This window comes from Schistosoma mansoni, chromosome W, assembly GCF_000237925.1.
Source record: "Schistosoma mansoni strain Puerto Rico chromosome W, complete genome".
Lineage (NCBI taxonomy): Eukaryota > Metazoa > Platyhelminthes > Trematoda > Strigeidida > Schistosomatidae > Schistosoma > Schistosoma mansoni.
In genome coordinates, this window is record NC_031502.1 from 58,048,027 (window position 1) to 58,120,115 (window position 72,089).

A 72,089-nucleotide genomic window follows, 5' to 3' on the forward strand; every position below is an offset into this window, starting at 1 on the left:
ACCAGTTAACCAGTTATCCAGAAGATACAGGTGTTTATTAACAGTTATCTACGCAAGATACTTCGGATCCGTTGGTAGACACTATCAGTGACAAGTTACTGTGGGAGACAACAAACCAGATTGCAGCGGAGGAAGAAATCAGGAAGAAGAGCTGGAAGTGGATAGGACATACTTTGAGGAAATCACCCAACTGCGTAACAAGACAAGCCCTCACATGGAATCCTCAAGGACAAAGGAGAAGAGGAATACCAAAATACACATTACGTCGAGAAATAGAGACAGACATGAAAAGAATGAACAAAAACTGGATAGAACTAGAAAAGAAGGTTCAGTACAGAGTGTGTTGGAGAATGCTGGTCAGCGGCCTATCCTCCATTGAAGGTAACAGGCGTAAGTAATTAACTAAGTAAGTTAACGCGATAAAACATACCCTTTGAATGTTTTATTGGAATCATTAAATTTTTTAAATTAACATCAACCTGATCCTTTTTTTTCAATACAGGAGGCATATACTGATGAAAATTCAATATTACATATAAGAGACTCTATAGAAAGTCAATTATATACAGTACAATTTCCAAATATGAGAAATATAAATAATAATGATCAACAATTTATTTGTTTTAATTTTGGAAGAATGGCAACTTCTTGTCGTGAAAATGGTTATAGTATTAATGTGAGTTTTACTTCATCTAATAGACTAATTAATTGGTATTATCAGAAAGGGATTTTGTGGAGATTTAGTATTTTCATAGTTGAAAGCGTGAGTCAATTGGAGCTAGACTACCATGGAAAACCTGGAAGCACTGAATGGTCGTTAACATCATGGATGCCAGCTCAGTGATCTTTCGGTTAAGTGCTCTGGCGCGAGACTGGTAGGTCCTAGGTTCGAATCTCGCAAGGCGAGTTCGTGGATGCACACTGTTGAGGAGTCCCATAATAGGACGAAACAGCTCCCCAATGCTTCTAGGTTTTCCATGGTGGTCTAGCTTCCATTGACTCAGGCTTTCAACTAATTAATTGGTGTAAATTGGTCAACATTATTAACAGTTCTGATGTTGCAAGTTATTATTATTATTATCAGTATTATTATTATTATTATTATTATTAGTAGTAGTAGTATAATTAGCTTTATTCAATATTATATTTTTGGTACAATATAGAATTCCTAACACAAAGTATTTCAGTGACATTCTGTTTCTTATTTCTTGATCGATATTGATAATAAATATTGAGTGATTGTCAGTTAGATATTAACATTTCAGCAGTCGACATCTGAGTAATATTCATTCTTTACGAGGCTTATGGATAGCTATCATTATGTCTTCGATTATAAATTTTTTGAAGTTTGTACAGAGAAAGGTCGTAAATTTTCATGGTAGCAACTGAATAGTTTATGCAATTATTCGACATAATGATCTGTTCAGACAAACAAGGAAATAGAAAACCTTTTGAAAAATACAGATGGCAGGAAAAAGTGACCCAGATATTGAAGCAAGCTGACCAGGTATGTTTCTCCTATTTGAGGCTAAAAAGGTTAGGAATAAATAAACGAGATGATTGTCCGAGATCGTTCACATGAAGATATAGCCGAATATGCATGTAGGGTGATACATTATCACATAAATCACATACATTCAAAACTATTCAAAATTATGGATAAATGTTTGTTTTATTTCGGAAGTGAATTCAGCCACAATACAACAATACTACAATACCGAAAATATATGTATTGTTTAGAGGAAATCAACATGTTGTAGAGAAAGGGAATGAATATTCAGGAAGTTATGTAATATGTTTGGAAGAAGAAGAAGAAGGAACAGAGACTGGAAATGTGTGGTGGAGTGGAAATCATGTTGGATTGCACGATTACGTTGTCTATTCGAATGCCAAAATATCTATTTATGAGAAGAATGCTTTTCACAGGTAGAGAGACAAAGAGTAATTCACAATCAATCAACATACATTTACAATGCGACTGGTACACATGTAAAGTACAAGTTCGCCTCATATTAACAACAACAAATCAGTGATGCTTCTACATTGATAAGGCTACTACTACTATTACTACGACTACTACTACTACTACTACTACTACTATATCTACTACTACTCAATTCTATCAGACTTCAGCTCGATGTGATTATTTTGAGTGAGAATGAATGATAAATATTTGTGTTATTTTGGAAGTGAATTCAGCCACAATACAACAATACTACAATAAACAAAACTGCAATACCGAAAACGTATGCATGTATTGTTTGAAGGAAATCAACATGTTGTAGAGAATGGGAATGAGAATAGTCAGGAAGTTATGTTATACGTTTGAAAGAAGAAGAAGGAACAGAGACTGGAGATGTGTGGTGGAGTGGAAATGATGTTGGATTTGTGCGAATTTTTTGTGACTCGAAACGTTATTTTTCGCCTGTTTATAGCGGTGTTATTTTTGTGTTTTTCAAAATTATGTTTGAAATTGTTAGTACTGATGGTGATGTTGTATGTTTTGTTTGTCGTACGGAATTCTGGAATCTAATTCACCTGTGGATTTTCCCGTGCTATTTATAATATTTCGTAGTGGGTGATGACTAGAAGTTTTTTTCTGATGATGGGAGACATGTTGTCTTCTTAAGGATGATTGTTTTTTAACAGCCGTTTTGTATTTGTGAGTGAATTGGTCAATGTCAACTTATAAAAACATGAAATGTTATTTTGGAATAATGAGTGTATGACAACTGTTTAATTACTGTGTAAATTATCACTGAACTACATATCTTCAGTGAATATGACAATTTGATCAGTAGGAAGATGTGAGTCCATCTTCGAGTTTAGGAATTCATTGTCAATAGAATGTGTTGTAAAACGGTTCTTCCTTTAGCTTGTGATGATAACTGTGATGATTCAATATTTAACTTGTCCATATTCTATGGTGTCACCAGACTTTAATACATAGTGATGAGGATTTATATTTCAACATTTTGTCAAGATATTAAAATCTGTTTACTTGTTATATCTTCCAAACACCTGGTCTTCTATTCTATTGGTGCCGTGATCGAGAGTAGTTCACAAGATTTTACTCGGGAGGACGATCACTTACGCCTGTTACCCCTTGTCGAGGAACATAGGCCGCACACAACCATTCTCCATCCAACTCTGTCCCAAACAATCATTTCCAGTTCTTTACAGTTAACATTCATCCTTTTCATATCTGCTTCTATTTCCCGACGCAATGTGTCCTTTGACTTTCCCCTTTTCCGCTTCCCTTCACCATTCCAAGTTAGGGATTGCCTCGTGATGCAGTTTGGTGATTTCCTTAATGTATGTCCTATCCACTTCAAACGTCTTTTTCTAAATTCCTCTTCAACTGGAACCTACTGGTTTGTCCTCTACCATAAAACGCTGTTGCTGATAGTATCCGGCCAATGGATGTTGACTATTTTGCGTAGACAACTGTTTATAAATACCTGCACCTTATTGACGATGGATGTAGTAGTTCTCCACGTTTCATCTCAGTACAGTATAACTGACTGTCTTGACGTTCGTGTTGAATATTCTCACTTTGAAATTAGTTGATAGTTGTTTTGAGTTCCATATGTTCTTCAGTTGTAGGAATGCTGTCCTTCCATTGCCAATCCTCCGATCCTCCTTGTTTATCAATGATGCTTCCCAGGTACGTGAATGTTTCCACCTCTTCCTGAGTTTCACCATCAAGTGTGATTGGGTTGGTGTTCTCCGTGATGTATTTGAGAATCTTGCTTTTTCCTTTGTGTATGTTGAAGCCTATTGATGCCGAGACTGCTGCTACATTTCTCTCTTCGTCTATATTCGTTCGTGTGTATGAGAGAGGAGGGCTAGGTCAACTGCGAAGTCCAAATCATCTAATTGATTCTGAGATATCCATTGTATTCCGATTTTACTCGTCGTAAAGTATAAATTCTCAATATAGATACAATTGATCCTCAATTTATCTAATGCTTACTTTTTTACTTTCATTTAGAATCAAACCACTCATCTGTTCCTATTCCATAGTATATATGATCATATCAGTAGACATGATGTCATCTATCAAATGTGGTTACATCGTATTGGATTAACTCCAATGATTTCATTGAATAATTTAGAAATGAAACAAATTCCATATAAGAAGATTTTATTACAATTAATCAAGAGTTCATCATATACTGATTTTAAAGTGACTGAAGATATTAAAATCTTTTCATTACATGTTCATAAAGTGAGTAGTATCATTATGTGATCTTACTTTCTTATGTGTACCATTTATTTGTTTGTTTTTAGTTCGTATAAACTGTCTACTTAATTCACTGCATTTCAGTAATATCAATTACTACTTCTAAGCAAAGATGGATAGTGGCTAGCAGTGGAATCCAGTTTGACGCGCGTTTCGTTCTATTTGGGACTCGTCATCTGGATGTACCAGCTTGATGTTCACTCTGGGACTCGAACCTAGTACCTTTCGCTTCAAACGCCATCGTGTTATCCACTTGACCACTGAGTCCTGATAGCCACTAGAGACTGACCAGTTGCAGTCCTAAACATCAATGAAAAGATTCAAACAAACAATATATCATATATATATCATATTCGTTTAATTTGTGATGAATGATAATTGTGTACATGCCAAGTCATCAGTTTTAACGATTTCATAGATCTTTTCATTTTAGTATAACACTATCGCGTTATCCATTCAGCTACTGAATCCTAATAGCCACTTGCTTAAACCAATTAGAGACTGACCAGTTGTAGTCCTAAACAACAATGGGAAGATTCAAACATACAATACAAAATGAATTTAATTACTACTTATGTTTATTTAATTAAGAATTTTTTGATAATTCTTATGTAAGACTGTTTAACTGATAGTGGCATTGATGAAATGTATATTGAATTGATTAATTAACTTCGGAAAATCATTGAAAAGTGTCAGTTGATGAGTTTAAATAATTTTTTTTGAATATCAAAGTAAACCTGAGCTATGCGTACAGAAGAAATATCTTCAACCCCTTCTCTTCCCTTGGCCAACTACAAGGCCAATTAATCAATAGTAATCTTAGCTATTGGATGACCTAATTTGACTATTGTACATACGACCTTTCGTAGTCAAATGTAATTGTCTCTCTTATCTTTATCAAAAGGGTTTTAGTGTGGAGATTTAGTATTTTCGTAATTTAAAGCGTCAGTTCATTGAAGCTAGACCGCCAGGGAAAACCTGGAAGCGCTGGACGGCCGATCCGACCTATTGTGGGACTCCTCAGCAGTGCGCATCCACGACCTCGCCTCGCGAGATTCAAACCCAAATCTTTGTATTATTGTTATTGTTATTATTATTAGTTGAACATCATTATTAATCTCCTCTAGACATGATTCATTCACATCGCATTGATCCCTCCTTATTACGTCTTACTAATTTTTCACACAATATAGTCTTCCACTTGATCGAATTGTAATGGCACTACCATATCTCTCTCACTCTATCTGACCCATATTTATTCTAATCACAGATCTTAAATCTTCACAGATTCGAGTTAACATTCTATATGAGTCATATCATCATCGACGATTTTATTTTGTTTGGTTTGACAATCCTAAATGTACATGCTTTACACGATGTACTTTGCCTTTAACCTGACCATTTTTCCGGATTATTAATTTGGATATATGAATTGTAGAACCTGAAGAGAGAATTTATCGAAAAGAATATTCTTCGTTCAAATATTATTAGTCTTTGAATATGATGGAAGATCTTTAAACATTTATTATCAGTTAATGAATAAAGTAACTTCCATATTGTTTTTCAGTCTTCTTTGAATGATTCATCAAATAAAGTTGATATGTTACTGAAAACATTGATTGATTTTATTTATAATCTTGAAAATGAAATCGTTTACCTTCCGAAATATGACGGTGGAGTTTCAATGCATTCAGAAGTATAAGTAATATGACAATATATACAGCTGATTTCAAAATCTAATACATGTATCATCCCTATTGATCAGTTTAGTGGATAATGTGTCTGAGTGGTTTAGTACGAACCATGTATGAATATCTACACTGGAATACAGGGTATTCGGATTAATGTATTATAAATAAGACAAGACGGAACTCCTAGACTCTACTGATAGATGTTAGGTATTATTTTACTTAGAACGCTTATTTCTGACTTTAATTTTTATTTAAACCTTTTAATTTAGGTTGAAGTACCTGCAGTTGAAACAACGTACTGGTGCAAAACTATTGAACTACCTTATTTCTCAGAACCACATCATATAGTCAGGGTAAATTTATTTTAAAAACCATTGTTAAGATCATTTGAATATCATATCATATCTCTCTTCCCATACTATATCCTTATATACAACCTTTCTTTTATATATTGACACCACTAAATTAACTACTTCTATGAATTCGGTGTTCATCATGTTGTGCTAACGAGGTATGGCAACTTGGACCGATGCATATTTATGTGCCTGGTCCTACGTTGTAGTTGACTGACTGACTTTAAATGCCCTATATTTTACAACCACAAAATACATTTGGATTGATAAAAAGCTATTCGGACGCTTATCCTGTTTATAGTTAATCTGGCTCATATATTCACCTTACATTACACATGTACATTTTATGTAGTGGTCATTTTTATTGTTTGGTTGAAACAGATAGATCAAAGATCAATTTGTAAGCATTGTAACTGAAATTCGAAACATTAACCCTCAATATTACAGGCACACCTTGTTGACGAGTGCCAAGTAGCACGAAACCCGGGTCCAGGGTTTCCTGTTGACCACCTCCAACCACCATCTTATCTGAAATCTTAACTAATTAGCCGCCAGTTGAGAGTATATTAAATGGAGTACAAAAGAAAGATTATCGTATTCCGAAAGCGATAAGTACCATTCAGAGAACACTACTATTTTAATGTGATTTTAAGATTTATATTGGTGCCCACATTCAAAATTATCTGTGAAATATAATGAAAGGCAAACAGTTCTCTTAGTGAATAGGTTCCGGGAAGAAATTTTTTTAATAACAAGAGGTTACTCATTGTTCCAAAGACGGCTACTAGGTTCACAAAACATCAGAGCCTAGTTAAGGGATGAGAGTAAACAATAAGACTTATCTTCAAGTTGGTTGAGTTCAAAAACCTAATGGATATCTATCAAAGTCGACAAAAGCGGAGCAAAATATTAAGAAATCCATATCAATTGGACATACATTAGAGAAATTAGTTTAACTAGGCTAACACAATAAGTAATGACGTCATAACGAGTCATTTAGATGAACATTAACCAATCATTTTTTTAAAATCATGTACCGATCAATGTTAGACCACCAGAGAAACCTGGAGCATTTGGGTTCCCATTTCGTTCTAGTATGGGGCTCCTGAACTGTGCGCATTTATGGTCCCACACGCTGGATTCCAACCCATGACCTTCAGTCTCGTGCGAACGCTTAAGCTCTAAACCATATAGTCGGGGACAAACGGTGTTAATGTCTTACTCTTACCAATCCACGATATTGCGCGATCATCTTCCGTTGTCTTCTGCCGGTAACTGCCTCAAGCAAGATGTAGTTTTACTCCACTGGTCATGGCTTCTCACTAGATTTCCGAGACTCGCCTCTTAAAACTAGCAACTAGTTAACTCATGTTGATGTTCACTTTGACGTTGTGTAAATTGTTGAATTTCGTTGAAATCATGAGCCCATCAATGTTAAACTGCCATTAAGGAGTGACATACTAGGACGAAACGGTCATTCAATGCTCTAAAGTTTTCAGTACTAGTTTAACACTGATCAGCTCATGATTTCAATGAAATTCAACTATCCCCACAACCCCGAAATGAACGTTGCATTTTTTACTCCCATAAATATCAATGAACTTTACTTTTTAATGATAAAACCTCATTTTTTCTTTCATCAATCAAGTATGAAAATGATATACAAGAAAGAAGTCAAGGATTTATTCATCATATGGAAGTTTTTCGTTGTCCTGGACATAATAAACGTTACTATGATGCACCATGTAATTCAGAAACAAAACCAGAAGATTTAATTGACTGTAGAGAAGTAATAGCAGCATGGGCTATGGGTTCAACAGTAAGTTAACTTTAATGGAATATGAATGCAGTCTAATGATACGTAAATAAGTAATATTTTCATAGTTGAAATCATGAGTCAATTGAAGCTAGACCACCAGGGAAAACCTACAAGCACTAAACGGCCGTTTCATCCTATTATGGGACTCCTCGACAGTGTGTATCCACGATCCCGCACTCGCGAGATTCGAACCCAGTACTTTAGTAACTAACTCAATGAATATATATTTTAATTTATTAAATCAATTCACATTAACCACAAATTAAAGGAAACATTTTCTTGATGAATAATACAGGTCAAAATCCATTTTCAATTCAGCATTAAAGTTTCAATACTACGATCGTTTATCGGCTACTAGATGTTCTCTGTCCAAAATTCAAGCCTGGATCCAAAAAGATTACATTACAATCGGTTAGTGATGTAACAATTATGAACAGAACTACTATTCAACTCTATCCTTTCACATTACATTTGTCACCTGTTAATACACACAAATACACAAGTATGTCTCATATAAATCACCTTGACCGGAATGATATGACATTGACTTTGTTAGACCTATTTTTTTGGTTGATTGTACTAAATACTTTCTTGCTTTTTTCCTATGTACTGAAGAGGTGGCTAATATTCATTGGTGACACTCTACCCAATGCTGAATTTATTTGCGTTTAACAAGTTAAACCCCAGTAATGATAACCACGTTCTTTTAAAAGTAATAAATTGATGTTGAAGATACGACCGGTATTGTAATTTTGCAACTAGTAACCAGTAACACCTTCTATATTCGAAGAGTCCCCCAATCGGTTAAAATCTGAAGTCAGATGCGAAGAGATTGGAAAGATATATTTGATGCGTTATCAATATATCGAGAAGCGTTTACTCTAATCTGGCTATTGAACGTAGGAGCTGTTTCCTACGCTGGGTCGTAACGTCATCTGGTGCGGATGAATGACCGAAAGCCTTCAGTTAAACAAGTCCACTTAAAACAATGTGGTCAGCATCCAATGTCGAAGACTTAAAGAGCTATTGATTTTGGGGAATTATTTACAGCTACAATGTCCAATTATGTTTTAACATACACTGAACTTGTATTTATCAGGTTTATAAAAATTATCATTCTAATATGAGCAGGTAAGGTACACTAACTGTTGTATCAATACAAAGCCACATAAACAACAATTATTTCCTAACTGAAAGCTTATTAGAACATCACATGTACTTACACTTAGCATAGCTGGTCGTTAAGCAAATTATCTTATTAATAAACTGAGTTTCTATAGGTTTTTTTACATCTTTCTATCTATCGTTAGTCTATCCAAATAGTAAGTCCATTAGTGTATCGTCAATTCATTCATTAAAACTTAAAAACTAATTATTGTTCATATTCTTATTTTGTCAAAATAAGTCTTTTTTTAAAAAGTGTAAATTAACCAACTGGTGGCCTGCTTAAGTATCTGGGCTACCTGTTCCTGTCATCTATATATTTCAACAACTTATCTAATTTTATAGAGTTGAGATCATGAGTCAATTGAAGCTAGACCGCCATGGAAAACCTGGAAGCACTGGACGGAAGTTTCTTCCTATTGTGGGACGCCTCAACAGTGCTCATCCACGATCCCGCCTCGCTAGTGACTGGTTCCATAAGGTATTTCCTGGAGTTCTAGTGAGAAGCAGTAACCAGTGGAGTTCAACCAGGTCTGTTGAGAGATATCATTTCACTGATGACATTGGTGAAATGGTCGCTCAATTTCGTGAATTAGTTGAAGTTAGACATTAACGCCGTTGGATACTGGCTCAGTGGTCTAGTATTTAAGCGCTTGGGCGCGAGACTGGTAGGTCCTGGGTTCGAATCTCGCGAGGCGAAATCGTGGATGTGCACTGCTGAGGAGTCCCACAATAGGACGAAACGGCCGTCCAGTGCTTCCAGGTTTTCCATAGTGGTCTAGCTTCAACTTATTCATGATCTCAACTCTATAAAATTACTAAAATCACAAAATCCCTTCTGATAATTATCTAATTATGTTTGTTTTAATACATCATTATGGCTATTAATCATACAACCTATTCAGGTGCGTTTCTGAAAAGTATACAACCTTTCGCTGTAAAGGTTACAGGAGGCCTAATCAGAGATATTGTGGTTGCTGGCTGTTACGTCTAGCCGATTATGAACGCTATATTTCGCTTCCCTAAGCCAGTTCCGTACCCCCGAGCTAGAACTATACACCGACTTGAAGACCAGAGAAAAGGCACAAAGTGTGAGGGAAGCACTTTACTGCAGGGTTCCTTTATGTACAGAAAATACAGGGATTTTATAGTAAATTAAGAGACCTTGTGATTTACCGAAAGTTCTAGAATACTGCTAAACATAGTAGCAGTGTGTTAATCAGCCAATCAGGATCTCGTTATTTTAGTAATATAACTTCACACAACTTCTAATTAATCGCTGATTGGTTGGGGCTCTTTATGAGCCTCTGGAGGCTCTGTTAGAGTTCTCCGGAAGCCGACTCAACACTGGCATTATGCTGCGAGAAGAATGTACATTATCCAGATGTTGATTGACTGGGCTGCTAACTTCTAACTGGCGATCACTCAAATATTTATCGTCAGGATCGACGAAGAAGTAAGAAACGGAAACTTGTTGAAATACTTTGTGCTAGGAATTCTATATTGTACCAAAAATATAATATTGAATAAAGCTAATAATTATTATTACTATTACAAAACATTACTAGGGATTAACTTTTCCAGAAGAAGCTGGATATCCTATTGGAGGATTAAGTGGTAAAGAATATGCAGTGATTGAAATACATTATTATAATCCAGATAATATATCAGGTAAGTTCAATTATCACAAGGGGGTTTTGTGGAGATTTTAGTAATTTTATAGTTAAGATCATGAGTCAGTTGAAGCTAGACCACCATGGGAAACCCGCAAGCACTGGACGGCCGTTTCGTCCTATTATGGGACTCCTCAGCAATGCATATCCACGATCCCGCTCTCGCGAGATTCGAACCCAGGACCTACCAATCTCAAGCCAGAGCCCTTAACCGATAGACCACTGAACCGGCATCCAATGGTGTTAATGTCTAACCTCAACCAATCCACGAAATTGCGCGACCAACTTCCATTGTACCGAGGTAGATACCTGTCTCTACCTGACATGGATTAGCTCCACTGGCCACGACTTCTCACTAGAACTCCAGGAATTACCTCATGGAGCCAGTCACTAGTGAGCATATGATCAATTAATTGATAGTCTGAATTTTAATTTACCTAAAATTGATTGAGTAATATAGGTAAGTTAGGTAATAGATTTTGACTATTTACTTCATGTTTAATATTTTAGCTGTAAATAATTCCCCCAAAATCAATAGCTTTTTAAGCGTTCGACATTGGATGCTGACAACATTAGTTTAAGTGAACTTGTTTAGCTGAAGGCGTTCGATCATGCATCCGCACCAGATCACGTTACAACACAGCGTGGGAAATATCTCTTACGATCACTAGCCAGATTAGCTCAATCGCTCCTTAATATATTGATAACGCATCAAATATATCTTTCCAACTTCTTCGCTTCTGACTTCTGATTTTAGCTGAGTGTGACACGATTCAATTATAGAAGGTTTTACTGGTTTATAGTTGTCAAACTACAATACTGGTGGTATCTTCAATATCAATGATGTCGTTCAGAAGGACGATGACAGCTCCACGACCAAACCATCCAGCTCAGGGAACAAAACTCCATCAAAATCAATTTAAGTCAGAATGTTAACGGTGAAATAAAGTAATGAACAATATTGGAGGTGGACAAAATAATGACTAGCGGACCTCAGTCTGTCCAGAAGCAAGATAAATATGAATTATTTTAGAGAAACATGGTAAAAAATATTTCAGTAAATATGTTGTATGGTGGCTAGACTTGATTTGAGTTGGTTGGATTATATTCTGTTTAATGTGATATCAGTATAATGTTTTGAAGATCATCAAGTTTTTGGTTGAGATCATGAATCGATTCATGTTTGATCACCATTGAAAACCTGGAAGCACTGGACGGCCGTTTCGACCTATTATGAGACTCCTAGGTAGTGCACACTCACGATTCCGCTCGTGGAATTCGAACCCAATACCTTCGGTCTCGAAAGCGAACACTTAACCTTTAGACCACTGAACCAGAACTCAACAGTGTTATTGTCTAACTACGTTATTTATGTCCCTGGACTAAAACATGTGTGAAGCACACAATCGAATTAATCCTGTAAAATGCAGCTTATTTTGTATAAATTAAATTAAAATCTTCTATCTCTCATTTTTCTATTAATCTGTAAGTCAGTCGAAATCATTCTGAAACATTCAAATAACATTAACAATAGTTAAGTTTCCCTTTACTTTCTATAATTCTAACCATCACTCCAAAATTTTGACTTGACCCTTGAAGTCAACAGTTTTTGTCTAAAGTTGAGGTGGAATATTAAATTGCATTTGTGTATTTTGAAATCACTGCACAACTAGTTGTAGATTGTCATTGTTAGACCGTTTCCCAACCATCATGCGAGGTGTATATTAACGAGTTAGCATACTTATCAGGTTGTTCAACTGATGTATATTCCCTAGCAAGAGCAACTGAAATCGTAAATACACATGATTGTAGCAAAACCAGGTAACTTATCGTCTAGTTGAGGAACCACTGTAAGTCTCCCGAAAAATTTTAGACAGATAGTAGCTAAATAAAAATCCCTATTCACTGTTCCAGTCAATCTATCCCATAGTGCATCGTTATTCAGTGAGTGCAAAAATGGTTAGAATTAGAAATTATGCTACTTTTTAAGTTCTAATTCTATTTGATTTTTCATCTTTTTTTAAATGTTAATTTAAGAACCGGTTAAAATTGTCACTGTACTTCTTAGTTTTGCCATATTCATCAACAGTAAATGTTCTAAGTACTAAGTATTGGAAGGTTCTATTAGCTCTGAATAATGTATAAGCTATTACCTACTTACTTACATGCTTACTTCACCCAAATACGTCACAAGGCAAGCCCTCAAAAGGAATTCTGAAGGCCAAAGGAGAAGAGGAAGACCAAAGACTACATTACGCCGAGAAATGGAGATAGACATAAGAAAAATGGAAGGAAATTGGATAAAACTAGAAAGGAAAGCCCAGTACAGAGTGAGTTGGAGAATGCTGGTCGGCGACCTATGCTCCATTGCGAGTAACAGGCGAAAGTAAGTAAGTAAAGTACATGCTTACTTGCTTACCTACTTACTCATCCACTTACCTACATACTTGCTTACTTACTTGCATCTGTTACCCCTCGTTAAGGTTCATTAACCTCTTATACATCATCATATTTCGGATTTTCAGCAGAAATCCAAGTCTCTATGTAAAATCTGATTGATAATTAACTATCATATTAGCATATAGATAACAGTTTTATATTGTCTCTTTACTTTTTAGGTATCATAGATAATAGTGGATTTCGTTTCTATATTACTAATCAATTAAGAAAATATGATGTTGGTATAATGGAACTTGGTTTAGTCTATACACCGAATAATTTTATTCCATTTAAACAGTCAAATTTTTTTCTTTCTGGATATTGTGATTCTCAGTGTACTGATATAGTAAGATGTATATAGTTTTTTTTTCTTATTTATAATTTTATTTACTGAGTGTTATAACTTGTGGCCGAGTGGATGCCCAGTTAATGTATGACGTGATAAGACCGCCAATCAGAGAGTAACGAATTGTCGATTGGAACAATGACACACGAAAACCGTATGAGCAGTCTAGAGTGCTTATCGGTCCTACTTCTGCCTAGCCCAGCCAGTTAAGTTCAGAACACCAATAACAGCCTCTGTGGTATGAATCCTTGTATTTCAAACATACTGAGTTTATATACCAAACAGACTGACCAAATCGTACCAATAAAATAGAAAATAACCTGTGTACAAGATTTAGCCAAATGTGGTTGTGAGTGTGGGAGGCAGTAACCAATAGACTGGGTATAACTCAAGAATGGTAAACCGTATAATAATAGTCTCTAGGTCAAAATAAAGCTGAGTTATATAGTACTTCTAGTATATGAATTCGATTTTTATTTCTATTCAATAGTACCTAGCTATAGCTGATCATTATAGGGTACTATTCTATTTATGGTCCCATGCAAAGATCTACTACATATATAGGAAACTAATCTGAAATGATCAAAATACAACTTTTCATAAACACATATATATTATAATGTTATGTTACCTTTATAATCAGAAGGGGTTTTGTGGAGATTTCAGTATTTTCATAGTTGAGATCATGAGTCGATTGAAGCTAGACAATCATGGGAAACCTGGAAGCTGAGGGGTTCCACAATAGGACGAAATGGCCGTCCAGTGATTCCAGGTTTTCCCTGATGGTCTAGCTTCATTTGACTCATGATTTCAAATATGAAAATACTGAAATCTCCACAAAACCCCTTCTGATTATATAATTTCAATTTATTTACTTCCTTACTTACGCCTGTTACTCTCAATGGAGCATAGGCCTCCTATCAGAGATTTCAGTTTATTTATTGATTAATTGAAGATGTTATAATTTTTAAAAAAAACACGGATTCGAACTAATGATTATATTATATTATATTATAGACTTTACCAAAACCGAATGGTATATTTGTATTTGCATCACAATTACATACACATTTAACAGGAATCAAAGTTGTTACATATCATATAAGAAATGGTACACGATTACCAGATCTTAATAGAGATAATTATTATTCACCACATTTTCAAGAAATACGTCAACTTGATCAACAAATACAAATAAAACCAGTAAGTAGTATATAACGAATATATGATGAAAAAGTTTTTGTTTTTGATGATTCGTTTCACTTATAGATGATCTTCGTCATGTACGGATATCATTTGGTACATCGATATCAACTGCAAAGTATTCAACGATTCATTCGTCTCAATATAGGATTTCTCGATAGTATGCACTAATGACTCTATCAGTGATCGAAACAGTCTATAAATACTAGTGAGAAGAAACAACTGTTCAACATTACCTGCTATTCTATGTTCATATAACCGATGTCAAGATGTGACGTAATTGAATGTAAACAGTTTACTTGATTAACAAATACCCTGGTACGGCTGAGAGTGGGGAGAGTCAGCTCTCCATCTCGAAATGCTCTCACATAGCCACGCGTATATAGCCTCTGACAGGGAAGTCCTACACGCTGCCTTCTCACAGCCGGAGTGTTGTTTACGAAATTGAGAGGACGAAAAGCGAATGCACGGCGCTTTAACCTGGTTGGTGGACACGGAAAGTCCACCTAGGGGAGTCGGACAACCCTGATTCCAAACCAATGGTGTACATGGGCTCCAGGATCCTGAAGGAACAAATGGCGTATGAACCAATCGTTGGTCACCGGCTACCATGGGACTGCATCTCCTCACGATGCTCCACTGTCTTGTGGATCATACCTTTAGGTCAAAGGCTCCGGGTGTGGCCCCCTAAGAAAACCACCTTTTTCAGTTTTGGCACCTGGGTAGTATCACAGCCCTCACACAAATCAAAAGAGATTTGTGAGACGCATATATATCTGGTGCCCCTTTGTACCAATATTTATGTGTTTAAATAATAATAATAAATAATTAGTATGAAATTAATCAGAATTCATAGTGAGTATTCATGAAACAAGCATGATACTAAGAATTATGACTAAATTCAGTGTAATATATATTGGCCAATAAATTTGATTATAGTTTGATTAGTTAAAAGTTAGAACAGATTTCTTTCAACCAAAAACTTCAGCCACTAGGCTTAAATAAATGTCCTCGCATTGAAAACAAATTTCTCGTGATAACACCATCAAAATAAAATAAATTGATCAGTATGCTGAAGTCACCAAAGTAACACCAAACTCCTTTAGGATTTTGGTGAATTATTACTACCTTAGAAGAGTGATGTAGAAGTAACAAAGCAATAGATTTAGTTGTTATTTCTTGACCAATTGCATGCGCTTGTACTTTAGGAGATTTATGATTGTCACTAGTTGAACTTTTCATTAAACTCAGTCAGTGGGAGAGTAGACAGAGATGACGAAGAAGCGACGACGAGTTTCCCTATCTTTCCGAGTCCTTACTGATCCGTTTAGTCGGACAGCGCATAGACGATAGTCTACTGAGATCCAGTCTAAAAGAGCTAGTTCTGCCCTAGGACTTAATGCTATACCTACTCCAGCAAGGCCATGGGAAGCAGCATCAGGGCTTCCAGATACACGAAGCGTGTATCGAGATGGTTCTTTATTTTGATATGGTGATGTCAGATGAATGACGCTACTCGGATCTTGTATGCGCGTTTCGGAGACGCAGCGCACATCGATGGTGCGAGATCCTAAAGTCCTAGCTAAGGAGGCCTGTCTTCCTAGTTGGCACAATGTTCGGACATTAAAAGTTCCTACATGTAGTCTAGAGCGTGGTTTCAGGAGACCAGGAATAACGTTCCGTGGACTCGAATCGTTTGCCTTAGCGGTGCGAGGTGATAAAAGGACGTGAGAAGGGTTTGTCGTGGAGATAAGAGAGTTATTAGCAGGTGTAGAAAGGATTTGAATGCGACCAACTGGATCTCGTGTGCAGTTACGGGTATGAGGGCTAATATCACTTCCCGACTGCCCACACCGTGGAAGGGTATGTCTTGAGGGACCTGGTTAGCCCACTGCATCACTTCAGGTTACAGACTAATCTTGATCAGATAAAAATTGGAAGGATCAACTAAACATATTTCAACCAGTTATCGTGAATCAATAAATAACTTTTATTCTTTTGAGTTACACAGTTGATAATGGTTAACTCCATTCTAAGTTGTTAGTCGAGTAATATTTAAACACGAAGTTATGGTAAAATGATATCTGGTAATTGTTCAGGTTAATATGTAGTACATGATTTGTTTATTTGAAAGTGTGGATAGATTTCCAGTATTATACAACTTAGGTGATGATGTATATTGTAAACTAACAAGTTGATTACAAATGTAGAACGTTGAATTACAATTCCCATTACTTTAAGTGATTACTGGAAATACTGAGCTTCAAATGTTTACTAAGGATTTGTGGATCATCAAGAACTTCTAAGGGTACCCAAATGGAAGTAAATGAACTTCTTAGGGGATCGCCTACCAATTGTTTGATCTAAACGTTTAATTCACAAAATAATAGAGTAGTGTTATGATGTGCAACCTACAGATGATCGATGGAATAAATACTTTTATATATCATTCACTCTATCAGGATCCTGGGACCCATTTGCAGCTCTAGTAAACCTTACATATCCACTAATCAAATATCACCATTGATCATCGACAATCGTAAAACTGTTAGCTGCTTTATATTATGAGATTTTTTCCTTCTGTGGCATGATATCATTATTTTGATTTCTGTTGGTTACCATCAATCCGTCATTTAGGATCAGTTCAACCTATTAATTACAATATTTATCATTTATTCATCAATTAATGGAAATAAAAACTTTGAATCCAGTTTTCTCCATACATGAATGCCAACCGAATATTCAATGAATATGGAACAGTACTGTATTGTTTTAAATTAAGATTCCTTAACGGTTTGTGTTATGACTTTACAAAAATAAACAAAAGGACGTATGCTAATTCGTTATTGATTTTATGTCCGGCTTTTATCACATGAATTATCCACCGATCGAAATACGATTTTTTCAATACTAACACTGTGACAAATCAATGACGTTCAACTAGTATAAGCAGTCTAGCACCCTTATTGGTCCTTTATCCGCCTAGCCCTTCCAATTAAATCCAGAACACTAATTACAGATTCAACTATGCAAATCTATGCAAATCATTTATTTCAAGCATACTCAGTTTATATACCAGACAAACAGACCTCATCACACCATCAAATAGAAAATAATATTTGTACAGGATCAAGCCAAATGTGGCTGTGAACGTGGGATACAATAATCAATAAACTGAACATAATTTGAGGACAGTAAATCGTTTCATAATAGTCTATAGGTCAAAATGAAGCTTATAATAAGATGAATATAGATATACATAATCTAATCACTGAATAGTTAAACAATAAGAATATATATATATATAATAGTCCATTAATAGGTCCCGTAAATTACCTATACTTATGTCTTCACCAGGATATAACAGTTTGTATTCACCATCACGTTAGCAACAAAACCCTGAATATTTAAGTTACCATTTTAGCTGCTGAATGACCATCACATTATAATCAATATTTTAAACTTAAATCAATTTGAAATAAGTGTGAAATTCACATAGAACCTCTTTAACCTTAATAGTATAATACACTTTTTCTTAAATAGGGTGATACTTTAATTACAAGGTGTACTTATGATACAAGTCAAAAGAATCAAATAACTTTTGGTGGAATAAGAATCAATGATGAAATGTGTTTAAATTATATATTTTATTATCCTAAAATTGATTTGGAATTATGTAAATCGGATATATCTATTGAATCATTAAATATATTCTTGAATACATTGGATGATAAGTAAGAATAAAGTTGTTTGTTGTTTTTCTTTTTATGTATTGATATTATGAAATCAGTTGAATAATAACTGATAGTTGAAAGTGTGAGTCAATTGAAGCTAGACCACCATGGAAAACCTGGAAGCACTGAACGGCCATTTTTATCCTATTGTGGGACTACTCAGCAGTGAGCATCCACGACCTCGCCTCGAGAGATTCGAACCCAGGACCTACCAGTTCAGTTCAAACCATGTCTGTTGTGAGATAGAAACTCACTGAAGAAAATTGGTGAACGGTTGCTCAACTTTGTGGATTGGTCGAATTTAGGCATAAATACCATCGAATGCCGACCCAGTGGTCTATCGGTTAAGGGCTCTGGCGCAAGACTGGTAAGTCCTGGGTTCGAATCTCCCGATGCGAGATCGTGGATGCGCACTGCTGAGGAGTCCCACAATAGAACGAAACGGCTGTCCAGTGCTTGCGGGTTTTCCATGGTGGTCTAGCTTCAATTGATTCATGCTTTCAACTATGAAAATACTAAATCTCCACAAAACCTCTTCTGAATAGTAATTGTCCAGTGCTTCTTAGTTTTCAATGATATCCAAAAGAAAGTCTGTGGCAAATGTAACTTATGTATTTAAATACTTGCGTAATAGTATACTATACTGACTAACCAATTAGATATGAAATAGAGATAATTGGATTCATGTGCGAACTTAAAACTCAATGATGAATAACCTGTATCTTGTCAAAAGCCAAGTAAATAATCGATCAGTCAGCTACAACGTAGGACCAGGCACATATATGTATCGGTTCAAGTTGCCATACCTCGTTAGCACAAGAAAATGAACACCGAATTCATAGAAGTATTTAATTTAGTGGTGTTAATATATAAAAGAAATATTGTATATAAGGATATAGTACAGGAAGGGAGACAGATATGAAGCAATTTTAATCTCAAGGTTTCAGGAAAGATTAAGAGTGTATACACCTGTGCCATTGTGATCGATTCTGAGCCATATCACCTAGTCTTCAACCATTGGTTAAGATAGTCGAGCGGACCACCAGGGAAAACCTGGAAGCACTGGACGGCCATTTCGTCCTATTGTGGCTCTCCTCAGCAGAAGAGGGTTTTGTGATAATGATCATATGCTCACTAGTGACTGGCTTCAAGTGGTATTTTCTGGAGTTCTAGTGTGAAGCAGTGAGCAATGGAATTCAACAAGGTCTGTTGTGAGATAGTAACTCACTGAAAACAATGGTGGACGGTTGCTCAATTTCGTGGATTGGTTGAAGTTAGAAATTAACACCGTCGGATGCCGGCTCAGTGGTTCTGGAGGTTAAGCGCTCGTGTGCGAGACTGATAGGTCCTCGGTTCGGATCTCTCAAGGTGGGATCGTGGATGCGCACTGCTGAGGAGTCCCACGAGAGGACGAAGCGGTCTTCCAGTACTTCCAGGTTTTCTATAGTGGTCTAGCTTCAAATGACTCATGATTTCAACTACAAAATATTAATAACTACTGAATCACTTTCATTTATCTTCTAGATAAACTTCTTTTTGAAATTACATATTCTTTTATTGTTAACTGTTAATACTTAATAGTACATCAACATCCCCCGTTCTACTGCAGACTATGATTACTCTCTTTAATTATTCATAGTATTTGTATTTTCTCGTTGTTTCTATTCAGAAGTGAATTGTTAATCTATTTGAAGGATGATTTATTATTGAATGTAATTATAAGGTTAATTGTACTTTGTTAATAAGTAGAAGAAAACTCTTTTTCACTTTTCCTAGTCTCTAATCACAATTGATTGATCACTGGGTGATGATCAATGTCATGTGTGTCAGATCCTTCTTAGTGCAGATTAAATCCTATCGATCAATTATAAATACATCTCAGTCCTACAGGAGGTCAGTCACGGCCTGGATAGCCCAATGGTAACGTCTCTAACTGTGAAGTTGGGTGACACAGAATCGAATCCGTCAGAGAGTCTCCTACTAGTTTTTAATGTCTCAAATGAAATTTATAAAGTATTTCACTAGTAACATTTATTGATTTGTATTTATGAAATATCTTTAAATTATGAAACAGTATATTGGTTTCGACTTACGAGTTCCAAAGAAGTAAGTAACTAATCTGGCAAACATGTGAAATAGTTTGTTTTTAGAAGATAGATGGATAAGATTTCAAATGAAAAAGATTCATCAAGTAATGAACAAGGAAACCATTTACAGTTTAAATTCACTTAGTATAATTTGTTTGAATCTTCCCATTGATGTTTAGGACTGTAATTAATCAATCTCTTATTGGCATTTGTACATACTGTGCGTATTACCTCAATATATCCTTAATTCACTAGCATTATAAGCAAAGATCGATAGTGGCTAGCAGTGGAATCCAGTTTGACGCGCGTTTCGTCCTATTTGGGACTCGTCAGCTGGATATATCTACATCTCAGAGTTGATGTTCCTTCTGGGACTCGAACCCAGTACCGTTCGCTTCAAACGCCATCGCGTGATTTACCATCGTAATTCACAGTTTATACGATGTAAAAAAAGGAACAATGATGGAATTACTACAAATATATATATTTTACAAATTTTTCATCAGTTACTTATATCACTAGTATAGTTTTCCTTTCTTCTCTTTTGTCATTCAGTGAAAATCAACAGAATGACAATAGTTTAATGAATAGAGTAAATAATATTAAATGGAAACAAGAAGAGGTAGAACAACTGAAGAGATTTTACAAAAATGCACCTATTGAAATGCATTGTAACAGTTCAAGTGGAACTCGTATAAAGGTAATATATGGTCAAGTATGAGATAATATTGAATGATAATGATAATAATATGAATGAAATCACGAGTCATTTGAAGCTAGACCACCAAGGAAAACCTGCAAGCACTGGACGGCCATTTCGTCCTATTGTGGGACTCCTCAGCAGTGAGCATCCACGATCCCGCCTCGCGAGACTTGAACCCAGGACCTACCAGTCTTGGGGTAGAGCGCTTAACCACTAGACCACTGAGCCGCAATCAATGGTGTTAATGTCTAACTTCAATCAATCCACAAAGTTGAGCAACCGTTCGAGGCGGGATCGTGGATGCGCACTGATGAGGAGTGAGTCCCACAATAGGACGAAACGGCCGTCCAGTGTTTCCAGGTTTTCCATGGTTGTCTAGCTTCAATCGACTCTTGATTTCAACTATGAAAAATACTGAAATCTCCACAAAAACCCCTTTTGATTATAATAATATAACTTTTGAACTATGTCCAATGAATGGAATATGAGACAAGCTTGTAGATTAACAATGAAGGTAATCTGCGCAAATGGTTAGTCTACTCCAGTTGCAATGGAATGAATTTGCTTACTTGTTGGCTAGCTAGAATGAATAATCTTACCAAAGCGGTAGCATAGATATAAGTAAGGACAGGTTATGGAAGTACAGAACAAAACCCTTGCAGAATCGGCTTATTCATGGAGTGCGATTGATTATTCTGTATTGGTTATCCTTTATCTTGGAGATATGAGGTAAACTACTCAACATTCAGTGATCTTTTGTTTAACGTAGAAACCATTCAGCATGATGGATGATTCGATTAGGACTCAGTGACTAGCCGTAGAAATTTGTTCTCAGGAGGTTGCTGAGTGGTTGAGATATTTAACTTTTCTAACCACTAGGTTGTAAGCTCAAACTCGCTTGCATATTCGTTAGTCCGGGTAACCGATGAATAAATATCTAATAGTAGAGTCGTAGAAACAACCGAAATGATTATCCAATCACACCACGTCTTCTTATCTAGAAAACCACTTTTTATAGATTATAAGTTTGCTTCTATAACGAAGGACAAACATACAAAATAACTTTTTATTTCCTTCTTCAGATATATTTCAATCACAAAGTTTTAGCTTCAACATTTATATTATGATTGATAGATGATGTATTTAACATTTATGTTTAGGTAATTTTAAGTTCATATTCCTTACCATAAAGCGACTATTTAAGCTTTGATATTTAAAGTTTCGTGTACATGACTCAGACAGTCCTACTGTACGGAGCTGAAACGTGGAGAACTACTACATCCATCGTCAATGAAGTACAAGTATTTATAAACAGTTGTCTACGCAAAATACTTAACATCTACTGTCCGGATACTATCAGCAACAGCGTTTTATGGGAGAGGACAACCCGGCTTCCAGATGAAGAGGAAATTAGGAAAAGACGTTGGAAATGGATAGGACATACATTGAGGAAATCACAAAACTGCATCACGAGGCAATCCCTAACTTGGAATCCGGAAGGGAAGCGAAAAAGAGGAATGCCAAAGGACACATTACGCCAGGAAATAGAAGCAGATATGAAAAGGATGAATTTTAACTAGAAGGAACTGGAAAGGTTTGTCCAGGACAGAGTTGGATGGAGAATGCTGGTCGGCGGCCTTTGCTCCTCCACGAGGGGTAACAGGCGTAAGTAAGTACATGACTTACAAATAACTGTAAAATCCCGGACGAGAGATGATTTTTATGAATTCTGACATGTTTATAGGTGGATACAAAAGTCGATTTTTGACGGGAATTCAGTCTGATAAAGGGAGAAGTATTATCCTGAACCTATTGGATAGATCGTCGCAACTATAATCCAAGATGATAACACGAAAGACAGAAAATGATGATAAAAATGAAATTCAAAAGTATTAATTTTAACAGAACAAAAACAAAGCAAAATTAGGTGATTTATGACATTCGAATCCAGGACACGCGTTCCATTATATCTTGGACTCATCAGCTGGATGTACATGAACCCCAATGTCAATGTTCACATCGAGACACGAACCAGATACCTATAGCCTAGAAAGCTCAATTGATTAACCATTAAACTAATGGGTCCAAACAGACACACACTCGTTCAACGGGTATGGCATTTACATCGTTATTAGCAAGGCTTTAATTTTTCACGTTGTTGATAATCAGAACTGAACGTTGGTCATTTCTCGTTGACCTATGTACACCCTAATCGGGTTGCTTCTATATAGCTACTTCGTCATACAATTTTTAAAAAATAGATGATAGCATTGGAATACAGGGCGGGGGGTTTATCCACCTATTCTAGACAAGATAAACAAACACTCCAACAAAGACTGATCAAAATGAAGTCAGAATATATCCCCAACGGAATAACTCAAGTCCTTATTAAAAATGATTAAAAACAAAAGTCTTTTGTATGTTCATTCAATACTGATACACAAAAATGTTGGGGATGTCAAATCCCCAGAACTTACTTGATAAGTGGCTTAATTTTATAATTTTATTTTGGAAATTTGAATTTAGCTGTTTTCGCGCCAAACGCGCTCTTTTTAACTTCACGTCATAATTCCCACTTGTAAACTATCTTAAACGCTATTGGTCCATTGTTTCTTTGTGTGTGCTATTTATGAATGATGTCCAAGGACAATTTGCTGCCGTATATATACGCTTGACTTTTTCCCTTATTTAATTGCTGTGCTTCTGGCTGCTACGGAATATAACTTCTCCGCTTCCAACTTGGACTTCTTACTCTAGTTAGCTGGGTCTGGGTCGCGTCAGAATAGCTAATTTATCGGTCCCTGGTCACAAGTCTTTGTTCTGTTCGCTACTAGTGAATTCGTAACGCTTCAGATTTAACAAAAAATGAATACCATAAATTAACCTATAGAGGGAGTCTACCATACTACATAGTAATAACTTGATCAAACCTTTACAACATCGTTCTAAATGATACATTTTATGTATGACATCTATTTGTCTGTTTGTGGCTTATTTTTGTTTTTATATTTTCAGAATTCTAAAATCTATCGCTTTCCTGAAATAATACCATTAGATGATCAAGATGATTCATATAACGAAGAATGTTCAAGGAATGACGAAAATGATGACTGGTTAACTTGAGAACATTAGTAGTAAAATAAATGAACTTACTTTGAAGATGAAACTGAAACTACTTTCTACATGAAAAAAACCTGTGATTAATTTTAAATAAATATTCGATTTGATTTGTCTTTTATGCAAGCATATCAGTCAGTCACAACGTAGAACTTCGTATGCACGTACATCAGTTCGAGTTGCCATATCACATTAGAACAGAGATGAAGTTGTCGAGTCAAATCCCATAGTGGTAGAAGTAGTAAGAGTATAAGCATAATTTGAAAGATTAGGGTTTGAAGATGTTATTTAAGGACTATAATGCAGTGAAATAAATTTGGAAAGAGAAAAAGGATAGAGACATGAAGAATTCAGAAGATTAGAATTTGGTAGAACACAAGCATATCAAGCCATTTTGGAATGTACAATCTGAGTGAAGGTGCAACACTGTCTTATAGACTTGACTAATAATCAATAGCTTGTAAGATTAAGTCTTAAAAGATTATAGTACATAGATAACTTATGATGTAGGATAGAATCGACTAATGATACTTCCGTACTTCTATGCGACATTAACACTAGAGAAACCGGAAGCCAATACCACAAAGTACCTGAAAAAAGGTACATGAAATAAACTTTCCGAATAGACAAGTGGAGAACAAGTCTACAGTACTTGGTTAGTCTACTATATGTGTATCAACTATGTAACGTACTCCAATATATAAAGTTACTACAGATATCTCAGAAACTATGTTAAGGTGAGAACGTCGAAGAAGTTTAAGTGGCATACGTAGCTTCAGAGAAGTTGTATCACATTTCGTATTCGACAACATTTATAAAATTAAGAATTCAGCAAATTTATATCATCTAGACAGCACATGACCTTCAATTGAGAAGAGATACTGAGTGAATTTAAGAATAAGGGTATGGACAAAATGAGTAAAAAAGGAAGGTATAAGGAAATGAAGCAATGAAAATTGAAGCCATTTATAAAAAAATGACCTCAGAACTCGTCTAAATAGTTGGTGAGGCATACCGAATATTTTCCCTATGCCTACTTATTATCAAGTCCTTGTATGGACTGGGATGCTGCCCTAACTGATATGCAAATGTAAGTGGTTTTCTAAGTAAACCAATGCCCGATAATTTGGCCTAAATGTCGAATCCATGAGGCAGAGGAGAGAAATCAGGAGAGAGTACCATGCCAGATGTTGACCAGAATGGATTCGTGCACCATTCTACTGTTCAGGATGCGAGAACATGTGCACAATGTTTACATGATACAAGTACATTGCAACTCCCTCAGGTGAACTTTCCTTATCTGTCACCTCGGTTTCCGAAATGGATTTCCGCCTTTATTCCTCTCACATTCGTATATAAGTATGAAGAGAAGTATACAGGGACCAAGGTGTTATCACTTGGTACCATTACTCCCTGAGAACTCTAACTAATTAATAATGATTTACCAAAGGTTATGATGCGAATAAACGAAATCAAAATTATAGCACATAGACTGTTTAATGGTAATACATGTAATGTTTCCCGTACAAAAGCAAATTTAATGATTTTTCATTTTGTAAATGCTATTAGTTTTTTGTGTACTACTGATAACTTTATGATTGCTGAATCTAATTTCGTTAGAATAAGGTTTTGTGGAGATCATAAAGTTCACACAAAGTTTATATCGCCAGATGATCTTAGTCAGATCACTAGTGAAAACCTGAGAACATTGGACGGCCATTTCGTCCGTGTGTGAAGCTGCCCATGCTGAGGTCGAAACCAAAACCTCCGGTCGCGAGTACGAATCCTTAAACTCTAGACCACTAAGTTGGTATCTAGCAGTGTTATTGTCTAACTTCAATCTATTTTTGTTATAGAGTGAAAAGTGCCACTAATGTTGTACTATGTAGTGATTTCACTCAGACCTGTATATCCCTCTATAACTTTCATTATTTCACACTTCTATCAAACTTTTGTCCAAAATCCTTAGATCTTATTTATTTAAACAAATAAATATTGGTACAAAGAGGCACAAGATATATATGCACCACACAAATCTCATTTGATTTGTGTGAGGGCTGTGATACTGCCCAATCCGAAACAGGTGGTTTTATTAGGGGAACACAACCCGAGCCTTTGACCTAAAGGTCTGATCCACAATGCAATGGAGCATCGTGAGGAAATGCAGTCCCATGGTAGCCGGTGACCAACGATTGATTCATACGCCATTTGTTCCATCAAGATACTGGAGCCCGTGTGCACCATTGGTTTGGAATCAGGGTTTTCCAACTCCCCTAAGTGGACTTTCCGTGTCCACCAACCCGGTTAAAGCGCCGTACATTCGCTCTTCGTCCAGTCAATTTCGTAAACAACAGTTATGGCACGAGAAGGCAGTGAGTAGGACTTCCCTGACAGAGGCTATATACGCGTGGCCATGTGAGAGCATTTGGAGAGGGAGAGCGGACTCCCTCCACTCTCGGCCGTACCAGGGCATTTGGACATTTTTTTCAAATAATGTACGCTTAAATTGGTTATCATTACCTAGTATTTCGTATCAACATAAATATACGTGCTAAATGGTGTGTGCCTTTTTCTATACTGATTTTCAGAATATCTTATTATTGCAAGCAAAGATAGATGATAGCTAGTAGTACAATCCACAACGTTCATTTCATCCTATTTGGGTCTCACCAATTAGATGTCAAAAAAGAAATTCATCAATAATGCAAACTTCGACATCAATGGGAAGATTTAAATAACCAATAAAAAAACTAGTGGTTTTTTTTCGGAGAATTTATTATTTGCATGGTTGCGTCAACACCTGAACTAAGAATAGGGAGTGAAGTGATCGAACGCATCGACAACTTCACTTATCTTGGAAGTCTGATCAGCCCTAATGGGTTAGTGTCTGATGAAATCTCTGCACCGATTCAAAAAGCTCGTTTGGCTTTTGCCAACTTACGTCACCTATGGCGAAGACGAGATATCCGTCTGTCAATTAAGGGACGAGTATACTGCGCAGCAGTTTGCTCTGTTCTACTTTACGGCTGTGAAACATGGCCATTAAGAGTAGAAGATACTCGTAGGTTACTAGTATTTCACCACAGATGTCTTAGAAATATTGCTCACATCTGCTGGGATCACCGGGTAAGTAATAGTGAGGTTAGGTACAGGGTATTAGGGAACGATGGTAAATCAGTTGATGAGGTGATGAATCTTCATCGACTGAGATGGTTGGGCCACGTGTTATGTATACCTGAACACTGATTACCACGACGCGCTATGCTGACTAGTGTAGGGGATGGTTGGAAGAGAGTCAGGGGCAGCCAAACCAAAATGTGGCATCAGCTCTTGAAGTCACTAACTTCTAGTCTGAGCCATGTTGGTAGATGCAGACTACCTGGTTGGGGTCCGCGTGACTATCGTAACCAATGGTTGGAGACTCTATGTGACATGGCTCAGAATCGATCACAATGGCGTAGGTTTATACACTTTTTATCTCCTCTTAAACCTTGAGATTAAAATTGCTTCATAACTTTCTTCCTTCCCATACCATATCCTTATATACAACCTTTCTTTTATATATTACCACCACTAAATTAACTACTATGAATCCGGTGTTCATCTTGTTGTGCTAACGACGTATGGCAACTTGGACCGATGCATATATGTGCCTGGTCCTACGTTGTAGCTGACTGACTGACGATTTGCATAGTTGGATGCGCACTGCTGAGGAGTGCCGCAATAGAACGAAATGGCCGTCCAGTGCTTCCAGGTTCTCTTGGTGGTCTAGCTTCAATTGACTCATGATCTCAACTATGCAAGAAAAATTAAATTATTAATAAAAATATTTCTTTTGTTCGAAGATGAGTTCTAATATGAGAAGATTATAAAAATCAAATGAACAATAAGAACATGACATGTATATGAAGGGTTACATAATATAATGGATAAAATAGATAATACAGTCATATAGTTGATGTAAAATAGAGAAAGAAAAAAAACAAGGTTAAATCTTTTTTCTTGGTGAAATGAAAATATTACTAAAATGTTAATTGAATATGAGAGATAAAACAGAACAAGATCATAGTAAAAAAAAAATTTAAAAAAGATCTCTTATTGGTTCCATAGATTTTTTTGAATAGGGTGGATTGAGATATATAATATAATATACACATATTTTATTGTCATGGCAACTAGGTATAATAGTTTCAAATAGAATCAGTGATCTTGAGTACTGTTAAAGGTATTCAAGATCACTGACTCTATTGAATGAATGAATGAATAATACCTTATTCATGTAGGATGAATTGAATGATGAGATAAATCCGGTAATAGATCATAATCTGTATGAATAATAGTCATATTAGTTGAATGTGATCGATCATTATTGTTTAATGATAGAACTTCATCATTAGTAGTATTTTGAATATTTGATACAGGTCTAATATTACCAGAAGAGTTAAGTAATAAATGATCTGATGATGTTAAAGGGTTAATAATTGATGGATCATTTGAATTTATTATTGAATGAGATTCATTCATATGATTACTACTATCATTTACACTAGTAGATTGAGTTACGACTACTGTTGTAGGAGTTGAAAGTGTTACAATTTCTGGATTATTATTAAGATCTATTGTTGTATTTATGGGTGGATTTGATATTGTTACAAAATTTGCCTCAATAGTATCCTTTGTTGTTTGTGCTGGAGGATAAGGACATTCTAAGTGGACTAAATGAAACACCTATAAATGAAAAAAATAAGAATAAAGTGTTAATATAACCTGAAAATATAATTAAATAGATTTTCGATGATTACTTTATCAAGGTTTTGCATTCGTTTATTGATAAGTCTGCTACTAGAACATTTATTACAAACCTTCTAGCCGCTTCCTATAACCTGAAGCTACTTCTAAAGTAATACATCTTGTTATTGACATGTCTTCCTAGCCGGTCCTGATATCTCCAACTACTTCTAAACGCCAACTGGAACACTAGAAAGAATGCGGGAAGTTTGAATAAAAGCTTTACTCCAAGTTTAATCTATATAGAGAAAAATATGCGTATTTATAGTAATACACATGACCTTGGACTTCAGGAACAATAATACATACAGTAGAAGTATAGGTAAATATCCAATCAAAACCGTAGCAAGTGATTTTATATTTTTAAAATGTTCCTGCGAAGATAAAAGTTATTGGAGTTTCTGGACTCCTGAGGACTTGATGAGGGACATTTTTAGGACTCCTCCAACATAAACATCAACCCGAACAATACATAAAAAGCGCGAAATGTGAACAACAGCTTTATTCCAAGGTTAGTTTGTGTACAGAAAATCGAATGGGTTTCTAGTTTCATGTGACCTTGGTCTCCTAGGACTTTCTGGAAAACTATAAATATAGTAACGATAGAGTGATTATCTAACCAATAACGCAACGCATGATCCTTCATTTTTCTACCTGTTTTGGGGACTAAAATATTCATAATATATAGTGAGCCAAAATTTACTGATGTCATTCACAGGACAATTATATTATACGCATGATATTAGAAAATATTATCTTTGTCTATGTTGGTATTACTACAACTTATTAGTGTAATGTAGGTTAATTCACAATTAAAATAGTTCTGAGAAAGCATACCTTAATAATAATAATAATAATAATAATAATAATAATAATAATAATGGAACATCATTTAAGATTTTCCCACGGATAACATCAGAAGATGGTGTTGGCATAATATCGTTAACTGGTTGAAGCTGCAAAATATGAATCAATAAACTCAGTGGCTGATTAGTGTCACGCTCGGTAAAACACCAGAAAGTTAAAGTTCTAGACCTAGGATAAGGTGTTGAATGTTGAGGAATGTCCCAGCTTAAAACGAAGCAGTTTCCATTAATAATTCATTGGCTTTTGGTGATTGGCATCAATTTGTGATGAAAACCAAATATGTCATATGCACTGAGTAGTATTTAATTTTATAGTGCCCTAGTTTCAAGCTTTTATTTGAACCGTAAATTGTTGCTATGGCATTTTCTGCTGAGAAACTAGAACGGATTATATATGTATCCAATACTCAATTTTTCACATCATTAATGTTGTTGTTCCGTGTTGTTACTGTTACTCAATTGGTCCCCTGAATGATCTAGTCTTGTATGTATATAAATGAATATTTGACTAATGATCCTTGGCCTTATTTCCTTTCTCTTTGTTTCGGCTACTTAGTCAACGGGCCAAACGTCAAGCATAGATTACTAGTTTTCTTGTGCTTGTTGTGTATTAGCTGCTTAAGGTAGTCTATGGGTATCGATCGGTGTTCGGACATAACACATTAACAGAAAATTAGTTGATTAATTCATTGTGAAATTAAGGTATTTTACGCCCGAAAACCTCAATCGAACATTGAAGAATGGAAAATTAGATAATGTAACAATCAAACAATTAAAAGAGAAAAACGTACATCATTAGCTGTATTGTATGAGCCAACAACACGAATGAATGTTACTAACTGCAATGGGAATTTAATTATCTGCCAAGAACGACATGGTTCTGTAGAAGCATCACGTACAAGTTTCCAATCGACACGGTCATTTGATACATACACAGAATAAGAATATGTACGTGAATCTAAATCCCATAGCAAAAATCTGTACAGAAGAAAGATAAGATAAAAGGAAACAGATTTGTACTTAAATACGATAATTAAAGTACATTTTATTTTTGCCCTCTAGTCTGACTCTAGTTATGCTTCTTTAACTGAAAATTCAAGCTGAACCTACCGATGAACCTGGGGTGGTTGAGGGATGGAATCTCCTATCCCAAAGTGCAACCCTGGTGCAGACTGAAAGAATGATGACCTGAGCGAAACCAAGAATTTAAGTCAGTTCATGAAGTAATTGATCGTTATCCCTAGGTGTGTGGGTTTATGCAGAATTATTGGAGACCAGTCAGTTAATCACATACAACGTAGGGTCTGTCACATGCGTACAGAACGAACTACTGTGCAGTATACTCGTCCTTTAATTGATAGACGGATATCTCATCTTCGCCATAGGTCATGTAAATTGACAAAAGCTTAACGGGCCTTTTGGATCCATGCAGAGATTTCGTCAGACACTAACGCATTAGGGCTGATTAGACTTCCAAGATAAGTGAAATTGTTATTCAGCGTAATATTTGTTTTGTTTCCCGTCATGATATCTTATTCGGCATAATGTTAATTTGTGTGTGCTATTCCTTGAAGATACAATATTCTTGTATTAAATTAACATGAACTATGCTCAATATGACACACAGCATGTGATTTTTTATAACTCTGGGTATTTTTCATTTATGTGATTTCATTCTAATCAATAATCAAAATAGGTGTACAATCAATATATAATGAGTGTATTTTCGACTAGGATCATTGTAGTGTTTTGAGATCAATAAATATGTACTTTGTACCAGTCTTGGTGTTCTTACTTGACGTCGTAGGGTTCGCGGTAATTCCCTAGACACGAACTAGATAGTCTTCACCCACCCATATGGCTCACAGTAAAACAGTCAATGACTCCATAGATTGATACCACATCTTCTGAATTACCATGAATACCATCAGCTTTGCCCTCAAATGCCCTGGTACGGCCGAGAGTGGGGAGAGTCCGCTCTCCCTCTCCAAATGCTCTCACATGGCCACGCGAATACATAGCCTCTGTCAGGGAAGTCTTACTGCCCTATCGTGGCATTACTGTTGTTTACCAAATTGAGAGGACGAAAAGGTAATGTCCGGCACTTTAACCGGGTTGGTGGACACGGAAAGTTTACTTAGAGGAGTTGGACAACCCTGATTCCAAACCAATGGTACACATGGGATCCAGTATCCTGAGAGAACAAATGGCGTATGAATCAATCGTTGGTCACCGGCTACCATGGGACTGCATTTCCTCACGATGCTCCATTGCCTTGTGGATCAGACCTTTAGGTCAAAGGCTCCGTGTGTGGCCTCCTAAGAAAACCACCTGCTTCATTTTGGGCTCCTGGGTAGTATCTCAGCCCTCACACAAATCAAATGAGATTTGTGTGGTGCATATATATCTTGTGCCCCTTTGTACCAATATTTATGTGCTTAAATAAATAAATAACCATCAGGGTTTCGTATCTTTGCTGAAGTATGGCATTAGAAAAAACACGACCCATCATCATTTACTAGTTAGTTCATACATGATGATCAACCATTGTTAACAACAGAAGATAGTTAACCAATAGAGTTCATAATTTTCACTTGTTTTAACTACTTAATTATGCAGTAATGCAAACAAGTAGGAGTCAATTCCTTTTCAAAAAGATGCTATGTGTGATAAACCAATGAGTTTTTTTTCGGCATCTTGTGACATCATGTAAGTTGCTTCTTCAAACAATGAATAACTTTCAAGTCGGTATAAGTTTAAATAATAAAACGTGTAAAATCTTATAACATAGTGACATGAATAATTCAAGATAAGAAATACTGAACAAGAAAAGACCTCAAACAAAAATGACAACAGAAAGTTTACAAGTTTAAATATACCTCATTGAACGTAATAAGAATGGTTGAGCTAATTGAACTACTATAGCACCATTGCCTAATTGATGACATGTATAACCAGAGTTCCAATCGTACATTCGAATATTACCATCAATTAGTGCATTTCTGTTTCGGCTAACACCTTCTAAAACAGTAGCGCCATGATCGACATTTGCAACATTAAATGTCGGAACCTAGAGGTGAGAAGGACAATTCAAACATAACTTAACATATTATTGATTATGGTACTAGATATACCACAGTATAGGGTTGTGGAGATTATTGAATTTAAGAGTACGAACCGATATAAGCTAGACAACAAATAAAAACCTAAAAGCACTGGATGGCCGTTTCGTCCTAATATGGAACTCCTCGTCAGTCAGTCAGTCAGTTAGTCAGTCAGTCAGCTACAACATGCATCGGTTCAAGTTGCCATACGTCGTTAGCACAACAAGATGAACACCGGATTCATAGTAGTTAATTTAGTGGTGGTAGTATATCAAGAAAGGTTGTATATAAGGATATAGTACAGGAAGGAAGAGAGATATGAAGCAATTTTAATCTCAAGGTTTAAGGGAAGATAAAGAGTGTATACACCTACGCCATTGTGATCGATTCTGAGCCATGTCACACAGAGTCTCCAACCATTGGTTACGATAGTCACGCGGACCCCAACCAGGTAGTCTGCATCTGCCAACATGGCTCAGACTAGAAGTTAGTGACTTCAAACACTGATGCCATGTCTTGGTTTGGCCGCCCCTAACTCTTTTCCAACCAACCCCAACACTAGTCAGTGCGTGTCCACGGCTCCGCAATCGGATTCATCATCAGTGGTAAAATCCTCCCGATGCCAAGCGAAAACGCTTTGGTCAAAATTTACATTGAAATTTTTAACAGAATATATGTTATTTGCAGTGGGATCCAACATGCGCTTCTCGTCTTGAGATTCATTGACTGGATGTACCTCCGTTCCAGTGTTCATATATTTGGATGCGAATGTAGTGCCTTTTAGCTCAAACGGAAATGAGTTATCCACTGAGTTACTGAGTCCAGAGAGATAGCTACTAAATGGTCAAATGTTTGAGACATTTATTTCATTATCAGTAAGGATTAAACTCCACTGGTTATGGCTTCCCACCCAAGAATTCAATTTTAAAGTTAGTCACTAGTGAGCAAATGACATTAACACTGTTCGATACCACCGGCTCAGTGTTCTAGAGGTTAAGCGTTCGTTCACGAGAGCGAAGGTCCTGGATTCGAGCCCCGCGTGCGGGATCACGGATGCACACTTCTGAGTAGTCCCATACTAAGACGAAACGGCTGTCCAGTACTTCCAGGTTTTCAATCGTGGTCAAGCTTAGGTCAACTCGTGGATTCAACCGTTAAAATACTACAATCTCTACAAATCCCTATACTGAGAATAATTATTTATGAATATGTAAATCAAATTCAATTGTTAAGTAATGATAATAAAATAGTAAAGCTAAATTTGCTAAAAGAACCGTAAGAAAATAAAAGACAAACAAACTACTTACCATAAATCCATCTACTTGTTGAAATACTTTCTCACTATAAAAACATCTGAATGTGATTAAATGAAATGTTCGATTAAATGTATTTCTTGTTCCTGTAATACGAATAAAATGGATAACACGTGATGGGAAATATAATGTTTGCCATGAACGACACATATAATTTTGATAATCAACAATACGATGCCAAGTAGACTGATCTAATGATACATCAATAGTATATGAATAAGAACTAAATGTATGTAGAAAATAAAGCAAAATGAAAATAGAGAAAAGTTTAAAGTTAATTAATTTATTTAAACACATAAATATTGATACAAAAGGGCACCAGATATATGTGCGCCACACAAATCAAATGAGATTTGTGTGAGGGCTGTGATACTGCTCAAGTGCCCAAAAGCAGGTAGTCTTCTTAGGGAGGCACACACGGAACCTTTGACCTTGTTGGGGATGTCAAATCCCCAGAACTTACTTGGTAAATGGCTTAGTTTTGTAATTTTATTTTGAAAATTTGAATTTAGCTGTTTCCGCGCCAAAAGCGCTCTTTTTACCTTCACGTCATATTTCCCACTTGTAAACTATCTTAAACGCTATTGGTCCATTGTTTCTTTGTGTGTGCTATTTACTAATGATGCTCAAGGACAAATTGTTGCTGTATAAATGCGCTTGACTTTTTCCCTTATTCGATTTGCTTGTACTCGGCTGCTTATGGAATACATACATATTCCCCTACTTGCCTTGGACTTCTTCATCTAGTTAGCGGGGCCTGGGACAACCGATTAGAATAGCTTATCGTGTCATTGTGTCATTGGTTTTCGTTCGTTACCGCGGAATCGATTTAGTTTCAAGCATAACAATTGGCGACGGTGGTTTGGAAACATGGATCCTTCTAGACTCGAATCATTACTTGAACAGCAGCTGAAGCTCATACAAATGCTGACAGACATGAAAGTTTCGCCCCCTACACAGCCTAGCACAGCTAATGCAACCACAGCACCATCAGTAGACGGCATCGCAAATAGTATTGCTGAGTTTCATTATGATCCTGATGCAAACGTTACTTTTGACATGTGGTTCCGGCGTTATGAAGACCTATTTAAATTTGATTTTGCTAATCAAGATGATGCTTGGAAGGTACGACTGCTACTTCGGAAGTTGGGTGCAAGTGAGCTGGACAGGTACTGCAATTTGATCCTGCCATTGAATCCACGTGATCGCTCTTTCGCAGACACAGTCCAGACACTAAGCCAACATTTTGGGGACAATTCATCATTGTTTAACACCCGTTACCGATGTTTGAAGCTGGTTATGAACGAAGACGATGACTTCCTTACGCATGTGGGCATCGTTAACCGTGAATGCGAACGGTTCCGGTTAAAGTCTTTATCTGAAGACCAGTTCAAAGCCCTTATCCTCATTTGCAGCCTTCAGTCCCAGAAGTTCAGTGACATAAGAACGCGACTACTATGTCGATTGGACCAAGATCCAAAACTCACACTAAATGACATGGCTAATGAATATCAACGCCTAGTAAATCTACAACGAGACACGTCGATGGTTGAGAGTGGTGGGTCTAGTCGATCGGAAGTACGAGTAATCCAAAAGACAACTAACCAGAATCAGGGCGCTCCCGCTGCATTCAGTCCAACTCATTTCAGCCCAATTCGACAGACCAGAACAAATCCCTCCACTCCTTGCTGGCATTGTGGTGCATGGCACTACGTAAGGAATTGCCCATTTAAGCAACACCGATGCAGGAAGTGCAAGGTCGTTGGCCACAAGGACGGGTTTTGCCTTAAGAGCACACCAAATCGATCCAGTAATACCAAAAAGACGGTTCCAAAGCCCTGTACCTCTTCTTTGAGCTTGGTATCTTCTTGTCAGAGCTCATCACCAGGTGAGAGGAAATTCATTAACATTAATATTAATGGACATTTTTTTAGATTGCAAATAGATACCGCATCAGACGTCACCATCCTATCACACAAAAATTGGATCAAAATGGGTAGCCCTAGCCTGCAGCGAACAACTAAAAAGCCTCGTACCGCATGTGGTAATTTCCTACACTTAGCAGGACAATTGGAATGTAGAGTGACCTTCCGGGAGTCGTCATTTACCGGGGTATGTCATATAACTCCAGCTGATCTAAATTTACTTGGTTTAGATTGGTTCGATCAACTGAAATTGGCTGATGTCCCACTAAATACCATATGCCACATGATATCACAACCTCATGGCACTGAATCGTATACCAGGAAGCTAATGGCGCAGTTTTCATCGATTTTCCAGCCTGGTTTGGGACAGTGTTCTACCATAAAAGCAACTCTTCGTTTGAAACCGGGAGCTAAGCCTGTCTTTCGTCCCAAAAGACCCGTGCCTTATGTGACGTTACCAACAGTAGATGAAGAATTAAACCGCCTCCAACAACAAGGAGTAATTACTCCCGTTTCTTACTCCGCCTGGGCAGCACCGATAGTGGTCATCAAGAAAGCAAACGGCACCTTACGAATATGTGCTGATTTTTCTACAGGTCTAAATGCAGCCCTTGAACAACATCACTATCCCTTACCAGTTCCTGCAGATTTGTTTACGATGCTGAATGGGGGAAAATTCTTCGCAAAACTGGATCTCGCTGATGCTTATTTGCAAGTTGAAGTAGACGAAGCATCTAGGGAGCTGCTTACTATCAACACTCACCGTGGGTTATTTCAGTACAACCGTTTACCATTCGGTGTCAAGACTGCACCATCTATTTTCCAACAATTAATGGATACTATCTTATCGGGCATCCCGGGAGTCGCGGCTTACCTTGACGACATTCTAATTGTTGCCGCAACGTTAGAACAGCTACATGAACGAACGACATCGGTACTGAAACGCATTAGTGAAAACGGGTTCCGGTTACGACCTGAGAAATGCCAGTTTTTATTACGGTCCGTAAAGTATTTGGGGTTTATTTTTGATGCTGTCGGCCGCAGACCGGATCCTGAAAACGTCCAAGCGATAAGACAGATGCCCACGCCCACGAATATCTCCGCACTGCGTTCCTTCATGGGACTGGTCTCTTACTATGCCGCGTTCGTCCCTTCAATGCATGACATTCGTGCCCCACTGAATGGCCTACTGAGCAAGAACAGTACGTGGAACTGGACTAAAGAGTGTGACGCAGCATTCTGTAAACTGAAGTCCATCATCAGCTCGAAATTGTTATTAACGCACTACGATCCATGCATGCCAATCATTGTAGCTGCAGATGCCTCAGCGTATGGCTTAGGAGCCGTCATTTCTCATCAGTTTCCAGACGCATCAGAGAAGGCTGTCATGCACGCATCCCGAACACTGACCCCGGCAGAAAGGAAGTATAGTCAGATAGAGAAGGAGGCTCTCGCCCTGGTGTTTGCGGTGCGGCGGTTCCACAAATTTTTGTACGGTCGGAGGTTCACACTCCTTACGGATCACAAGCCCCTTCTCGCAATTTTTGGTTCGAAGTCTGGCGTCCCGGCCCACTCTGCAAACCGTCTCCAACGATGGGCTTTGATCCTCTTGGGGTATGATTTTGACATTCAGTATCGACGCACCAAACATTTTGGTCAAGCAGACGCATTGTCACAACTCATCAACGAACACTCTACGACCGATGAAGATGCCGTTATCGCTTCTCTTTCGACAGAAGACCACGCGCAATGCTACCTGACAACCGCTGTTCGTGCTTTGCCAGTCTTAGAATCTGAGATACAAACTGCTTCCAGAAACGACCCCATCATTAAGAAAACGATGAACTACATCACCAATGGCTGGCCATCAACTGAACTTGACGGTGACATGAAGCAGCTTTACCATCGTCGTGACTCATTATGTGTCGTAAATGAATGCTTGATGTTTGGAGATAGAGTGGTGGTGCCAGAATCCCTACGACCGAGGGTGCGGAAGCAATTCCACATTGGTCATCCAGGCATAAAGCGTAGGAAATCCATCGCCAGAAGCTATGCTTACTGGCCCCTCATGGACCAGCATATCGTGGATCTAGTAAACAAATGTGCTCAGTGTCAACAAGCTGCAAAGTCCAATGCGAAGGTACCGCCGGTCCCATGGCCACAGCCTGAGCATCCCTGGTCTAGGATACATATCGACTTTGCCGGTCCAGTCAACGGAACCACATATCTTGTCGTGGTCGACGCCTTCTCAAAATGGCCGGAGATTGTTCCCGTCACTCCACCAACGACCACCCAGACTCTGAAACATCTGACTGAGTTGTTCGCACGAAACGGGTTACCGGAAGTGATTGTATCCGACAACGGTTCGCAGTTCACCTCGGCGCAGTTCCAAGAGTTCTGCAAACGCCTAACCATCAGGCATCTTCGCGCCCCACCTTACCACCCACAATCGAATGGGCAAGCGGAAAGGTTCGTGGATACGTTCAAGAGGGCTCTGATTAAGTCAAAAGGGGAGGGGACGCCAGTGGAAACACTGCAGAATTTTTTATTTGCCTACAGAACGACCCCCAACGACACGCTGCCGGAGCAGAAGTCCCCCGCAGAGATCCTCATGGGAAGACGGTTGAGGACCATCCACAACTTGATGCTGCCGAAAACCACACCACCACTAGTACAAACCACGTCCCGGAAGCTACCCACGTACAACGTTGGATGCCCAGTATTCGCTCGGGACTACAGAGCAAATCGTGATCCTTGGATCGAAGCACGTGTGGTTAGACGGGTGGGAGAAGTCATGTATGAGGTTGAGGTAGGAACGGACAGATGGACCAGACATCGAAATCAACTACGCAAGCGGTTAACACCAGAGCGCCCATCGACCGAAGTAAAGATTCCGCTGGACGTACTATTGGATACATTTAATCTGCCGGCAGTCCCAACGCATGAAGAAGCACAAAAGGTCGACCTACGGTCCCGAAGATGGTCACTGAGCCAACGGCGACAGACAGTTAGAATGCAGGTGGACCCAAAGAATGTCCGTTACTAAAAAGGGGAGGTGTTGGGGATGTCAAATCCCCAGAACTTACTTGGTAAATGGCTTAGTTTTGTAGTTTTATTTTGAAAATTTGAATTTAGCTGTTTCCGCGCCAAAAGCGCTCTTTTTACCTTCACGTCATATTTCCCACTTGTAAACTATCTTAAACGCTATTGGTCCGTTGTTTCTTTGTGTGTGCTATTTACTAATAATGCTCAAGGACAATTTGTTGCTGTATAAATGCGCTTGACTTTTCCCTTATTCGATTTGCTTGTACTCGGCTGCTTATGGAATACATACATATTCCCCTACTTGCCTTGGACTTCTTCATCTAGTTAGCGGGGCCTGGGACAACCGATTAGAATAGCTTATCGTGTCATTGTGTCATTGGTTTTCGTTCGTTACCGCGGAATCGATTTAGCTCAAGCATAACAGACCTAAAGATCCGATCAACAAGGCAGTGGAGCATCACAAGGAGATGCAGTCCCATGGTAGCCGGTCACCAACGATTGATTCATACGCCATTTGTTCTCTCAGGATACTGGACGCCATGTTCATCATTGGTTTGGAATCAGGATCTTCTAACTCCCCTAGGTGGACTCGCCGTGTCCATCAACCCGGTTAAAGCGCCGTACATTCGCTTTTTGTCCTCTCAATTTCGTAAACTACACCCCCGCCACGAGAAGGCAGTGAGTAGGACTTCCCTGACAGAGGCTATATACGCGTGGCCATGTGAGAGCATTTGGAGAGGGAGAGCGGACTTTCCCCACTCTCAGCCGTACCAGGGCATTTGGGGGCCAATCATCTTACCACAAGCTATAATATAGAAAAATGAAAACCTTAATTTATTCGCGTTACTCTTTGTATTCCTAAAATCAATCATTTTAATCCAATTTAGTTTTCCTAATTCAATATCGTTTAAAACCCTAAATCTATCAGTTTTTCGGCTCCATTTTAAATATTTAAAATAATTACCAGGGTTAAGTTAATTGACATATATAGAGATAAATACAAAAAAATTTTTGGACTTTTGTAACGGTCCCACCTGAAGCTATTAGTTTTACTTCTGTTGTACAATTATTAAATACCTGAAGGATTGTATTTTTGTATTCTCTAACTTGTAATCTTCCATGTGATGCATTAACCGTTGTTTTGTGTTATACTGTTACTTTACAACGGACTTGTCACTCAATTCTCTTCCCCATATGGCGTAGTTATGTCTATGTTCCTACTTTCTTAATTATATCGACGTTTGGTTAAGAATTTACTCTATGTTATTGCATGGGTTGAGTCATTAAAGTGTGATGACGGTCCACGGGTGGACTTGGGGAAGCTCTAAGAAGCTCAAAAAGAGCCGAACATATTCCATTCAATCAGCTCTCGGAAGAATATTCCAGAATCACTACGTGTAGCTTCCCTATTGGATAACTATAATTATGGTTTCGTTTTTACTAAAAGCTATAAATACGTGACAGTTTTGTACCATAATCGATACTGTTTGGAATAACATTTCTTCCACTTGTCTTCTGTCTTCCCACTTGCGACTTGGGAAGGTTCTAGCGTTCGATTGCTTAAGTTATACGCAGCATACTAAGAATCTAAGTTCTAAATATAACATAAAGCAATTATATAATTGAACGTTTCAACATGCTGTGTTGTGTTCTACGTGGTCGTCGAGCGAGTGAGTGTGAGAGAACTGGATTCTGGACCAACAGTTGTTTAGTTTTATTCTCGGCTGTTATCTCACCGTCGTCATGTCATTGTTTAGCCGAAGATCGTTAGTGCTAGGATAAACAGTCTAGAAGAATTAATAAATACTCGGAGTATGTCAAAACAATTGCATTCCTGTAATTACAGCCTCATTTGAAGGAAACCAAAAACAATTCAAGAGATTAGTTTTTCTCGTCACACCATTAACCAGATAGGTTCTTACGATAAACAGCATTATCACTTCACATACATATTTTCTAATCGAAAAAAGTATTCCAATAAAAAGTGAGTCGGCAAACTTTAAATATACATCGCTTTTAAAACTCTAAATGGTACATATGACGAACTGAAACTAATTTACCGTAAATCTTGATCCCACAATTGCATGCGTATAGTATTCACAATACTAGGTTTACCCAAACGAATGATAATATTAGCATTAGGATCATTCAACGAATGACGCACTACATCATATTCTGAATGCGGTGGTGGTGGTTTATGCTGACTAACAGGTCGTCTTGAAGATGGTTGAATCCAACGGGCTGGTTTATTATTATCATTCACAAAGTTGGTAATACTTGGCGCTATTGGAGTATTTAAAATGCTACTTCCGTCAAATGGAGTAACATTTGAACCATTATGTTGAATGTGATCTTGAGCATTAGATGACCATACTTGATTATTATCTGAATAATGCAAAGAACTCCAAGAATTATTGTTAAGTGTATGATTTATGCCCCAAACTACGCTTTCTGGTAAAGAACTTCGAGGCAATTGAACATGATCATGATGACGACTGAATAAATGACCTGCAAAATAAATTTACGAAATCAAATATATATTTAAGATTAAGACAGTTAAAGATTAACATATACATTTATAAGAGTGTAAATCAATTATGGAGATGGTGGTCACAAGATTTCTAGAATTCATAATAAACAAAACTAATTGAATGATGGTTATTGTATAACTAGGTATACAAGATCAGGTAGAATACAGACTTATGAATTAAATACAATTGAAACAAAAAACCAACGCAACTTAACACTTGTGATGAAATTGTATACGAATTAAAGTTAAGTAATGTCGTGGAAGTCACAATTAGTAAAAGAAAATTAGTTAGATCAAACTGTACAACAAAGACATTTTTGTTACTGCAGGGATCTTGCGAAGATTGTTAAATCTGATAGTTTACATTACTGAGTGATTGTAATTAGACAGTCGTTAAGAGCCAGGAAGCACTGCACAACGGTTTCATGCTAGCACCAGTAGACATCCAAGACACTAACATGGATTGAACTTAGAACCTTCAGGTTAAGCGGAAAGTCTAACCATTAGAGGGCAACTGTTTCACACACAATACGATTGAACTTCACTTATCATTGGTATTTTAATCTATACACATTTTTTCAGGTTTATCGAGAGATTTAACAACAATCAGTAATAATGCTTGGATTTTCGCGAATTGAATGATGGTTCGTTAATGTTTTTATAGCTTTTTAAATTACAGGATATGATTAAGTCATAGTAACCGGACCAGTGCACCCGAAGTCGAATACATCGAATGACCGTCTTGTTTTCTCGAAATATTTAAACATGAATACATACAAAATAAGCGGTTCGACAACAAACAATATTTATCATAGGTTCACATTCAATTAATCGACTCAACAGTAAAGACACTCAAACTCTAGGACAAATAAGCATAAAAATGACCGACTCATCAACTGTACATCATCAGTAATTGGTTTTCCCTCTAGAATGAATGTTAATACTCTTTAAATTGTTTGGACGACTTTCGTAAAGTCATAAGAAACAATCCGACAGCATAGACAAGAAAACTTTGTGGAATATTCTTCGACATTATGGAGTATCTGAGCAGATCGCCACTAACTCCTACGGCGGACTGGATTGTAAAACCATGAATAAGGGATAACTCACAGATTTATTCCAAATGAGGTCTAATGTCTGACAAGGTTGTCTACTATCACCTACTTTTTTCCTGCTATCCGCTGACTGCATTATGAAGAACCTCACAGCCAAGAAAATGCCTCAACACTAAAACCTTCCCAAGTCGCAAGTGGGAAGACAGAAGATAAGTGGAAGGAATGTTATTCCAAACAGTGTCGATTGTGGTACACGTCTGTCACGTATTTATAGCTTTTAGTAAAAACAAAACCATCATTTTAGTTATCCTATCCGGACACAGAGGGTTATTAGCATTTGTCAAATAGGGAAGCTACACGTAGTGATTCTGGAATATACTTCTGAGAGCCATTTGATTAGTCCTCCCGGTCTCCACATTGTCCGGATATTCTATATACCTATATTAATCGTTACTCTGGTTGTTAGAATTAGTACCGATTTCGTGACCTACGAAGAATCTCAGCTTTCCCCATGAGACGTTATAATTCCTCAACTACGGGGACAGAGTTTAAATGGCCTAATTTGTTTATTCTGGTCAGCATTGTTTTTAACAAGGTTGTTTTCTATGGGATGGGGTTGCTGATCCCATGCCCTATCTGGCTTCCAGAAACGAGATGGAGTTGGGTTTGAGATTGTGATCTACTGGTTAAAAGAGTAATAATGGTTTAATCACTAAACACAACACTACTTAAGTCTTCACAAAGGAGAAACGTGGCAGAAGTAATCATGAATAAAGATAAATAAAAAAATTTTCAGCTGAGTTTGAAAAATATTAGGCACTAATTAATATTGTCATTTCTACTACCATTGTTACTACCATCATAATAAAAAGTCGCAACAATTAATGTGCCAAAATTTAAGTAGAAGAATACCTGAGTTATCAGACATCATGTCCATAGTTGGTGCCTGAATTTGATCATTGTTTTGTTGTTGGAAATAATGAGATCTACAGTGAATCTCGTCTTGTTCTTCGTCTGTATCATCATCTTCAATACTGTCACTATCATCGTTAGTGTCGCCCGGAATTACATTTCTCTCGGAATAGTCTGCAATGGAACTATCATCCTCATTGATCTTCAAAGATTCAATATTCAATTTATTTACATTCAATTCATCCGAATCAAGAGAATGTTCAACAAAAAAATGTGGATACGTTCCATTTTCACCAGCAATTAGTGAACAACCGAAACGAGGACATGCTAAGTTAACACCTGGTACTATAATTTGAAAGTAATGTAAATTTTAAAAGGAACGCAGGAAGACATTGATGGCAAAACAAATCAATATTAAGACATAGAATGTATACTTCATTAGGTATACTAGTAAGAAATAAAGCATACGTTGAAATTGGTTTGAGAAGTACTGAACCTTTTGAAACAACCGGATATATTAATCTACTGGCAATGGCCTTTGGATCTCTATTTATACTAAGTGATCAATGAGCAGCGATCCTTGTCTAGTTTTTGTTACTGATAGAATCCTATCGACCGAGTTATGATGTAACCACCAGTCTAAATGATCTAATATCAAGATGTATTATGTTCCATTCTCGGTGGTAAGATGTAGTAAGATTTGAACCTGGCTTCCGTGTTAGACAATGCGAATGGTCTACATGGAACATCTAGAATCTTGAGGGAACTGATGCTCTATGAAGAATTCAAACCTGGATCATATAGTGCTACAGTAGTAGACGCTACTACTAGTCTCTCTAAGCTGCGTCCAATCTCTCATTTACCGACTGTTTTTAACTGAGAAACAGAAGTATGATTCAAATTCCTATATATGTGTTGGGAGTTTGAAGTGAAAGGTATTGGGTTCGAGTGCCTGTAAGTACACCAACAGCAGGGTATAGTTACGTCCAGCTGACAAGTTCCAAATAAGACGGAACATACATCCTCGGTTTCAGTACTGGATACTACCATCCGACGATAATTTGCTTTCAACTATGAAAAGTATAATATATATTTAGTTAGTTGTCTTTCTAGAAGACTTAAATAATCATTTGCAATTGAAATTACAAATTTAGATTAATCATTTTTGTTGTATTTACTGATAATGTGAAGGGATTTTTCACTGGCTTTCATCAACCCCATCACTTGGAACGAAAAAACCAATATAATTTTTATGATAGTTTCCAGATTTGTAATGAACACAATCGATTTGTTTAAATGATCATACAGAATGCTGATCGATAAATCACAATGTACAATGATATTATATGGTCCACTGAAAGCTGTTATTTACTCAGTCATAAGCAGCGTAGAACATGCCATATATATGTATAGATTCAAGTTGCCATGTCTTACCACAAGATGCAGTTATCAAAACAAATGCTAGAGTAGTAGAATTATTAATATTATCAGTTATAGTAGAAAAGATTGAGCACAGAAAGTATGATTCAAGAGAAATTAATGAACTTGTAGAACAAAAAATTATAAATCAGAGGGGGTTTTGTGGAGAATTTAGTATTTTCATAGTTGAAATCATGGGTCAATTGAAGCTAGAACACCATGGAAAACCTGGAAGCACTGGGTTCGAATCTCGCGAGTGTGGGATCGTGGATGCGCACTGCTGAGGAGTCCCATAATAGGACAAAACGGCCGTCCAGTGCTTCCAGGTTTTCCATGGTGGTCTAGCTTCAATTGACCCAAGATTTCAACTATGAAAAAATTATAAGCTAGTTTTAAAGCTTATGGTCTAAGGAAAGAAAAAGAATGAATACATCTGAGATATTCAGAGTCATATCACGTATCTAGCTATTTGGTTATGATAACTAATTGAGTTGAATCAGGTAGTCTGCACCCTACCTGCACTCCTTATTTCAACAGTAGACTTCATCAACTGATTCCACATCTTGGTTAGGCAGTGTGTAGCTTTCTTACACTATGAGACAATATTAACGTAATTCCCAAGATGGGCTAAAATAAAAAGATGAATATAAGTGGCCAGAAAATAGTTTTTATATTAGTGAATTGGGCGGATTTATAATACACATTATTTATGAAGAAAATAAACACATAATGATAACACTAACAAGAAATATGCAAAATAACAACTTACGTAGCCATCCACGATGAGGCATTTCAGTAGGACAGTTAGTTTGTCGGTTAATTGCATCTAATAGTTCTTCTGAGCTAACAAGTTTTGATGAACGTACCTCAGTTAATAATTCAGTAAGTGACATCAACTCAAAACGAACACATTGATGCATCATATGAGTACAACGAGACTCCTCTGAGGTAGTAGTCATACAATCGTTTGCTGATGATTGTTTATCGTTTTCAACATCTTGATCATAAAATAAAACAAGTAGGAGTAACAATAATAATAATAAAGTAAAAGTGGTGAAAATTTAACAGTAAGAACTGTGTTCACAAGTATTTTAGTCGGAAAACAGAGGATACTTAAAAAAAACAAAGATCGATAAGAACGAATCATCCAATTATACATAAGTTAGATGCATCGGTCACTTAATACTCAGTTTGTTCACAACATTGCTGTGTTTTCCCTTAGCCACTAAGTATAAAACTGAATCCTTTTTTATAAACATGACCAATTTCGAATTGATTCACGTTTCGCCCCTTAACAGAGATTTGGTATTGACGTGGCGAGGTATGGGAAGCAATAAAAAAGAATGAAAGCTATTTCATGGGACATTGTGTCGCTTAATTTAAAATACTGAACGTACTTGAGCTTAGTTAAGTGCCTGGTTTATTCTATGAACCATAACTAACTTCAGTCAGTCACAACCCAGAACTTCGTACGTACGTATATCAGTTGGAGTTGCTATACCACATTAGCATAGAGATGAAGTTGTCGATTCGAATCCCATAGTGGTAGAAGTAGTAAGAGTATAAGCATAATTTGAAAGATTAGGGTTTGAAGGTGTTATTCAAGGAGTATAATCCAGTGAAATAAATTTGGAAAGGGAAAAAAGATAGAAACATGAAGAATTCAGAAAACTAGAATTTGGCAGAACACAAAGAGCGGATGCACCTTCGCCATTGCAAACGATTTTGAGTCATGTCATTCAAGTTCTCTAACCATCGATTGCTATCATTTCGCGAATCCCAACCAGGTAGTCTACACCTACCAGCATGGCTCAGTCCAATTGTCAGTGACTTCATGGACTTATGTCACGTTTTGGTCTGGCCGCCCCTAGCTTTCTTCAAACCTACTCATACACCATAAAACATTACACGTCGGGGCAGTCGGTGGTTCGGCATACGTAACACGTGTCCCAGCCATCTCAACTGATTAAGTTTCACTACCTCATCAGTCGATTTGCTATCCTTACCTAATACCCGTTTCCTAACAACTGCATTACTTAACCGGTGGTCCCAGGATATACGAGCAATGCTTCGAAGACACTTATTATCTAATACTAGTAGCCTACGAATATCCTCTGCTCTCATCGGCCATGTTTCATTGCCATAAAGTAGGACGGAACGAACTGTTGCATAGTAAACCCGTCCTTTGGTTGCTAGACGGATATCTCGCCTACACCATAAATGACGCAAGTTGGCGAAAGCTAGTCGAGCCTTCTGTATCCGTGCTGAGATTTCGTCACACACCAGACCACAAGGGCTGATGAGACTCCCAAGATAAGTGAAGCGGTCGACATGCTCAACTACTTCACTCCCTATCATTAGTTCGGGTGCCGATGCAACCCAATCCTGAAGTAACATTTTGCATTTCGAGGGGGAGAATCGCATCCCGAACATACCTGTATTGTTGCTTATAGTGGTCAAAAGACTGCATTTTGTCATCGTCTTCACCAAATAGAACTCTGTCATCGGCGAATTCTAAGTGAACAAGTGAATCTACTGGTAGAAGTTCAACTCCTCTAAATTTGGATGAGGAAAGCATTATTTCTAAAAGCACGTCTACGACAAAATTAAACAGGAGTGGAGAGAGTGGACAACCCTGACGAACACCACTTGAGGTAATCAATTCTGATGACAGTTTGCCATAAGCTCTCACTCGACTGGTAGTGTTCGAGTAAAGAGCCATCACAAGGTTTATGTACTTCTGAGGTACACCTTTCAATGACAGACACTGCCACAAAACCTCTTGGTCTACAGAGTCAAATGCTGCTTTCAAGTCAAGAAAAACTATCATTGTCGGATGCCGATAAGCATGTCTGTGCTCTAAAACCTGATGAATGGTGAATACGTGGTTGATACAGCCACGACCAGGTCTGAAGCCAAACTGATTTTCTTGTGTTTGCATTTCCCGAGTCTTATTTGGGCGCCCGATAATTATTGAGGCTAGTATTTTAGATGCTACTTTAGTCAAACTAATCCCTTTATGATTATCACAAGGTGATTTTGACCCCTTCTTATATATTGGGACAATCAGTGATTGTGACCAGTCACATGGGATTACGTTCAACTCCCAGATTTTAGCTAAAATATTAGTCAAACTAATCGCCAAAACTGGACCACCATATTTAAAGACCTCTGGAGCCAATCCATCTGGACCAGCTGCTCTTCCTCGTTTAAGATTAACTATAGCTTTTTGAACCTGATTAGAGTCGGGGGATCTACTTCAATGTTTCATTCAAGTTATTTGGGAATGATGAGTAACTGTAGAGTAGCTAAAGTGCAGCTATGCTGTTCTCTAAAGTGTTCCACCCATCGTTCTAAACGTCTGGGCTGAGAGCAGATAAGAGTCTCGTCTTTTTACGAGATTGTCTCGGAAGTTAATAATGGAGGGAACAAATGGTTTACTGATGTTCGTTAGGGTTGTGAATAAGGAATCCGAAAGATTTAGGCTTGAGTCACTGGCAGAAGACGAATTCAAGTTAATACACATTTGAATCAGAAGAGGTTTTGTGGAGATTTCAGTATTTTTCAAAGTTGAAATCATGAGTCGACTGAAGCTAGACCACCATGGAAAACCTGGAAGCACTGGACGGCCGTTTCGTCCTATCGTGGGACTCCTGAGCAGTGCACATCCACGATCCCGCACTCGCGAGATTCGAACTCAGGACCTGGATTGGTTGAAGTTAGACATTAACACCGTTGGATGCCGGCTCAGTGGCCTATCGGTTAAGGGCTCTGTCTCGAGACTGTTAGGTCCTGTGTTCGAATCTCGCGAGTGCGGGATCGTGGATGCGCACTGCTAAGGAGTCCCATAATAAAACGAAACGGCCGTCCAGTGCTTCCAGGTTTCCCATGGTGGTCTAGCTTCAATCGACTCATGATTTCAACTTTGAATAATACACATTTGTTTGTATTTATCCACATTCGCAGATATAATAACGACCGCTGATTTACCTAGACCAGGACATACAAATGACAATGAATTCCACCCCTCCCCGACAATGCCAGCAGGGAGTAGGTGGAACATTTTTAGTCTGCATGGAAATTTATTTTTTATAATATGAACTCAGGAGATTAGGTCTCATTTATAGGGCACGTACTTCATAACTGCTCTGACGACTAGAATGGATATGTAGTATCACACAATTTCCATAATCATAAGTACTCGTTTACTGCAAAAATGGCTTTATTGATGATTAAAATTTAATATTAAATGTATTACCAAAACGTCACTTGTCTTGAATCTCATAACATCCAGTGATTGATGAAATCTCGACATGTAAAGAAAAACGGCCCACAAATGCCCTGGTACGGCCGAGAGTGGGGAGAGTCCGCTCTCCCTCTCCAAATGCTCTCATATGGCCACGCGAATATATAGCCTCTGACAGGGAAGTCCTACTCACTGCTTTCTCGTGGCGGGGGTGTTGTTCACAAAAGTGAGAGGACGAAAAGCGAATGTCTGGCGCTTTAACCGGGTTGGTGGATGTGGAGGATCCACCTAGGGGAGTTGGAAAACCCTGATTACAAATCAATGGTGCACATGGACTCCAGTATCCTGAAGGAACAAATGGCGTATGAACCAACGGTTGGTCACCGGCTACCATGTGACTGCATCTCCTTACGATGCTCCACTGTCTTGTGGATCAGACATTTAGGTCAAAAGCTCCGGATGTGGCCCCCTAAGAAAACCACCTGCTTCAGTCTGGGCACCTGGGCAGTATCACAGCCCTCACACAAATCGAATGAAATTTATGAGGCGCATATTTATCTGGTGCTTCCTTGTACCAATATACATGTGTTTAAATAAAAAAATAAAAGAGATACTACTCAGCTACCTAAAGTAGACAGTAGGGTTCGGACCTAGGGACTAGCGGTTGAATTACAAGTGCTTTAAATACTGGGCAATTACCTCAAGAACTATATAACATGGAATCATCTACAACTTATTAACTGATCATTGCAACCAATTCAATTACATAGTAGCTCAGATAATACTTGAAATGCTCAATTAAACCATTTGTCATTGTGGTGTTTGGTGATGGAGACTTGAAGATCCCTGAGATACCACTTATTGTCTTGGACGTTTTGGATACATCTCAAAAGACGTTAACACAACACCGAACCTAAATCAAGGTCTTTTATTAGGTTAGCTCTAATGACTACGTGTTGGTAAATATCTACACCCTTTTTTAGGAACCTTCGCTGTGTGATAACGACTTTGATATTGAAAACCTCGCCAATTAAAACTCCTATTCAGAGGATGAATTAATCTGAATATCAAACAAGGTTAACAAATGCAATACTCTTACCTCTAATTGATGGTGGTTTTTCCATGTGCAATGGCGAACTCGATGATGATACTGTTTTGGTATTGTTTTCAGTTAAGCAACTGATGTTTGGTTCTTTCTTTTCAGTTGATAAACTATGTTGTTCAACCATATTATCACTATCGTTATTACCATCATTATTATCAGTAGTTATTACAGGGATATTTGATAAATGTAAGGTTTGTAGTGTTCGACAGTTGGATTCTTTAGAATTTCGTAACCATGCGCATACAGCACGAAATATTTCAATTTCAGAGGCACAGAAACTATCGCGAGATAGTAAACGTTCGACGGATGACTGGAATAATAGCAAACGATATAATTTAGCTAATTCTAAGTCAATATAAAATAGAACTGATGACTTAATGATTGAGATATTTAATCATTGGGGTTGCGACCTCGAATTCCACTTCAGCTACTAGAAATCTGAACAGTTAACTCTTAGCACAAGACGCTTCATATGAACTCAAATGCGACCATTGAGTTATAATAAAGCTTTAGAACTTAAATGTGAATATACCAAACGTTTCTGGTGGGTGTAATACTCAGAAGGAAAACATTATATTCATGTATAAATGGTGAACCCTAATTAAAATAAATACCATGGCTGAACTTTATTAATCAATACAAAATTCTTTAAGTCGCTCATATCATCATTTCCATGAAGTATCGAGAAGTTAGGAATACAATACTTCTTGCCTGAAAACACAACTTTCAGTGTGTATTAAGCTGTTACATCGTTTGGTCGAGTGATACTAACACTTCATGAACAATATAATATTGAAAATAGGACGTATCTATGCTATCACATAATAGTTCAGATATGTAAGTATACACGTTAGATTGGTAAATAGAAATTACAAGTCCCTATGAGGAGGAACACCATGAAAAAAGTACAAGCGAAAAAGCCTTAGCAAAATAAAATACAAAACTGAGTGTAGCAATCTTTGCACACATTACTAAAGTTCAGGTTAACAAAACAGTTAGGGTTTTTTTGGTAAGCAAGACTGGTCAATCCACACACTTATGGGACATTTAAGTGAAATGTATGAATTTTGTCAGACGATTGATGAAAATGAACAATTTAAGCGATCGAAATCAATCAAAATAAATGAATCCATGATTGATTGTGATAGATTAACATGTTAATTTATTTGATATCGATGGTGATTAGTTACATAGTTGAAGTTTATTCTTAAATACTGTAGCTAAAGATATTTTGAACTAGTAAAGGTTGGACACTGTCTTTATGGCTTTGAACAGTACCCATCCAAATAAATTCTTCAGACAAATCAGAAATTCATTACAGTATAAAAAAACTGATAAGACAAGCACGAAAAATGTGTGAACAATATATAAGGACACATGCACAGACCCAATGAACTGACCTGTGATAGCCTAAGGAATCGTGGATTGTACAAAGGAGCAGGTGCAAGGCAGTCTAAAAACCGTAGGCAAGCCGTTATGAGACTATCCAGGTTATACATTATAGCCATATCGTAGATACACCATACATTCTTCACAGAAAGAGAATGCGTTAAGTAAGTAGATATAACAGTTTCCAGACTACGGAAATTATATTGATGAGCGAGACACAGGATACTAAGGGTGAGCTGAACACGTAAAAAAAGTTAGTTATAAGTATCTAAAATGAACTGAAGTGCTAGTAAATAATAGAAAGTAATAAAAAAGCCAACTGTATGAATAACTGAAGACTGATATCAATCACTCTTCTAGTTTGTATGTAGCTACGACTTACTTATCCATAATGACAAAATCTTTTTTGATGTCAGATATTAGATGAAAAGCAATTTAATCAAGTATTGAAACAAACTATGAGTTATCTCAACAAAAATCCAAATTGTGCTCATATGCAAGCGAGATATGTCTTCCAACCAAAGAACGAGTTTCTTATGTTTTTGACCTAGGCGGTAGCCAATTGTTATGACTTGATCAAGGTCGTCGTTGATTCGTTATGACCTTACGAATTTAACAAGGTCGTAAGTCGCGTAATTTATCCACCAATAGAATACGACTTCTACGACCTTCACACTGTGACAATGACGTTCGATTAGTATGAGTAATCTAGCGCCCTTATTGGTCCTTATCCGCCCAACCCGTCCACTTGAGTCCAAAACACCAATAGCAGCTGCTGTAATGCGAATCGTTTATTTCAAACATACTTTATCTATATACCAGACAGGCAGACCACACCATAAAATAGAAAATAATATTTGTACAAAACCAGGCCAAATGAGGCTGTAAGTGTGGGAGACAATAATCAATAAAACTGAGCATAACATAGGGACAGTAAATCATATAGTAATAATCAATAAGTCAAAAATAAGTATAGATAATTTAGTTACCGAATAGTTATACAATACGAATGATAGTCCAATAGTAGGTCCTGCAAGTTACCCGTACTTATGTCTTCGCTACTACATAACAGAGTTCACTACGGAGCAATCCGCTCCGATCTACTTTGAAGCATTTCTCGCGTATTTTAGGACCAGCCAGTAAACAATGCCGGGATTAGGGATAGGGTGCCAATTAGGAGTGACAACTCGATTGAAAAGGTAGCAAACCATCAACTGAAGTGGTCGGGACATGTGTTAGTTATGCCCATTTGACAGGTTTTCTGGAGTAGAGGTAGGCTGGTAGAAAGCTAGGAGCATTCGAGCCAAATAGCATCAGTCCATGAAGTCAGTCGGACCTTTTGGTAGAGGCACACTACTTGGTTGGGGTCCGCGTGATTATCATAACTAATGGTTAGAGACTTTGAATGACATGGCTTAAAATCATTTGCGATAGCGCAGGTGCATCTGTTCTTTGCCTTCCCTAATTTTTGGGAATCTAAATCCCTGATAAGTTTTTTTATTTTCATTAATTTACACTCCTTTCTCGAATCGTATCTCCGATTCCCAATCTTCCTTACTGCCAATGATACTGTTACTACCTTTACCATTATGGAATTTCGCCCAACAAGGTATAGCAACTTGGACCGATGTACATTGACACTAGGTTCTACGTCGACTGTCCTACTATGCTGACGTAAAATATACATATTAATTAAAATGTGCAAAGCAAACAAGCTTGGTGAGACTATGATTTGTGGACGAACTATTCCGATATAAAATAAGAGGTTCTGGATTTTGGCGCCAAATTCACTTATCCATTTGGCTAAATAGCGTTTCGGCATTTAGCTTGTGTCAATTCGAAATGAAAACCCTAAATCGAGTTCCTAACTCAACCATCAATTGTAAACCATAATTCTAATTCCTCACACTGGTTTGTAACGCTCATTTAGTCCTAGTAAGTAGGTGTACATTCCCAAGGTCACTAGAGTCGCCTAAAGGTCGCCCATAAATCACACACACCAATATAACTTCTTAAAATATCTATTTCATTCGAAAAGTGATTGGGTTTTTATGGCCTAAATACATGGCATTTGAGTGTACAATAGACGCAAAAATAGTTCACTACACCTCACAAACCTAAAAAAACTGTTTGACCCTGATGATGCTCAAAGTGGACAAGGTAGACTAACATGAATTACCTTATGGTTGAGTAAACGTCTTCCTGATGATTATCAAAGAATAGGGAACTGAACCATTGTCTACCTGTCTGACTATTGAATTATTAATATCTAACCTACAGATTACAACGCAATTGTTGCGATCAGAATTAAAAAGTAGAGATTCATACGCTATCAATAATAACTTTGCGAGTAAGTACTGAGTAAAAGCGCACAATTTTATCTAGATATAGGTATGCATGAATATATATATATATATATATATATATATATATATATATATAAACCGAGACATAGACCTTATAACATATAAAGGAAACATTCTAGAGGAAAAAATCAAAGACGCAAAATGACCAAGTAAAGTAGCTTATCTGTTTTAATTTAGCAAAAATAAGAGGAATAACAAACCTTAGGTTTTGTTAATTTCATCTGACCGGTATATATGTAATTTAGGATGCTTTTGAAAGCAATCACATTAATGTCGTTTAGATAGACGACAGATGAAGACGACTCAGCAAGTCCTCCATAAAACAACGCTCTAAAGTACTCAGAGCGAGCTGCCAATATAGCTCTGTGAGCAGGGAAACGAGTATTCTGGACAACTAGAACAACATCACTAAATGTTTCATTTCGATAGAGCTGAGAGATACACGGAATAATTTCTTTTGAGTGATTAATTTCGTACACCAAGGGATCATCCTGTACTGCATTAGTAAATGAGACTCCAGAACGAACCAACGCTTGGTCGGACATTTTCGTGACCTTCGAATGTATCGACTAAGTTAGAGTTACCACTTCTTTGTAACACTTCAAACCTCAAAACTAAAGCCTTGTAAAGCAGAATTAAAAACTTCTTTATTAATCTGGGTCTGGATAGTACTTTACCGGTCTTGGATACACAGAGGTGTGATTCCTGTTATACTCCTTCTAGAAAACAAAAGACTTTAGATAAGGACCTATGTGCAAGAAACAAACATAAGTACTAGGTGAATTGATAGATTAGTATGAAAATTTGTTTTGATACCCCAGAAATACACCATTGTTCCTATTGTAGCTGTAAATAATTCCCCAAAATCAATAGCTCATTAAGTGTTCGACATTGGATGCTGACCACGTTGTTTAAGTGGACTTGTTTAACTGAAGGCTTTCGGTCATGCATCCGTACCAGATCACGTTGCAACACGGTGTGGGACACAGCTCCTATGTTACAATAGCCAGTTAAGAACGAAGTCTCTCGATATATTGGTAACGTATCAAATATATCTTTCCTGTCTCTTCTCGTCTGAATTCTGGTTTCCACTTGACTGGGAACGATCGAATATAGAAGGTGCTACTGGTAGCTAGTTGTAAAACTAGAATATCCGTCGCATCTTCACTCATTTAGTGACTGTAAGTATGTTACCTGAGCCAGTTCAGTCGTCAGTGAATTCCAAAAGCTATCACTTCCAGCACCAGTAGAACTAAGCTGGCCAATCAGCCTTTTGAAAGATTTAGCTGAAGGTCCCATGACTATAACTTCTGGTTAGGAGCCCCATAACCTGTCAAGTATTTTTAACAAGTACGTTTGTGTTCCATACGGAATGAATACTATCTAGAGTGTAGACGTTTTACAGAAGCTTTTCAGTCGTCTGATAGGTGGAGGGAGCTGTGAGATATGGGGCAGACTATAATTACATCTCTCAATCCTCCTGTACAGCACTGCATGTTAATAAGGAGCCACGAGGCGATGTGAGAAGAGTTTGACTTCTAGTCCTAGTAAAATTTTGATTTTCCATTCCTCTCCAAGTGAGCATGTCCTTCTGAAAAGGATGTCGGATTTGCAGACATTAAGGAGGGTACTGTCCGAAATATCTTCTTATAAAGTGATCTCATAACCCAGTAAAATCAGTGAGGTTGGTGTTAGAGGGATACAAAACTACCCATTTTGGGGATTTGTCAACCACTCCACTTTTAAAGGTAAGGGTATATAAATCATCGATTTTTTTCTTTACTGCTTTTAAGTGAAAAATGATACTCTAGTTGTCTTTGCCAATTGGCTTACCTCAGCCAGTGAGACTTGTTCACTCTTTAGGTTTGTTTCCAGAATATAAGGTACTTGACTCCATTAATATTCAAAACTACTTTCATTTTGTAGTTGAAACCTCGCAAGAGAAAATCACTCACTTATATCCACTTAAAAGTTGAGTGGAAGTATCAGAAAAAGTAGCGCCCAGATTTACGTGTGGAGAGTTTAATACCGGAATAACTGTGATGTTTAAATAAATCAATGACTTCTTCGTATTGATGACTGTTGTAATTTTGAATTCCAAATACAATACATTCGTTCGGGCTCATCTAATACTTCTTGATTACATTGCGTTATTCCGGGGATTACTAGTTTATACTATAATTCAAATACTTCTAATTATCATATTGGCGTCGCGACTGAGCCTGTGATGGAACGGTTAAATATAAATTCAGATTTTAATGCTTTTGAGGAGTACATGGAAAGGTTCGAAATCTGGGCTATGACCAAGGAAGATGATGAGGATTTTAATATTGTGGCCCATTTCCTTACATTCATCGGGAAAGAAGCATACAGCCTTATAAAGATTTTGGCACTTCCAGACAAACCGATTTCACTCCCCTATGCAACTCTCAAGCAACTTCTGTTGGATCATGTAAAGTATACAAATTCCGAATGCGGTAAGAAAGGAAAATCCGATAAAATGACTCGTCAGAACATCAGGAATTCCACTTATTCAAACGGTCGTCGTAGTTCGATGCGTAATCAAATTTATTCAGATGATACTTCATTGAGTTGTGAAACAGTCCATGATGATGAGCACAAGTTTAGTAAATGCATGTTCTGCCGCAAGTTTCACCCATGTAATTCATGTATATTTCGTAATTCTAAGTGCTTTAAATGTGGTATAACTGGACATATTCAGTCAGTTTGTAATACCATGGTTCATTTCGCTGAAAGTAATGCTAAGATGGATGCTTCTAATGATCAGTTATCTTTATCTAGAAGAGGTATAACGTTATATAACAGTCCAGAGTTGAATGAAACCCAGAGTCATTGGGAGGCGAAAATTCTCAACCAACCAACTTATCAGATTTCTCATGTTATTGTACCAGATATGGTTTGTCGTAATAATTCACATACTTCTGATGTAATTTCTTACAACTCTGAGAATAGAATGTTAAATGAGTCAAATCATGATCAAAAACCAAATTCAGTCATGGTAGATGTTGAATTCCCTGATGATCCATTACCTAATGAAACTCTTAATCAATTTGAGGAAAATATTTCAGAAGAATCGGATTCTGATATCATATCAAGTGTCAGTGGTCCTCATAATGAATTGATCTCTAATGATATTCCTAATGAATGTGAAAAATATGTTTCTTATGAGTTGAATTCTAGTCATATTTCTGATGTTATTGTGTCATATGTTGGATACTCTGACGAACAATGTATGTTGAATAGAATCCCTAGTCAGGGGTATAATGAATCAGAGGGGATAGCAAAATTTACCGAAATAATCAGAGAACCAGCTTGCCCAGAAGTGAAGTTTGCACAGACAGAGAATCCAAATCAAGTCCAAGATTATCCTAATGAATATGAGGCAGATGAATGTTTTCTATTCGATTGTTTCGCAGGTAAATCAAGCCTAATTGAATCACATGTGTTAATTACATATATCAATGCATATCCATCTGTATATTCTAATATGAATAACAAAAAGTATATGTATCATGATTTTTATTCAAGTCAAAGTCACATGATGGAATACCTCAAATCATATATCAGTGTTTATTCCCAAATACTCACATGCAGTAGTCGATGCGTAAGATTTGAGAAGATAATGCAAATTGGGAACGTCATATTGGCTAAAACATTGCGAAGTAAGGACCCAACATTATTTCGTGGGGGAGGATATTGTTGGAAAGTCCATGATGCAAATTCTAAATATCAATGGTTTCACTACAAAGCCGGCATGCTGATTGTATACAATTCCAGAACCCAGGTGAGTCTGTTCCAATTTCGGTTGTTAATTCTAATACTAATGAGTGCATTCTAGATAATACAGAGTCTACATCCAATACACCGTCGGACAGATGTAAGATGAACTTAAGAAGAAGACGAGCAATCGATTACAGACACTTACACTCCAATTCGAGCTGTGGCGGATGTGATGTTTAAATAAATCAATGACTTCTTCGTATTGATGACTGTTGTAATTTTGAATTCCAAATACAATACATTCGTTCGGGCTCATCTAATACTTCTTGATTACATTGCGTTATTCCGGGGATTACTAGTTCATACTACAATTCAAATACTTCTAATTATCATAATAACCCAGGAAGTACGTGTAGGATAGTGTAGAATCATTAACCAGAAGAGTGTTTCTAGAAATCCATTGGTTTCATCGATGTTATTCCTTGTGAAGAGACGAAGCATTATCTAGAGTAAGTATTTTCTTCCACGCCTTAAGACCATACGCGTAAAGCTGGTTTTAAGAGCCTAAAGAACTAGGTAGGTTTGTAGTGGCATTGGGTTCCAACCACAAAATCCTCAAAGCTGAACACAAGACAACTGGGAAAATGGATATCCCGGAAGATTAAGCTGTGCCGGACGGTTGTTTTCATCTTCAGGAGTTAGTTATGATACTCCCTACCGAAAGCAGTAAGCGTATTAATTTCCGCCGAAATATCTTAGATTAAGCCTGCGCAACATATAAGCTTCAAACTTTGACGAGCGCAAATGGTAAACTTATTGTTCCTTTGGTACTATGTCTCGGTAGTTGAAGAGCTTTTAGAATTGTGGAGAGGTATACTCTTGGTTATGTTTCTTCCAGATTTGAAGTGTGGAACCATAAGATCGCAATTGGGGCCGGTTGTACAGTAGTACCCAAAGAGGACTCCATTAGCACTTAAAAGGCTAAGATAGATGTTGATTTCTTGAGAGGTTTACTAAAAGAGTGTGTCATAGTCTCTTTGGGGGGTAAAATTCTCAAAATTATTGAGGTTCGCATAAACATTTTATCGAGGTTCATTCATGTTCTGTCCCAAAAAGGCATCCCTTTATTTATGGATTAGTAATGATTACTATGAATCGTCATTAAGATGTTTGTGAGATATGAGGTTAATCATGACCATATTACTTGTACCGACCACATATTCTCCTGGAACATAATAAGCACTCGGTAAAAATTACGGTCATGCCATGAACTGACCTGGCTGATTAATTCGAGCTCATAAATGAACTGATACAAAATAGATTACGTTGCACGAGTTGTTGTATTCACGCTGTTTTCAAAGCCACGATCAATAACTTGCGACTTGGGTTTACAGATGAGATAGTGAAGCAATAAGGTTTGCACAGTGAACAATACGTTCACCAGTAGGCATAGTAGCGAATTATAGCGTAATTACGACGACAAAGCTTGCCAGACCATCTAAATAAAATATCTATAAAACGACCCAATGAACTCTTTGTATCAGTTCTATTTTGAGACATTAAGTAGACGTTTAGCGGAGTCCTGGTTTCTACTTTGTGCTCTTATGAGACTAAGGCTGACACTTAGGAAATTCATGATAAAGGATTTGAGTTTCCATAATAAACAAAGATGAATATCAAGAGGTTCGTTGCTTTTCTTACGTTTGGATTATTTTGTACTCATAGATCTTCACAGATCTCTGGGGCAAACAGCGCTGACTTTTTGATATTAAGACCCAGTTTGGTCGTTTTTGGAAGCCCCATTGTCTCCTGTAATCTCAACCTTGACCTAACTATGATGGACTAACTGCGACTTCAGGCATTCTATGGTTACTGCCTGTCTTAAAATCGGATGAATTGAATGTAAATAAATTGAATATTGAATCTTTGAAGATCAATGAGGACGATAGTTCCATTGCAGACTATTCCGAGAGAAATGTAATTCCGGGCGACACTAACGATGATAGTGACAGTATTGAAGATGATGATACAGACGAAGAACAAGACGAGATTCACTGTAGATCTCATTATTTCCAACAACAAAACAATGATCAAATTCAGGCACCAACTATGGACATGATGTCTGATAACTCAGGTATTCTTCTACTTAAATTTTGGCACATTAATTGTTGCGACTTTTTATTATGATGGTAGTAACAATGGTAGTAGTAACGACAAGAGTATTTGAATTATAGTATTAACCAGTAATCTCAGAAACAACACAATTTATTCAAGAAGTATCAGATGAACGCAAACGAATGTACTGTATTTGGAATTCAAAATAAAGCAGTCATCAATAAAAAGGAATTATTGGTTCATATACACATCAAAACCCCCACAGCTGAAATGAAGATCCAGAATTCTGAGATCAATCGTACCTCTTCTCTTTAAGTTCATCACGTGTCTGTTCGATTGTGTAATATTCGTAGACTCTGTGCAATCTAGAATACAACAGTGAGGACGGCCCACGGGTGAACTTCGGAAAGCCCTAAGAAGTTCAAAAGAAGTCAAACATATTCCATCCAATCAGCTCTCGGAAGAATATTCCAGAATCACTACGTATAGCTCCCCTATTGGACAAATGTTAATAATCCTCTGTATGCGGATTGGATAACTATAATGATGGTTTCGCTTTTACTAAAAGCTATAAATACGTGACAGACGTGTACCATAATCGATACTGTTTGGAATAACATTCCTTCCACTTGTCTTCTGTCTTCCCACTTGCGACTTGGGAAGGTTCTAGCGTTCGAGTGCTCAAATTATCCGTGGCATACTAAGAATCTAAGTTCAAGATATAACATCATCAATGAAAGCGTTGACGACGATAAAGATCAGTTCTACGAGAGGCTGCAATCAATCATAGTGAAGTGCTTAGGAAATGACCTGACCATCCTGATGAGAGACCTAAACATCGGAATGCACAACACCGGGTATGAAGATATCATAGGACGATGTGGAACGACTGGGAGAAGGGAACGAGAATGGTAACATTTTAAAGTTTATGTTCATTCAACAAAATGGTTATAAGCGGCACAATATTCCCCCACAGACGCGTAAACGAAGCTACATGGGTCTCGTCGGATCACACTACACAGAATCAGATCGATCATATTTGCATCAGTAAAAATTCAGAACATCTATGGAAGATGTGAGAACGAGGAGATGAGCCGACATAGCTTCAGATCACCACCTATCTAGTGGTTGCCACGATGAATTTGAGGTTAGAGAAGTACTAGACGACTGGATCAACAGCATTTCAAAGGTTCAATACATTCTTCCTTCGACATACTGACAAACTCAACGAATTCAAGTTAGCTCTCAGTAACACGTTTCAAGCCTTACAAGATCTGCTTACAGAAGAAACTAATATGGAGGACAATTGGAAAGGGATCAGGGAAGCACTAAGTTTAACGTGTCAGGAGGTTCTGGGTCTCAAGTACAATCATCATAAGGAATGGATTTCTATGGAAACCCTGGAAAAGATTCAAGAAAGGAAGCACAAGAAGACAGCAATTAACAACAGCTGAAGGACAGAGAAAGTCGAGTCACAAGCTGAGTACCGAGAAGACAAGTAAATAAACGATAGAATTAGAGCTGACAAGTAGAAATACGTGGATGACCTAGCAACGATTGAGGAGAAAGCTGCAACAGGCAACATGAAACAACTACATGACAACGAAGAAACCGACAGGGAAATACAGTGAACCAGAGAGACCGGTCAAAGACGAAGAAGGCAAGCATGCCACTGAGATTCGAGAACAAGAAAACAGATAGGTATACCACTTTGAGGAACTCTTGAGCAGACCAGCTCCACTGAATCCACCGGACATCGATACAGCCCCTACAGACCTTCCTATAGATGTCACTCCACAAACGACTGAAGAAATCTGGATGGACACCAGATAAATCAATAGTGGGAAGGCAGTCGGACCTGGCAATATAGCAGCCGAAGTACTAAAGTCAAACATAAAAGCAACTGCAAACACGTCCCGCGTTCTGTTCAGGAGGTTTTTTGAGGAGAAACAAGTGCCACTAGACTGGAAAGAAAGACACCTCATCAAGATATCAAAGAAAGGAGATCTGAGTGAGCGTGAGAACTACAGAAACATCATACTGCTATCGGTACCAGAAAAAGTTTTCGACAGAGTGCTGTTGAACTTAGTGGAACATTTAGTAGGTGCCCAAATTCGAGATCAACAGACTGGATTTCGTGAGAATTGATTGTATATCACCCAAACCGTGACATTATGGACCACTGTTGAGCAATCGATTGAATGCAATTCGTCACATATACATCAACTTCATTGACTATGAGAAAGCATTTGACAATGTGGATAAAAGAACTTCATGGAACTTTCTTTGACATAATGGAGTGAGTAGCTGAGGAAATCGTCAACATCTTAGGGAATTCATACGACGAACTACACTGAAATTGGTGCATGGAAGACTGTTGACAGATGCATTCCAAGTGTGGACGGGTGACATTCAACGCTGCTTATTCTCACTTTTGTTTTGACTGGTGGTTGATTATCAAGACCTCGATATCTGAGGGGTATCTTGGAATACAATGGACAGATTAAACGCTGCTTGGTGGTTTTGACTTGGCAGATGACAATGCTTTTATATCCCATACACACTAGCAATCGAAGGTGGAGACAGTTATTTTAGCAGTGTAGATAAGTCTAAGGAACAAATTACATCGGGAATTGAAGGCAGACATCAAAGGAGTGGATAATATTCGAAATTACTATAAAGGATTATCCAGAACGAGGTTCAATGGAGAATCCTAGTGAGCGGCCTATTCTCCTCCACGAAGGGTAACAGGAGTAAGTAATTAAGTTAGCAAGTAAGTAAAGTTGATATGCTATGTATTAGTATACTGTCGACATGGTATAAAGTTTCGTAACTTTTGTACATAAATTTCAACAAAATCTTCTTACCCGTCCACTCAAACTTCTAGACCTATCGTTCAGACTTTTGAGGATGCTACAAGTATCACTGATTGGATATTTGCCTTCCATAACCTTTGTCTGTCTGTAAAGATGCATTAATGTTGTTAGTGGTATGGTCATTTAAAGCTGACACTCATAGTAGTAATAGTTTATTGAGGTTATTGACATTCTTACTGTCTGTAAAGATAATGATTGAAATCAAATAAGGTTTATTGAACCTCCAGCTCCCTGGTGTCCTGTCTTATGTTGATTTTAGAGATGAGTGTTAGTTTAAGTGATAGTTATAGTTTCAACTCAATGTTATACATATTGTTTGGTATCGGTAACTAGCATATTCATGTAATTTTCCTAATTTTGAAGATCGTTATTGATGCCAATACTAAAAGTCTGTCAAGCAAAGATTGTGAACTAGTTGTTTCTCGGTATCCGTATGTAGATGCTAAGAAATGACCACAAGGTAAATTCGAACTCAGACCTTAAGAAATAATTATACCTTTACCTCCACATGATAGAATTCTAGGTTGGAATTTTTATTTCATCAGTTGACCACTATGAATAATTAATTATTTAACTTTCAGCGAAATAACAAGTGAGATAGCTCAGTCACACCGTGATCAAGGATGGTCACCTCATTCTTTGTCTCAACAAAGGGAACTTCATTTGATCGATCTCTGATTATTCTTTGCTTTGTTTAAAAAGCAGGAAATCATGAAGAAGTGCATTTATAAATTTCCATATCTTTTGCCGCCAGAGAAAATAATAAAACTGGTTTGTATACAAGTTTTTCAGTCTTCAATGTTATTATTCTTCAAAGGCTAGGATCCATTCATAGAACGAGTTCATAGAAGAGAAATAAGTTTATAATGAAACTTTGGAATAAATTTATTTAGTTTGCTCGAAAACACTGAACTTATGGTGGATCAAAAATTATATGAACTCAAAATTAGCAATAAAGTTATTACGTCCAAATGTTGATATTATAGTATACTGTGGGGCCAGTGAAATATCACTGAACCCTAGTCAAATCATCCGGCAGTTGGGTCACTGAATATCGAACAGATCATCGATCACCGTCAAGGTCAAGGACAATCAACGCGCATCATTTAATCATACACCATGGACTGGCCCATGCGGCAGTGGTTCTACTTCGCTTGTATCTACTTTAACTAATATATTCCTGTTATAACATCCCTTATGTTATACAGTCTTCAGAGCATCCATGGTCCCTTGATACGTCGATGGGGTAATCCACGTAAGGTGCTGGTCGCGAGGTGTGACTTCGAAGTTAGCTTGTTCGTTACACCGTTCCCGTCTTACTCGATTAGGCCTACAATCATTCGACATAGACCATCAACGTTGATGGTCTACACAGGTGAGCCCGACGTGATGGTCTACAATACAATATATAAGTTACAAACACAAATAAAAGTTAAGGGACGTTACTCAAATCGTCAGGTTTGGGCGTGTTCGAGTTGCATTTGGTACTATATTCCACAGTTATAAATGATTAATAATTCCAGTGTAGTTAATGTAATTCCAGGGATATAGCCAGATGTAGTATATAATGGAAATATGACTATAGTCTATAAATATAGCTAATAGATATTTTATAGTTCAATTATCGCAACCACAGGCAATTGAGAACGAGGTGTGTGTGTGTGTGTGTAACAGTGTATTTACGAGCTATTAACAGGATGTCATGCTATGAACGATTCAAAGACGGAAGAGTGAGTGTTTAAGATAATACACTAAAACAATTTTGACAATCATTTGTGGTAAATGTAAAAACTATGAAAATCTGCAAAATAAATGCAAATATTATCAAAAACTATTTAGAAAATAAGTTTGTCGTGCCTATCTCTATAAACTAACTACTATTCTAACAATAGAAAGGTAGAAGGTGATAAAACGATGATAATGATGAAAACTCGTTGCTAACAATCATTTTCACACCTATTAGTCACCAATAAGTTATACTTGGAACTCAAAACGATTGTAAACCAACATCAAGATCAGAATTTTCTATACGAATGTGAAGACACTTCTACTGATGAGGCGGAGACATGGAAAACTACGAAAGCCATCATCCAGAAGATACAAGTGTTGATTAACAGTTGTCTACGCAAGATACTCTGAATCCGTTGGCCAGACACTATCATCAACAACCTACTGTGGGAGAGAACAAACCAGATTCGATCCAGTGGAGGAAGAAATCAGGAAGATATGTTGGAAGTGGATAGGACACACATTGAGGAAATCACCCAACTGCATTACAAGGCAAGTCCTCACATGGAATCCTGAAGGCCGAAGGAGAAGAGGAATACCAAAGAACGTATTGCGCCGAGAAACGGAGACAGACATGAGAACAATGAACAAAAATTTGATAGATCTAAAAAGGAAGGTCCATGATAGAGTGGGTTGGATAACGCTGGTCGTTGGCCTATACTCCATTGGGAGTAACAGGCGTAAGTTAGTAAGCAGGTAAGTTATACTTTAAATCAATCACATTATTTGATACTTTGTTCCACCAGATTACCTCAAAATTAAAGCATCAATCAACATTACGCTCCAAAACCACTGACAACACCTCATAAACATACATACATAAACATATATATGTAGTGATGTGAATCCACGTTTCTTTCTTCAAGTATAAATGATAAGCGATAAGGATATAACCGTTGACCAACAGAGAGTCATCTCATTTTAACGGTGCATATATATAATGAAAAAAGTGTCAATCATTCAAATATGTAAATACATTTCCTAGATTCATCTAAAGATGTATGATACTTTTTTTGGTAATTATTTTGCAAATATTTTCTATTTAGTTTCTAATATTCTTTTTTCTTTCTAAATATCCTTAGTGCATATAGTTACTATTATAGTTGATCACTTATCAATGTAATAGTTCACTGAAATACAAAATAAGATAGACATTGTGTAAGAGATGATTCTTTTTGTATTCTTAGTCTTCTTCATCATCTTCATAGAAATTGTAATATAATAAATTCATTAATTACATAATATACCTTTTCTAGTGTTACAGTTATGTTGCTAGGTAGATTAATGTATCCATGCCAACTACATATATATATATATATAGGGGGGGAGAAAGAGGGAGGGAGGGAGAAAGAGGGAGGGGGAGAGAGTTGGATAATTAATAATAATTTTTTTTAACTGTTAATAATTATATACCATCGAATGACAATAAATTTTCATTTGAATGACATAACAGTTGGTTAATATGTAAATTAAAACAAAACAAAACCGAAAAAAATTTGGAAAGTTTATCAACAAAGTAACTGTCCAAATGTTAATTATTAATTCCATTTTATTTGTCTATTGTAATATTAGGAGATGAATAGATAGTCTACAATTTCATTATGAAGATGATGATGATAATAATAAAACAAAATGATGGAAGTAGTTTTGTTTCTGGGAAATGTAAAAAAATATGTGCATAATGTTTTTTATCAGAAGGGGTTTTTGGTGGAGATTTAGTATTGGTTGGAGTTAGACATTAACACCATTGGATGCCGACTAAGTGGTCTATCGGTTAAATGGTCTGGTGCGAGACTGGTAGATCCTGGGTTAAAATCTCGCGAGGCAAGGTCGTGGATGCGCACAGCTGAGGATTCCCACAATAGGACGAAACGGCCATCCAGTGCTTACAGGTTTTCCCTGATGGTCTAGCTTCGATTGACTCATAATGTTTTTATTTTTTTGTTTTAATTATACATTTGTATTCATCTTACATGATAACACATTGGTTAGAATGCTTAGAAACTTATTAATCATTTATAAAGAAGTAATGATACAATATTCATCATGAAATGATTTAGATGGAAATACAATGATAAACTTTAAATTGGTAGACTGATTTTTTAGATGAGTTTAGGATTTCTTAGGTAATCTCTTGTACAATGCTGCACAAAATTGAGTGTATGAGATTTTAAGTATGAGTTATTAGCTCAAACATGACACAGATAACTAAGCAAATCACTTTGATTTTATAGTTGGTTTCTCATAACGTACATGATTATGAGCTACTTACTAACATAATTACGCCTGTTATCCCCAATTGAGTATAGGCCAACGACCAGCGTTCTCCAACACACTCTGTCCTGGACCTTCCTTTCTAGTTCTATCCAGTCTTTGTTCATTGTTCTCATGTCTGTCTCCATTTCTCGGTGTAATGTGTTCTTTGGTCTTCCTCTTCTCCTTCGGCCTTCAGGATTCCATGTGAGGGCTTGTCTTGTGATGCAGTTGGGTAATTTCCTCAATGTGTGTCCTATCCACTTCCAACATTTCTTCCTGATTTCTTCCTCCACTGGATCGAATCTGGTTTGTTCTCTCCCACAGTAGAACGTTGCTGAATGTATCAGGCCAACGGATTCAGAGTATCTTGCGTAGACAACTGTGAATAAACACCTGTATCTTTTGAATGACGGCTTTCGTAGTTCTCCAGGTTTCCGTCCCATACAGTAGAAGTGTCTTCACATTTGTATAGAAAATTCTGATCTTGATGTTGGTTTACAATTGTTTTGAGTTCCAGATGTTCTTCAGTTGTAAATATGCTGCTCTCACTTGGCCGATCCGCGCCTTCATATCTGCATCACATTCACTGTGTTCATCAATGATGCTGCCCAGATATGTAAAGGTTTCCAAATCCTCCAAAGCTTCTCCGTCTAGTGTGATTCGATTGGTGCATGCTGGATTGTATTGTATTGTCCATAAATTATAGTATCACCGATAGACTTTCCAAAGTTATAGTGGATTCATAAAATAAATTCTATTTTTGACGTCTTAAACAAGTAAAATAAAACAAGAAGTTGGATAAATCAGATATGAAGAAATTCATTTCATATATAAACTATTTTTAACAAAAGTTGTAATATTATCAAATTGTACATAGAAATCACAGCGTAAAAATCCTATTTAAAAGACAAATCTAATTAACAAAATGATTTAGAGGTTAAGTGTTCGCATGTGAGATCGAAGGCCTAGCTTCGAATTCCGCGTGTGGGATCGTGGATGAGCACTGCTAGGGAGTACCATACTAGGACGAAACAGCCGTCCAGTGCTTCCAGGTTTTAATGAAGGTCTGGCTTCAATGAACTTATAAATTCAACTAATAAATCATTAGCAATTTAAAATTAATTATCAAGCAATTAATTTCAAGAGGCCAATATATGATTTAGAGCTATGATAGTTGAATAGGCGAGACTATAATTTATGGATGAGCTAATCAGAAGCGTTTGAGAGATTTCAAGGTCACGGCTCCACTTTCAGTACCTGGTGCTCATGTACAATCGGTTCACAGAGGATTTTAGAGAAGACTTGACAAGTAAGCGGCTACAATAAATGGGACTACTAGGAAGTTCCTGTATTTGTAACTGCGGTAATTAAATGACTTTTAAACCTTGTACAGACTACCGAAATGTTGTTCTTCGATGTAACATATGTTGAAGGAAGACGTTTGCTAGAATAGGAACCTTTTCCGCTCGATCCAGATTGAGACTAAGGCATATTATGATAATTACTGTATAATAAAAGCACCAGCAACATTGGCTGCAATAATCGCAGATGTTACTGAAGCTTCGGCTGTTCAGAGGTATGAGTAGTGTAGGGATATATGAGTAATAAAAATGACAAGCTTACGCAACCGGAGTACACACAAACAATATTGAAGCTATTTGGTCGAGGCCGATAGGGTTTTTGTGACCTCATTATGGCTCCAGAGGTCAACTATTATGGAGTCATATGGATGAGTTCCTCTATCGTAAGCATTAGGATTTTAGAACCCTTGAACCTCTTTCTAACCTTGACAAGTTTATGGAACATTTAAAATAAGTGTATCCACTTTAATTATTTGGTTTTGTATAATATATTTTTACCCCATGCTGACTGTTTACAGATTGGCTAATATTTCTCAAGGTCATCCAAGATTCGTTCGAAGGTCGTCCATAAATTAAAGTCTCGCCATAAATATAAACTTGGAAGCAATGTATAAATAGTATACAGACCTCCAAAATCTCTTTTCGATACATAAACAACTGAATGAGAATGAATTTAAATCATATTACACTGTAGACGTTAAATTAAACATTCTGTCAGTTATATTACTTTTAATGATAAAATCAGATTTTGTAGTTAAGGTTAAAAAGATTAACTCCGCCTATAGCTCTTATAGAGTTACTGCCGGTCCCAAGTCCGGGTAAAGGAAGAGAGTTGGGCATGAGGTTAGCGACCCCATCCTGTAGAAAACTAACTTGATAAGAAAACACTAACCAGAACTGGTGAGCGGCCTATGCTCCTCTATGGGGGGTAACAGGCGTGAGTATGGAGTTAAAAAGACTGGTGATTTTCCGAAAGCTTCCTAGACTTAAAACAATTAATGAATGTTTCGTCTATACTATTGGTATTCTCATCAGCATTTATTATATGAATAAGTACTAGGTCAAATGTATTTTGACAAAATACATTGACTTTTATGTAGTTGAAGTATAAAATTAAAACAATCTTTCCAACAATAGAAATTCTAAGATAAACAGGGAGATGTTTCTTAAACTTTAAAATTGGAATCATAAAAGAGATTCGTTGGCAAATTTTATAAATGAAATTAATTTCTCTTGGTGGAGAAGATTTGTAGCTTAGATAGATGATTTTGATGGAGGTACAAGTCTACCTGAATTGTGTGCTGATAATGTCGTTCAGAATAACGATGAAAGTTCCACGACCAAACCATTCAACTTGGAGAACAAAACTTCATCAAAATGATCTGTTGTTAACATGTTTTTTCATCATAACTATTCACAGAAATTCTTCCTGATTGAACGACTTGCTGATAATAAAATTATTTGACTATTGATTTCATAGGTTACATCTAAAAAATCACTGGGTGGTGATCAATGTATATCAGGCCCTTCTTAGTGCAGGTCGAATCCTTGCTGATGAGTGATAAATAGCATAAAACCTAGGTTTATGGTATCCTGTCGACTACCTTCGACCGCCATCTGAAGTGAAAATAATCACTCTCACACTATCATATAACTCTTATTAAATAATTCTAGTTATAGGTTTAAAGTAATTTAACAATTCTCATTGAATGTTCAAAAACAAAGTTTTAAGTCGAGTAGCAAAACAAACTAATGTCATTGGTAATACTCAATTTATTTCTTGCGATATCCCAATAAGTAGAAAAATTGTATTTTTGGCGTTTCGTGACTTAATATAAGCCACTTCTTCAGAGTTAATGTTGGTAAAAGGTCATTCATAACAGGTAGAAAAACATTGACTCCTGATAACGGTGATGAATTCTAATCAATAAAATATAATCTTATGTACAACAAGTTGATACAACGTAGGAATCGTTGTGTCTTAGTTATGATAATAATGATAATTGTTATTATTAGTGAGAGTATCAAGTAAAATAATAAGGATTAATGTGAAATTAGAGAGTGAACATCATAACGAAGAGGAGGAACACAGTTGAAACTAAGGTGTAGATCAGCGTAAATAGGACGGATACATGTATTTTTAGTATCTATAAGTTGTGTTTCTTTGGATTGATACGAAATGTTTGAGCTATATAGAGTAGGCTCAATCTCGCACCTTTTGATAGACCACTAGGAACTTGAAGTCGTAAATCCTAAGCTCATTAAATGAGAAAGAATGACAATATAGATAGATTTAGTACCAGCTTTTATGAATCATGGAAGTATGTACTCAGCTTCAATATTTCGTTTATTGGAACATAAAAATGATAATCAGAAGGGGTTTTGTGAAGATTTCAGTATTTTCATAGTTAGAAATCTCGCGGGGTAAGATCATGGATGCATACCGCTGAGGAGTATCACAGTAGGACGAAACGGCCGTCCAGATACAGGATGATAGGTGGAACACAATGATGCTCTCCTATGAGTTTATCGGTAATCAAATTCACTATGAATTGTAGACAATTTATGCTAGATTGTGTGTACATGGAGTTGACAGATATAATCAATTAATCAAAAAAAAATCCAAAACCTCAAACACTATGGTAACAAATGTACATTCAGAAAATTAGTGGTTTTCGGGTTTGAGCATGTCGAAGCGTTGCTAAGTGATGTCAACCCACTATATATATTATGAATTCGACTCTATGTGAAAAAAATAAATGTACACTATTGACAACTATTTACTCAGGATAAAGCTGCCACCTGACATATCCTAGTTTCAATTGTTTGACAAATAATACTTTTATGATGAGAATCACCTTTTTCGTATAATACATTTCTTCAAATATACCGAAACAAGGTTGAATTATCAGAAAGGGATTCTGAGACGATTTTATTAATTCTATATAGCTGAAATCATGAGTCCATTGCACACTGCTGAGGAATCCCCCACGATAGGACGAAACAGCCGTCAAGTGTTTTCAGGTTTTCCATGGTGATCTAGCCTCATTTGACTCATGATTTCAACTACATAAAACAAGGTTGAATTATTTAAATTTTAACCACTATCCAATGGGAAATACTGTGACTAGATGTAAAAAAAACAACAAAAAAAACAACACCCACCCACTGACACATATATCTAAACACACATTGGGAAAGTTGTAGATAGAAAGAAATTACTTAAACCTAAATGAATACATAGGGGACATATTTAAAGACAGTTTACTTTCATTTTGTTACTATTTAATTAGTTACAAATATACTATACCGTA

The 72,089-nt window shown here is 37.0% G+C and overlaps 5 protein-coding genes across 5 annotated transcripts in view; 3 read left to right on the forward strand and 2 right to left on the reverse strand.

The window, feature by feature from the left end:
* Nucleotides 1-602: 602 nt before the first annotated feature.
* On the forward strand, nucleotides 603-19,149 carry Smp_163900 (dopamine-beta-monooxygenase; the record flags this gene model as incomplete). Its single annotated transcript, XM_018790298.1, has 10 exons — nucleotides 603-676; nucleotides 1,741-1,926; nucleotides 4,027-4,231; nucleotides 5,814-5,942; nucleotides 6,207-6,290; nucleotides 7,939-8,109; nucleotides 10,842-10,944; nucleotides 13,565-13,731; nucleotides 14,749-14,934; nucleotides 18,928-19,149. 10 exons carry the CDS (start codon nucleotides 603-605, stop codon nucleotides 19,147-19,149), a joined length of 1,527 nt encoding a protein of 508 aa, XP_018655655.1.
* Nucleotides 19,150-20,733: 1,584 nt separating this feature from the next.
* Smp_163890 (hypothetical protein) lies at nucleotides 20,734-24,581 on the forward strand (the record flags this gene model as incomplete). Its single annotated transcript, XM_018790299.1, has 3 exons — nucleotides 20,734-20,774; nucleotides 21,311-21,455; nucleotides 24,474-24,581. 3 exons carry the CDS (start codon nucleotides 20,734-20,736, stop codon nucleotides 24,579-24,581), a joined length of 294 nt encoding a protein of 97 aa, XP_018655656.1.
* Nucleotides 24,582-28,850: 4,269 nt separating this feature from the next.
* Smp_163880 (putative btb and poz domain-containing protein) lies at nucleotides 28,851-44,204 on the reverse strand (the record flags this gene model as incomplete). The annotated part of the gene is made up of 6 exons (XM_018790300.1): nucleotides 44,114-44,204; nucleotides 41,677-42,124; nucleotides 34,641-34,944; nucleotides 33,109-33,299; nucleotides 31,021-31,198; nucleotides 28,851-29,303 (listed from the first exon to the last, which is right to left on the reverse strand). Exons 1-6 carry the CDS (start codon nucleotides 44,136-44,138, stop codon nucleotides 28,851-28,853), a joined length of 1,599 nt encoding a protein of 532 aa, XP_018655657.1. The 5' UTR covers nucleotides 44,139-44,204.
* Nucleotides 44,205-51,379: 7,175 nt separating this feature from the next.
* On the reverse strand, nucleotides 51,380-55,183 carry Smp_077440 (hypothetical protein; the record flags this gene model as incomplete). The annotated part of the gene is made up of 3 exons (XM_018790301.1): nucleotides 51,380-51,424; nucleotides 52,284-52,508; nucleotides 54,839-55,183. The coding sequence occupies 3 exons, from the start codon at nucleotides 55,181-55,183 to the stop codon at nucleotides 51,380-51,382; spliced, it is 615 nt and encodes a 204-aa protein (XP_018655658.1).
* Nucleotides 55,184-71,090: 15,907 nt separating this feature from the next.
* The window catches only part of Smp_163870 (doublesex and mab-3 related transcription factor), a gene marked incomplete at both ends in the record, with an annotated part of 9,989 nt that continues 8,990 nt past the window's right edge, over nucleotides 71,091-72,089 (forward strand). Inside the window, one exon of the mRNA XM_018790302.1 lies at nucleotides 71,091-71,096. Coding sequence (XP_018655659.1) covers nucleotides 71,091-71,096 — 6 coding nt within the window. The remainder of the gene's footprint in view (nucleotides 71,097-72,089) is intronic.